We start from the raw sequence: 72,089 nt of genomic DNA on the forward strand, positions 1-72,089 counted from the left end.
TATATCTCTGAAATATGCTTGTATTTAAAAGTTGCTAAGAAAGTATATCTTAAAAGTTTTTACTGGCAGCCCAGGTGGCTCAGCAGCTTCAGGCTGCCTTCAGCCCAGGGCGTGATCCTGGAGACCAGGATGGAGTCCCATGTCTGGCTCCCTGTGTGGAGCCTGCTTCTCCCTCTGCTTGTATCTGTGATTCTCTCTGTGTGTGTCTCTCATGAATAAATAAAATCTTAAAAAAAAAAAAGTTATCACAAAAGAGAAAAAAATTTTGGGATGAGCGTAACTATATAGTTAACAAATCATTACACTGTACACCTGAAACTAACTTATGTCAATCATATCTCAATAAAATTTAACTTAGAAAGCATTTTATTTTATCCATTCATTCATTCATGAGAGTCAGAGAGAGAGAGAGAGAGAGAGAGAGAGAGGGGCAGAGGCACAGGCAGAGGGAGAAGCAGGCTCCATACAGGGAGCCCAATGCCAGACCGATCCGGGGTCTCCAGGATCAGACCCTGGGCTAAAGACGGTGCTAAACATCTGGGCGACCCAGGCTGCCCGAAAGCATATTTTTTAATAAAAACCATAGTAATAACAGCTGCAAGCAAGATCTACAGATTAATGAAATTTAGTAAAACTCCACGGAGAAAGAGGGCATTTGCATAATCTCAAATTATCTCCCTCAAAATATTTATTAATATGCTGGCAGGGCACCTGGGGGGCTCAGTTGTTGAGCATCTGTCTTTGGTTCAGCTGGTGATCCTGGGGTCCTGGGATCAGTCCCACATCAGGCTCCCTGCATAGAGCTCCCTCTACCTGTGTCTCTGCCTCTCTCTCTCTCATGAAAAAATAAATAAAATCTTAAAAAAAAAAAAGGCAGGGGAGCATTTATAGACTGTTATAATGCTATCTATCCCTCACTTCCTTGAATTTCTTCTGGGTTAGGAGCCAAACCTGATCTGTAATTTACTAAAGAAAAACTGAGCCAGGCATTAGCCAGAAAGTAATGAATTAGTCATAGGTGTAGTGTGGTCCTTGAGGAGGACGGAGGGCTTGAATCCCTATAAGGTGATTCCTTTACACATCCATAAGTAATTGGGTTAGTTTAATAAAATCAGCTCCCTGCGATCTGGGCCAAGACTGAAACCACTAGCACATATCGGAATCTTGTGTACAATATCATAATGTGCATAAATTAGGAAACCAATTTATTTAGACTTTCCAATATATTTAGAAAGCCTATTACATACATTTAACCACCTGTCAGCTAACGCCTCCGTTAGAGTCGGCTTCAACTTTCACGAGCGCCAAGAACCGAAAACACCCACAAGGGGGGCTGATCACTCAGCCTGCACAGCCATTAGCTCTCAACGTCCCCACCTTTTTTCAGGGTTGTTCATTGTTGGGCTCCACAGGTCTAACTTCGGCAAGAGCCCAAGGTGGTTTTTTTCTGTGAACATTAAAGACAACGTTGAGGTTGAGCTCCTGCCTTCGGCCTAGGGTGTGATCCTGGAGACCCGGGATCGAGTCCCACGTCGGGCTCCCTGCATGGAGCCTGCTTCTCCCTCTGCCTGTGTCTCTGCCTCTCTCTCATGAGAAAAAATAATAAGTTAATTAAAAATTAAAGACAACGTTGAGGCCCAGCCTTGTCACGGGGCCTTCTCAAGAGAAGCCCCAGGGAAGGAGCCCAAGGTTTCCTTCAAACCACCCGCACACCGGTACCTCCAGGCCGGCCTCCGTGCGTCGTGGATGAGGAGACGCCGACACAGGGCTCTGCGAGGACAGTGGTGGGGGGGTGGGGGGGCCACTCGGTACCACACTGACCAGGCCGCGCCGCACGGCCTCACCCTCCGCCGCAGTGAAGGCGCCGCGGGGCCTGAGGAACTCCACGTTCCCAGAACGAGGCCGGCGTCACCTACGCGGCCTCGAACGCGCGCGCCTGACGTCCTGCGTCTCTCCGCTTGTTGACGCAGGACGCACGCACGCAGGGCGCAGCGAGCCTGGCCGGCCTAGCCCTCGGGGCACTGCGCTGGCGCGAGCTCAGGCCCACAGGCGCCACGGCAGAGACGGTTGGTGATTGGATGAGGCCCGGCGTGGGGGGGTTGGTCCGGGTGGTGCGGGACGCCGCTGCGAGGCCGCTTTTGAAAGACGCAGCCCCGGCCGCGTGGCTCTCACGCAGAGCGCCCTGAGGCCAGAGGTTGAGGCCCGGAGGGGGAAGCAACGGCGTCGGCGGCTGGGGCCGGCGAGCCCCGGGCCTGCGGCTCGGTCTCCCGCCTGTAGGACAGGAAGGCCGATTGTGGTGGGTGGGAGTTGGGCTCGGAAGCGGGCCGTTGAGGGGCTCGTGTTTTTGGTTTTTTTCCTCTTTTTCCCCTGAACCCCCCCCCCCCCTCAGTGGATGTAGGGGCTCTCCCTGCCGACCGCGTTGACCCTCCTTTACCCTTTGTAGCGCAGCTTTGGAAGGTGCGTAGGAGGGACGAGCCCCTGCCTGTTGAGACTCTAGTCAGAAAACAGTCGTGGCAGCAGTTACGGAGATTTCGTTTTAGGTCGTGTGTGTTTAAGCCATTTAGGGGAATCTATATTTTTAATTTCGGAATATTTTTATCTAGTTCTTTGTTTTTTTTTTTTTTTTTGTTTTTGTCTTGTGTGTGTGTGTGTGTGTGTGCGCTGCCGACTTTGTAGGTGAGAAAATGTCTGGCAACAACGACTGGTTCCAGAGTTCCCGGGTCCCCAGCTTCGCTCAGATGCTGAAGAAGAACTTGCCAGTTCAGCCCTCAGCCCAGACGGTAACTACGCCCACAGGATATTCTTCAGAAAGCCACAGCCTGTCGAATATGGCTTCCAAGGTTACGCAAGTGACGGGTACGACTTCTTTTTCGTTTGCAATAACTATTACTTCAGTTATTTTAGGATTCTGGGATGGCCAAGGAGGACTCTTGAGCTTCCAATTTAAATGTTGCCTAGATCTATATCCCATCTACCAGTACCAGTGGCTGTTTCCCATCTGGAACTCCAGTTTGGACACTGTGAATGGCCCGTAGAAACCCTCCTTGGGGCTCAGTTACTCTTTATTAACTGTTCACCCGCTTCAAGCATGTCTTGCCTTTTTTTTTTTTTTTTTTTAAGATTTTTTAAAATTTATTTTTTCATGAGAGACAGAGAAAAAGAGGCAGAAAGAGAAGCAGGCTCCATGCAGGGAGCCCTGGGCTGAAGGCGGCGCTAAACCGGTGAGCCACCGGGGCTACCCTGTCTTGCCTTTTTGAGGTGAGGTTGTGTTAGCCCCTTCAGGGCAGGGACAGGACTTCCGCCGGTTTCTATTACACGTATCGCTTAGCTAATTACAAAGCAGGGACTAACACTTGAATTTAACATGAAAAGTGATGTAAAATAGTGAATAGGATACAGAATGATCTTAGTCCTGGGTCTGTGCCTTTAGTCCAGGCCTTAGTGACATAATGTGTGTGTGGGGGGGAGAAGGCTTTGAGAGCCTTGACATCATTAAAAAAAAAACAAGGCTTTGAAGACCTTGACATTATTAAAATTCTGTGATTCTTTGACAATGATAGCACTTATTTGCAAAAATGGTTTTAGTACGCCAAAAAGGTTTATGCATCAACAGGTTACACTCCTCAGCTGTGTCAAAATTTTTTAATAGACACTTACTTGTAATGAACACATACACCTAGATGTATCAGGGATAATCTTCCACTTTAGAAGAGGATTTAGTAAAAAAAAAAAAAAAAAAAAAAAAAAAAAAAAAAGAGGATTTAGTGTTTTTGATTTTTTTTTTTAATTTTACTAAACTGACAACTGTAAATATTTATTTTTAGGTAATTATCCAGAGCCATTGCTTTCCAAAGGTCTTTCATCTATTTCAAATCCTGTCCTTCCTCCAAAAAAAATACCTAAAGAGTTCATAATGAAATACAAACGTGGAGAGATAAATCCTGTGTCAGCTTTGCACCAGTTTGCACAAATGCAGCGGGTTCACCTTGACCTTAAGGAAACAGTAACAACAGGCAAGTGCACAGTTGTATCTGGTTATTACAGTACTGGAAGACATTTTCCTTTTAAAAGCAGAGCATATAAATAGTACTGAATTTAATTATTTTCTGTATTCACGTTTGTGTATGGCTGGTTGAACTGAAATCCCATTAGCCACATGGGTTATTTTCAGGTGTAAATAGTTGTAGACTAAACACACTTTTGAAGAGTTGTTAAATATTTGAACTATGATTAGTTAGAAGGATTTTGTGATATTGATACCTAACACAATTATGGTCTAATTTAGCTTCTGAAATTCAGGGTTTAGAGGTGAAAATAGCACTTACATGAGCTACTCCATCTGTAGACTTGTCTGTGACTATTTTCTCCATTCTCTTTTAAACTACACCCTCCCCCCCCCCAACCTGTGGAAGTCTATATAGTACAGCTTCTGATCTCTTTTCCTTATGACCCATGATTAGAAAGAACTTTATAGAAAAAAAAAAAAAGAAAGAACGTTATAGGAAAGTGGAGGGTTAAGAGAATAAGTGTTCTTGATAGACATGGACGGGGTAAAAGTATGAGACTCAAAGAAACACAATCCTTCATGTACAATTATGTGTATGTGTGTCTTTGTATATATACAAGACATCAAGTAGTTTTTAAAATTTTCTCTTACCGATGCTAACTTTTGCCAGTACAGTCTCAAGGCATCTTTGCTAAAGAATTTTAAATTTTTTGAGATTTTTAGCTAGGATTGTCATAGGTCGAATTTCCAGGCCGTGATTTTGGACGAAATGACAGTAAACAGGTGACAGAAATAAAATTTTAATATAGAAGGTGGAGTTTTCTTAGGTCAGATCACTGTTGGTTGGATTATTTCATGGTCAGTACTGTGGACTTAATTTTTGTGTCACTAGTTTTCTAGTGACACAAATATTCTTTTCAGACTATTATTAGAAAATGTAAACTATTGGTCATGGTAAGAAAAAAATGTGTAAGGGCAAATCTTTATTCATCTGAGCAGAAGCTACTCAAAAACACAATCATTGATTAGTAATGATATTCACTTTGTGTGCATAGTACTAGTTGGATAATCTGAATCAGGTTTAGTGATGGGACAAGAGTATCAGTATTTTAACAACTCTACAGGTGATTTAGGTGTATCCTAAAGTTTGAAAACATGCAGTATGATGGGATGAACTTAAAGACTCAGCACTCTGATGCAGAGTACTTAATTAACAAATTGGATGTGTGCTGTCTCACAAAGTAAAATCATCTGGGCCACTAATTAAATATACAAAATATTCTTAGGTTTTGTAAATTTGGATTAGAACCTAGGTGATCAATAAGGAAGGAACTTGGGAAACTGAAGTCCTAGATAGAGGAAAGCAGTTTACTCAGATGCAGTCAGGAGTTGCTTGTAAAACATTGATGTACATCTCAGTCGAAGTTAGTGTAATATTTGAAAATGATGACAAGGCTTATGTGGAGTGACATTGTACCTAGCCATCCATAACCAGAGTAGAGTCTTAAATTAACAAGGCTTTTTAAAGTCTAAATAACAAGTAAAACTTGAACTGAAAAAATCTTTGCCTTATAAATACAGATGATTCCATTTCATTTTTCATTAGGCAAATATGAAAACTAGGTAAAAGTAATTGTGTATAGGTAATCCTAGGAATTTTGGATGGCTGGACATTCCTTTTAAATCTTTAGCATATCTTCTGTATTATTTATGTTTTGGTTTTCTTTGTGGATTCTCTCCCCTCCACTTGCCCTCAAGGGTATGGTTGCGTGAATTGCTTACCATAACACCCTGGTAAGTTCACAAGATTTCTGCAAAGGGATCACTTTTATTCTGGAACTTACTAAGAATATCAGAGCACTCAGAAGGTGGGAGAAATTCAGCTTTATTGGTATTGAATTTCAAAAGAAGAGCGATGTTGCCAGAGGCTCCACATTTTTTACCTCTCATTGGTAATTTGGTAGATATTTGGATGCTTATTATTGCCAGGTTTCATTAAACAAGACACTGTTTCCATGTACAATCTGTACTTTAAAGTTTTCCCTACTGTTCATGCCGAATATGGAGCTAATCTGGCTGCTCTATAGGTTCCTCAGAACTAATTTAGGGGCTCATCCAGCTTTATGTTTAACTTGCATTAGCTCTAAAAAACCAAACACAAAACTGATAGGTCAGGATGATTTTTCACAATTTTTGTAGTGGGTTATTTTTCTATATAAAAATGTCATTTGTAAGTTCATACTGTGAATTATGTAGCATTCATTCCGACTTATTTTTAAAGGTAATGTTATGGGACCTTATTTTGCTTTTTGTGCTGTGGTCGATGGTATTCAATATAAGACTGGACTGGGACAAAATAAAAAGGAGTCTAGATCGAATGCAGCAAAATTAGCTCTTGATGAGCTTCTACAATTGGATGAACCTGAACCAAGAATTTTAGAAACATCAGGTAATTACTCTTAATTATAAAGTATTTGTAAAATTTGTGTTTTTCCAGAAGGAGTCACCTGAAGGATTTGTTAATGAAGAGTTACTTGGCAACTACAGGATAGAGCTAGCAGAACTTATTTCCTTCCATTGCTATCTGATTGCTGCGACATACTAAATACTAGTTAAAATGCTCTTGTATAGGGTATTAAAAGTATACTTATGGTCAGAGTCCTGAGTAATGCATGGAATTGTTGAACACTATATTGTGCACCTGAAGTTAATGTATATTCATCATACTGGAATTAAAAATAAAAATAGCAAAGTGAAAAATAAAAAGATTTTATATAAAAGAAAAATGCTCTTGTATTTTTCAGCATTATAAGCTATAAATATGTTGGCTGAATTGTCTGATAATTTGTCAGATTCTCAGTAGCTTCATATCTAGAAACTTGATTTTTTTTCTGTGATTTATTGGATTCTTACTCTCTTAATATTGTGCATTTAATGCTTAGAGTTTTTAAATACAATTTTTGTGAAGTTGGTCTATATTAAGTTCATGGCAGTTACCATTCTATTTTCTGTCTGTATGAATTTGACTACTGTAGGTACCTCACATGGAATCCTGTAGTATTTGTTTTTTCATGGCTTGCTTTTTTTCCACTTAAAATGTCCTTACAGTCCAATCTACATTGTAGCATATGTCAGAATTTCCTTCCTTTTTAATGCTGTGTGTATATACCAACCACATTTTGTTTATCCACTGGTGGATACTTGGGTTGCTTCAACTTTTGGCTATTGTGAATAATGCTGTTATGAACGTAGGTGTACTGATACCTCTGTGACATTCTAGTTTCAGTTCTTTGGGTTTTATACCTAGAAGTGGAATTGCTGGATCATATGGTAATTTTTTTTTTTTTAAAGAACTGCCATATTCTCCATATTGACTACACCATTTTACATTCCTACCTACAGTGCACAAGGATTCCGGTTTTTCCACGTCCTCACCAATACTTGTTATTTGCTGTGTTTTGTTTATATGTGCATCCCATTGGGGTTTGATTTGCATTTTCCTAATGATTAATAATGGTGAGCATTTTCTCATGTGCCATTTGTATATTTTCTTAAGAGAAATGTCAGAATTTTTCCCATTTCTGAAAGGATTTGTTGGGTTTTAAGAGTCTTCTATACAGTAGTTTCCTCTCTATTCACGGTTTCACTTTGCCTGGCTTCAGTTACCTGTGGTCAGCTGTGGTCTGGAAGCAGATGGTCTTCCTTCTGACATATCAGAAGGTCATTAGTAGCCTAACACTATGTCACAATACCTATGTCATTCATTTCACTTCATCACATTTTATCTCACATTATTACAAGAAGGGTGAATACAGTAAGATATTTTGAGAGAGACTATATTCACATAATTTTATTCCAGTATATGTATTATTTATGTTATTCTATTAATCTTTTACTGTGCCTAATTTAAAAATTAAACTTTATCATAAGGATGTATATGGTATATAAAGGGTTTGATATTATCTGTGATGTGACTAATCCCTTCAAAAGAAGGGAGGACTAATGTATATTCTGGATATCAATCACTTATCAGATATGTGATTTGCAAATATTTCTCCCTTTTTGTGATTTGCATTTTTACTCTGTTCATAGTGGTTTTTGATTCACAAAAGTAATTTTGATAAAGTCCCAACTTTTTTTTTTCTTGTACTTTTAGTGCCCTATTCAGGGACTGTTGACAAATCCAGTGTCTTCATCAAGCTTTTCTCCTGTTTTCTTCTAAAAGTTTCACCCTTAATGTTTGGATCTTCAAAGCATATTGAGTTAATTTTTGTATATAGTGTTAGGTAGGGGGTCCATCTTCAATCTTTTGCATGTGGATACCCAGTTTTTCCAGCATCATTTATTGAAAAGACTGCCCTTTTCCCCTTTTGAATGATACTGGCCCCCTTGTCAAGAATCATTTGACAAATATGTGAGAATTTATTTCTGGGTTCTCGGTTCCATTGGTCTATGTGTCTGTATGCCATTACTCTAATGTTTTGATTTAATGTCACTTTGTATTAAGTTTTGAAATCGGGAAGTGTGAGTCCTCCAACTTTGTTCTTTTTCAAGATTATTTTGCCTGTTTGTATATGGTGCAGGCCAACGTGTGCAGTCACATTTTCTTTGTTGAAATTATTTGTGCTTAATAAACAAGGTTTAATATTTTTGGTTTTCATTCTACCTGAACCCAACTCTGAGTAAATGGAAAAAAAAAAATCCATCTTTTTCTGAGTTTTTAAAGTTCTATTTTTCTATAGTCCAGAATGTATGTGTCTAATTATAGTTATCCTTTGCCTAATTAATGTGAACCGCAACTAACATTGCTAGTCTTTCCTTACTAATTTTGATATATTAAGTCAGTATTTCATCTTACTCAAAATTAAGTCCGGAGTAGTAGTTTTTTTGCTTCCTTTGTTTTTATGAATGATTCTCAGGAGATACTAATTACTTTAGTTGAACTTTTGCTCCTGGAACCTCTTCATTTAAACTTTTCTGATCTTTTTATTTGTTTCTTTGGTTTAGTGTCATGTTCTTTTATTGTTTTCCTCAGTTCCCTAACTCGGGATCCAAATCGGAAAGCCATTGCAAAGAATGGGACTACAAGCTTTGAAAACTCTGAATGTAGTATCCCGCTAGGAAAAATGATAACTTTTACTTATTAAATTTTAATAAGATATTAATTTTAAGTTTTTTACATAGTATTACTATAAATAGAAAATTGTTCATGAGCATCTGAAACAAGGTTCATTTTAAATACTTTTAGGATTTGTGGCATCTGTGATAATGCAAAGTATATAACAGCATAAGATTAGGAAATCCAGAACTGTGTGTGTATAATTTCAACATAGGAAAGACCTTTATCAAGGATGAGCTATGGATATTTGATGGCTTGGAGTTGGCAGAACTATACAGAAAAAAAGTCATTCTCAGACTGCTATTTATTAAGAATAGTAAGGTAGGTATCTGCTCTTTGGAACATTGATGTTTTATGTTTCTTTATGTTTTTGTTTTATTTACAGGTCCTCCTCCTATCCCTGCAGAACCTGTTGTTTCACCTGAACCAGCATATGTCTCAAAAGTACATTATGGTAGGAAAGTCCCTTATGATCTTTTTTAGTAACCCAATAAAGAATTATAATTAAACATGTATTAAAATATGCTTAGATATGAAAATATATACTAGTATTTTATTATTCAAACCTGTAACACTTCTACAAAGAGGAGACTTTTATATTGTGCTAAAAAAGAGAAATAAGGAATGGAAGAAGAAAGGTTGAAGAAAATTTGAAGAAATGACTTTTTTTCTATAAGGAAGTGGTTCATCAATTTCATATAGCTGCTCTTTTGAGAATGCGTTGGTAGGCTTGTCATTAATGAAAACCAGTGGCTTTCTGATGCTTAATGGTTGGGGTTTTTATTTTAAATAATTATTTACTTTTTTTTTTTTACTTTATTTTTTCATGAGAGACACACAGAGAGGCAGAGACACAGACAGAGGAAGAAGCAGGCCCCACGCAAGAAGCCCAACGTGGGACTCGATCCCGGGTCTCCAGGATCATGCCCTGGGCCTAAGGCAGATGCTCAACCACTGAGCCACCCAGGCATCCAATAATTGTTTACTTTTAATGGCAGTTATTTGTCACTCAAGCTCAAGAAAACTGCAATTGCAGTTACTAGTTGTATGACCTACAATCAGCTACTTCTCTATGCACCTTAATTTTTTCATTTATAAAATGGCTATAACAGTAATTACCTCAAAGGGTACTTATGAGAATTTAATGAATTCATTCGTGTAGAATACTTAAATCAGTGCTAGTAGATACTTCCTAAATAGTAACTTTTTTTTTTACAACATTTTGTCATATTCGACATTGTATGGTAGTAGTTGTATACTTTTCATATCAGATCATAATTCTCTGAAAGTCAGGAAATTATTTCTACATTGCCTACACAATAGTTAATACTACAGACTTTAAAGTTTAGAGTATTTACAGAATTAAAATGAAAAATACCCTTCTCTTCTAGGTCTAAAGATGAGGGTTTAAAAAACAGGAGGACCTGTAAATACATAAACATGAAACATCAATGTTCCAATTTATGCCTATTCAGACTTGGGTTGTCCATTGTCAGTCACTCTTTTTTTTCCCTCCATTATCATTCTAAAACAGAAAACGTGTGCTTTTGTGAACTTGTTTGGAGTAAAAGAACAAACAGACCAGGGAAATAGACATATTCAAATGACAAAATCCATCAAAGTTCAATACAGTAATTTAATCTAACAATCATAAGAATTGGTGAAAAGAAGGGAAGTGAGGGTTGAATCCAGCAACAATCATCCCTTAATATGGGGACAGGGCTCTAGTGTGTCATTTCAGCCTCTGGGCAATTTTAATTAATGGCAGGACAGAATCTCTGGTCAGTAACTGACAATATAGATTAATATACCCTGAGAAAACAGACCAATCTGTGAGGAAGGAAGAACACATAGTTAACAGTGTGTTTAAAAAAATACATGATTAGAGTCAGGTTTTAGTAGGCTCAGACACGAGTCAAGTTGTCATAAAAGGGAGAGCAAACTCATCCTTCAAGCTAATGGGTAAACACAGGAGTTGGATGTTATTGCCTTTGGGAAAAAAAAAAAGATTTTAGACCCACAGTAATTTCCAGGACAGATCCTATTTGGCCAATTAGAGAGAGTATTGGTATTACACAGACTGTCTGCTTTGCCCTGTTTCTCACTGGACCATATTTCATGAAAAATAATATTTTGGGGCACCTGGGTGGCTTAGTTGGTTAAGCGTCTGCCTTTGGCTCAGGTCATGATCTCAGAGTCCTGGGATTGAGTCCCAATCTGGGCCCCCTGCTCAGCAAGGAGTCTGCTTCTCCCTCTGCCCTTCCCACCACCCATTCCCTCCCTCCCTCCCTCCTTCCCTCCCTCCTTCCCTCCCTCCCTCCCTCCCTCCCCCCCCTCCCTCCCTCTCTCTCTCATAAATTAAAAATAAAATCTTTAAAAAATGATATTTTGAGGTGACTGGGTAGCTCAGTTAGTTAAGCATCCAACTCTTGATTTAGGCTCAAGTTATCTCTGGGTTGTGAGGTGGAGCTCCACACTGGACTCCACACCAAGTATGGAGCCTGCTTAAGCTTCTCTCCCTTTGCACTTCCTGCCCTGTCTGCAATAAATAAATACAAATTTTTAAAGTGGTATTTTGGCTCTGAGGATACGTTCAGGTGACACGATACTAAAGATCACTTGAAATTAGCTACTTAAAACCGAAGAAATGGTGTTAAATGGCATTATGTATGTCATGTTTTTATCTCATCCTTCATTTTCAGCAACTTGGGAGAACATTTTGTTTCCTCAATAGCCAGGACAAATGTATAAGGGAAATGGTATTGCATTTGATTTTTATTCTTTACGTGCATGGTAATAAGAGACACGTTTAGTAGCTAAGACTTGGTTATATTCACAGTATTATTTCCTTCAACACTGAATTAAGATCAAGAGGTATACTTAAGAGGTATACTTATATGTTGTTAAGTCCCAAATGTTCTTTATGATATTTAGGTGCAACCTTTTAAAGTGTAGCAGAACATTTTTTTGCCCATCCACAATTCTTATTCTGTCAGTACTAATTGCAGTGTGTTTTTCTACTCCATAACACAAAATACACGCTAACTATATATGACATGATTAAACAAATTATAGTACATTCATTCTGTGGACCCACAGAAAGGATGAGGTAGTCCCTGAGTGATGTCTGAGACCAGGTAAATGCAAAAGGTGCATTTCAGAATGTTCCAGTTTTTGGTTTTTTGAGTGACATATGTTTATATTTACAGATTCTAAAAGTTTCTATTAGAAAGTGGTAATATTATCTGCATTTGGTAAAAAGTTAAATTTAGGGCAGCCTGGGTGGCTCACAGGTTTAATGCTGCCTTCAGCCCAGGGTGTGGTCCTGGAGACCCAGGATCGAGTCCCACATCGGGCTCCCTGCATGGAGCCTGCTTCTCCCTCTGCCTGTGTCTCCGCCTCTCTCTTTCACCGTGTCTCTCATGAGTTAATAAATAAAATCTTAAAAAAATAAATAAATAAATAAAATCTTTAAAAAAATAAATAAGATAAAAATTAAACTTAAAAATATTTTTATTTATATATTTTTTATTATTTTTTTCTTCTGTATCATGAATTTTTGGTGATAAGCAGAGCCAAGTTGCTGAGTAGTTCTCATTACGTTTTTATTGTGTAAGGACCAAAAACTAATTCATACACCACACATGGATAGTTTTGTTGATAACAGTTTTGGTGAAATATATGCTAGCATGCAATTGTAATAATTTACATCTCCACATTATATGCTTTGTGATGAGATAAAAGAATATAGCCCTTCATTTTTTCCGGAGCTTCATTTTGTGATTGATTTTGTGATTGTTCGCATTCTTCGTGATAATGTGAATTTGTTTTTGCCAATAAGAGAGCATTAACAATAGTAACAGAAAAATTAAAGTTTAACAAATATAAACAAAGCATGTAAATGGCCTAACTGAAATGTGTTGTGTCCCATTAGTAGGATGTTAGTTGAGAATGCTAATATCATACTTTTATTATTTGTGTGCTTTTTTAACGTAATGATTATTGAGCAGGTAAAAAGAATTTCTGTGAAAATAATTCATTTCTTATGTAATGCATGACAGCAAAGTTGTTTCATTGCTTTTTGTCCTCTAAAAATGTGAAACGGACTGCAAACCACTTGGTAGACTGCTTAGCAATCATCATGAAACATCAGGAGCTATTGGTGATTTGCAGCTAATCTTGGAGAAACACTGTATTGGATTCTGCAACCTCTCATTCTCTAGAACGGTGATTCTTCAGTAGGGGTACACAAAACAAATGGCCAAGGCCCTACCCCAGAACCTTAATTTTAATAAGCTCTGTAATTTTTTTTTTAATCCACAGGTAACTTTTTATTATAATCTTGATTATCAACTGTTTTCTAGTAATCCTAATTACTTAAAATTATCTTTATCCCCTTGCAAAGTGCAGGACTTCTTCAGTGGGAACATGGAACTGTATCAAGGGTCTAAGTGCTTAGTGCTTTGCAGTGGTTCTCAGCGGGGCGAGTACTAAGGGGAATGTATTTTAATTGTCACAGTGTTGAGGGAAGACTACTGGCATTTGGTGAGATGTTAGTTGGCAGTGTGGGACAATCCTATTAAATGACTTGTGTCTTGTATAATTTTTAAATACTTCATCAAATATAGATCAGTAACTAATATGAAGTATTAATCTTTTTACAATTAATTTTCCATAAAGCTCAGTAACATGTCTTTTTTAGAATTGAATGTTTTAAAGTATCAATCAGTGGCATAAATTATAATTTGTTCACATATGTAAATTACAAACTCAATTGTAAGGTTATAATAGGAATAATAGAGGCCTCTGGGAGAAAGCACTGTGTTCTTCAAATCATATTCCATTTGATTTTTTTTTTCCAGAAGGGAGACATATTCAGTATGCAAAGATATCACAAATTGTTAAAGAAACATTTAATAAACTAATTTCTAATCATTCCGAATATCTGAAATGTAGCAATTCATTGGCTGCTTTTATAATTGAAAGAGGTAAGTCCAGATATTTGGGATGTGTTGGTTTATGGAAAAAGTGTTAAATAACCTCATCATTTGAACCATATATAGTAGTATTTTGACTCTTTGGTCCTTTTTACAATGGTGTTGCATTGATTTGAAGTGGCCTTTTCTAGTGGATGTGGATCATTAAATACAAAGGCTCTCAATGTTACAGTATACTGACCAGAAGCCAATAGAGAACTGCAGAAAAGTAAAATGCCTAACATTTTAAACTAACTCTGTTGGAACTACTACTAACTTGAAATCTAATTTTCCATTGTAATAAACATTGAGAAGGACCCCATAAAAATGAACACATTTTCAAATACGAAAATATTATAATACGAAAAATCATGAGCTTCTGTTTTTTTCTTGTGGATATTATGATACGATTCTAACTACATTTTATCTTTTATTTACCCTTTAGTGTTCTAGGTTAATAATTTAATAAAAGTATTTGAATTTTATGGTCATCTTGGAGTAAGATGTTGTAGATGATATAAAACAATTGAGATTTGGTCTATTTTTTTTTTTTAAGATTTTACTTATTTATTCATGAGAGACACATAGGGAGAGGCAGACACAGGCAGAGGAAGAAGCAGGCTCCACACAGGGAGCCCGAAGGGGGTATTGATTCCCGGGGCCTCCAGAATCATGCCGTGAGCCAAAGGCAGGTGCTAAATCACCGAGCCACCCAGGGATCCCCAGATTTGGTCTATTCTTAAGGAGTTTTTATAATTTAGGGAGAGAATATTTATACACACATATATACACACACTGTTGAAAGTCTAAGTTGATAACAGTTATTTTCTGTAATCCAAAAATGCATGAAAATTAATAGATTGTAGAGAGACAATAAGGTTGAAATCTTTGGGACATGAAACTAAGGGTTAATAAGGCTTGGATAAATAGAAGAAAAGACATTCTTTTTTTTTTTTTTTTTTTTTTTTTTTTTTTTTTTTTAATTTTTATTTATTTATGATAGGAACACAGTGAGAGAGAGAGGCAGAGACACAGGCAGAGGGAGAAGCAGGCTCCATGCACCGGGAGCCTGACATGGGATTCGATCCCGGATCTCCAGGATCGCGCCCTGGGCCAAAGGCAGGCGCCAAACCGCTGCGCCACCCAGGGATCCCAGAAAAGACATTCTTGAAGAGAGAAAGGCATAAGGGAAGAAAGTGGGAGTGAGAAAACTTTATGGAACAATGAGAGAAATTTATTACTAGTGCAGAAAAGTGTGTACATATGTATGTGTATGTGTGTGCGTAATACAAAATATAGTTAGGTTGATAAGATGTTACCAGATTATGGAGTCCTTTAAAATCCAGTCAAAAGTTGGATTTCATGAAATAGAAAGTGGTGAAAGATTTTTGGTTAGGGATTGATACTGTACTCTAATTGTTGGATACAGCATGAGAAAGTGACTTTGGGCATGTTATATATTTAACATCTCTCTGCTACAGTTTTCTTCTAATTTCTGAAAAATAGAAGTAATAACTTCTACTTCATGGAGTACTAGGATTAGATGTGATAATATAAATTATTTCGCACAGTACTTGGCATTTAGGAAAAGCTTAAATTACATTTGTAATGATTAAAATAAGTTGATGTTTAAGCAATAATTGCCAACAGTTTTTTAAAAATACTACAAGGATTGGTCCTAAATTAGAGTATCGTAACTTAGATTATTGTAATGGAGCTGCTTACATTAGAGTTGAGAAAGATATGAACAGGAAAAGAATATATTATTTTTTAGAAATTGATGTGATTATATGAAAGTGACAATGACAGATGAAATGAAATAAGACCTAGCATTTCAAGTTTACATAGTAGAATGATCATTGTTCCCATAGACACAGGAATCTGGAAGCTGATGTGAAGTTGTATGAATAGCATGGATGAGAGTAATAAATCTGGTTTTAGTGATACAATTGTAAATCTAGGGTGCCGAGACACTGAGTAAAATTAAGTACACGTTCCTGGAATAAGTGACTTGATCAATGCATACTTAAAATGTATTAGAAGCCTCAAGTGGATATTCCTCACTGCCCAGCCAACCAGTGTCTAGCAGGGTTGATCACACATGCCCTGAAATGTCTGCTTCATACTTTGCTTTGTCCTCAAATATCCCAGATCCTCTTTTCTATCCCTGCTTTTAACTAATGGCCATGTGTCATTTTTTTTAAATTTATTTATTCATGAGAGACAGAGAGAGAGAGGCAGAGACACAGGCAGAGAGAGAAACAGGCTCCATCCCGGGAGCCCGACGTGGGACTTGATCCAGGGTCTCCAAGATCACACCCTGGGCTGAAGGCGGCGCCGAACCGCTGAGCCACCCAGCTGCCTCATGTGTCATAATTTTTTATTGTGTCTGTAAGAAACTATCAAATCCAAACTTCCTTTTGTTCTTTACCATCAAATCTATGTAATTTCTTGCATTTGAGCTCATCTTCTCTGCTGTGAGTAGAGGAAGGATCTTTCCTTTGATAGCTGATCCCTTCACTTAAATATTGGTTCCATTCCCTCTTTCAACTTGATGAATCCCTTCTTTTTGTTATTGCCTTTTACTGCATTATGAAACTAGTATCTCCCTGAAACATGACAGGTCCTGTTACAGAGTTTAAATAGAAACTGAGTTTCTATTTATAACTCAGAACTTTACATCACCATTCCAGAACTTAGTGACACTATATAATTTGCTTTTACCACCACCATCCGCTTACTGAAGCAGCTACATTTGTGATGATGGAACTTCTTATTTTTCCCATCTAATTCTATTTCCCCTCTAGCTTTCTCCATCTCAGTAATTGGCATTTTCCCAGTTGTTCAAGCAGGCTAAAAAGCTGATTTCTTTCCCTAATAACCTAATAACAGTTTATGTCTAAGTTTTGTTATGTCCCCAAACACTACATCAGATCTGATTATTCTTTTCCAACCACTCTTCATTACTCAAGTCTTAAGTTATTATGTCTTCAGCTTCTTGGACCCTAAATATCCATGTAAAGGAATGATCTTAAAATGTAACACAATATGGTTTTCAGTTTCTTACCCTCAGCTTCACCATACATAGCTCTTGAGTAAAATCCACAGACTCCTTAGCATGATTTATGATGACTCTCTGACCTCATCTGATGCCATTTCCATACCTCTTTACTGGAGCAGCTATACTGGTCTCCCTGCCCAGGGTCCACAGAAGCTTGCTGTTTTGACTGCAATGCCCCTTACCTCACACCTCATGTTGAAACTTAAATTTCCATTTCATAGAGATTCTGCAGCTAGTTTGCATGAGGTAATTTTTTACCTCGCCCTTCATTATTTTTTACATTGGCCCCTTTAAAGCACATGTCATACTTTGTGGTTTGTTTAGTCTTTTTCTGTCTTTATTAGAAGCTTCATGGGGGCATGTCTTGCTCAACTTTTTATTCCTAGCATATCCTTTTTAGTTCTTCAGTTTTTGTTGAATTAGTGAAAGTCCTTTTAGGTATTTGCAAAGGTGAAACCGTTTTATTTAAGATTTATTTATATTAAAGAGAGTGTGTGAGTATATGAGCGGGCAGAAAAGAGAGAGTCTCTAGCAGTCTCCCTGCTGAGCATGGAGCCTAGCCTGACTGAGGGTTCTGTCGCACAGAGCTCAATCTCAGGACTCTGAGATCATGACTTGAGCCAAAATCAAGAGTCAGACACAACTGATTGAGCCCCCCAGGCACCCCTGAAACTGAACTTTATTTGAAAGTCTAAGACTAGAGATTTTCTGAAATAATCAATATGAAGTAAAAGAAAACGCAAGATGTTCAGAGGAGAATATTCTAGAGAAAAAAGAGCAATGAGCTTAGTGACTACACTATAGAAAGGCCTTAGAGTTAGGATGTGAAAGAAAAAAGGATTATGTAATCTGAGCATAGAGTTTCAAGAAATCTCAAATAAGGTACAGAAAAAAAAATGGAGAAGAACTGTTAGAAAAAGAATAAGGTGCTTGTTTCTTTAAAACAGTTTCAGGGGTGCCAGGGTGGCTGAGTTGGTTAAGTGTCTGCCTTTGGCTCAAGTCATGATCTCAGGATCCTGGAATCAAGTCCCTGGTTGGGGTCCCAGCTCAGTGGGACGACTACTTCTTCCTCTTCCTTTCCTCCTCCTCATGTGGACACGCTCTCAAATAATCTTTAAAACAGTTTCAGTAGAACAGAGAAACTATGATTTGCAGAGTTTGAGTGGATTAAGAAAAAAATAGGAAAAAAATAGTCATTAAATAACTTTAAGGCAGAAGTAGAATGGCAAATGAATTCTCTAGTAAGCCAAACACATCTAGATGTAGAAGAAATAGATGTGTAGTTGAAAACTAAGAATATCTGATAATTCTGTTGATGGTGGTAAAATTTTAGATGAACTATCATAAAATATCTGCCTTTTTAGGAATATTATTGAACTATTAAAAAATGTTCCCAGAAGACCCTCAAACTCTTATTTAAAACTGGGATTTTCCATTTTTTTGGTCAATATATTTTAGTAACTTTAAAATGGTAAGGTAGAATATAGAGAATGGTAAGAGGTTGAATATAGAGAAGAGGCCAGAATAACCTGTTACTGTTAACCTTTTCCTTTCAGCTGGACAGCATGAAGTTGTAGCTATAGGCACAGGTGAATACAATTACAGCCAGTGCATTAAGCCAAATGGAAGAGTGTTGCACGACACTCATGCTGTCGTTACAGCCAGAAGGTCTCTCCTTAGGTAAGGTAACATATATTTAATGCCACCAAATATTAATTCTTTCAGCCCAAAGTAACCACATATCAGTGTCTTTATTTACAAATGGCATTTTACTGATCATTGAGTCTTGGATATGACAGTCTCTGATTATTTCTATGTCATTTTTTTAAAAACTTTACAATAAAAGCAGTGTCTTAATTTGTAGATTTTAGTGGCCTTTCTTATCAAGACTTTATGAACTCAGTTTTAAGAGTCCTACAACTTTTTTCATAATATACCATCTTTATTACTGATCAAAGTAACTGCGTATATAGCTTTAGATCTGGACCAAGTAGACTTGGTGTAATATTCACCCCCAAATTAGCCACATTTAAAAACATCATTAGAAGCCAGTAAGTTTGCATTCATGATGTCTATGCAGAGTTTATAGCAGAATGTAGATAATGGTATTCTTTTTATTAAATTGAGATATAGTTGACATATGATGTTAAACATGTTAGTATGCAGCAGTCACCATGCTCCGCATCATGGTAAATGTAGTTACCATCTGTAACTGTACAATATTATTGACTCTGTTCCATTTGCTATACTTTTCATCCTCCTGACTTTTTCTTTTTTAAATATTTTATTCATAGAGGCAGAGACATAGGCAGAAGGAGAAGCAGGCTCCCTGCAGGAAGCCCAGTGTGGGACTCGATCCCGGTACTCCAGGATCACGCCCTGAGCCAAAGGCAGAGGCTCAACTGCGAGCCACCCAGGCATCCCTGTTTTTTGTTTTTGTTTTTGTTTTTATAACTATAAGTTTGTGCAGAAACTGGCAGAAAAGGCTGAGATGAGCATACCTGTTTCTTAAATTCATTGGTAGTCACTCTGCTCTTTACAAAAGGCGTGAATAGCAGGTAGAGAAGCTAGGAATGAGAAAGAGAAATAGAATGAGAACGAAAGTGAAAATAGCAGAAAGAGAAGCCAGGAATGTTACTCCTTAAAAGTCCTCATGAAAAGTGAAGAATTTGTTACTTTTTCCAGTATCTACCAGATTTTGGTTCTGTTAAGCCATTGAGTTTACTTTTTTTTTTTTTTTTGAGTTTACTTTCTATAAAACTTTTTAATGGAAATTTTCAAACAGTAAGAATAGGATAATGAATTCTATCATTCAGTTTATTAGCATTCTGATACCAATATCTGTGATCATATCCAGTTATCAGCATATTTAGTTATAGCATTCTGTTCTTTTTTTTTTTTTTTTGTAGCATTCTGTTCTTATTTAATCTTTGCATCGTCACTTTTTGTTGGTATTTTCAATGGTAGAGTATTTTAAAACAAATTTAGACATAATTTTGTCTGAAAAACTTAAGTACATGTTTCTATAAGGAACGAATCCTATAATCTTAAAGGGAAAATTTTGGGGAAATTAATGCAACTCATTGTTCTCTAATCTTCGTTGGTGCTTATTGAATTATTTGACCTTTTTAAAATTACTTCTTTTATTTCTTCCCATGCTTGGCCCTATTATATGCTTGTGCTGAGTCTTTAAAATTATTTCTGATGAAAGGACTAAAATGTTTTTAATAAGTAAAATAGTATTTGTCCCCTGATTGATTTGTATTAGTTTCTCAGGAAATTTGTTCCACTTCTTACTGTGACTTATGATTTTCATCGTATTGTTTTTGCAATTCTTTGTTTTTGTCTTCAAAACCACTATGAAGCAGGAACCACAGTGGTTGGTTGTTTTGTCAGGGAAGGGAAAAAGAAGCAAGGAGAATTTTTACACTTCACGTAGGAGGCTGAGAGCAGAACTGAGAAAAAGAGAGGAACCAATAGAGAAATGGGTCATTAGCTGGATGACTATGACTGTTTAGGACTCAAATGTGAAATGAGTGGAGTAGTAGTCAAGGAATGGTGCTTTTAGGCCGGTCACATGTCAGACTGGGCTACAGTTGAGGACTTCTTACAGGATTTAACTCTTCTCTAAATAAGGCAAAAGTTATTTTAGGAATTCTTAATTTCCAAACTTTCCTTTGGAGAAATAGCCTTTCAATGAGGGACATTGTTCACGACACACATGAATATGATGCTTAAAATAAATTACTGTAAAATTTTATTACTTAATAAAGTTATAACTTTTTTTAGGTACTTTTATAGACAACTTCTACTCTTCTACAGCAAAAATCCTGCTATGATGGAAAAGTCAATATTTTGTACAGAACCAGCTTCTAATCTACTGACTCTGAAACAGAATATCAACATTTATCTCTATATGAACCAGTTGCCTAAAGGGTCAGCTCAGATTAAGTCACAATTGTAAGTATTATAGAAGTTGTTTTTAAAAGCAGTTAGAATGGCTAGATGATATATTCTAAGTCCCTAGAACAGCACTAGAACAAGTAAACTCATACCTATTCGTATTCTCCCTCTGACTTGAGGTGTTATTTGTGGCCTCTAGCAGGGGCCTCTCCTCCACTCTGTCTGATCTGTTACTACTACTACTAAAATTATTCCACATACTTCTGTGCTGTTGAAAATTTTCTTCTTTCGAGTTTTAAGACTTCATAAATGTTAGGAAAGCCTGGTTTTATGTATTCTCACATACTAATACTGGAGTTAATGGAGTTTTTCTGAGTCTGTAGCTAAAACTTTATTATCTTGATGAATGAGTAGCATCAGCATGACGCTTAAAACAGCACAGACAAGCACAAAGGAGAAAAGCAAGTCTACCTAGAGATAACCATGGTTAATATTTTTTTTAGAAATTCTTCCAGTTATACCTTTGAAAACAAGTGCAAGGACTGTTCCTGGAGAGAAGATTCAGGACAAATGATTTTACATTTTTTTTAACATATTTTACTGGAGATTAATCTTGAACACAAATTGTCAGGCTTTTTTTTTTTTTCTTCATTCTCTTGTAAATTTTTTTAAATTTTTAAAAAAATTTCAGAGAAAGAAAATGACTTAACTGTGGAAGGAATAAAACTTAAGTTTTCATTTGATTTTAAGGGACATAAAGGCAGTAAAAAGAATTTATCTTTGCCTAGAAGCTCTAAATATGGTTAATTTCTGTTTGGTATTAATCTTAAGGAATGGCAAGTTAAACATGTTTGAAAACAATTCTTAAGTACATATAGATTTTACTTTGTCCACTTGTTTAAATTGTTTTAATGTTTATTTAAATTCCAGTTGACATACCGTGTAATATTAGTTTCAGGTGTACAATATAGTGATTTAACACTTCTGTATGATCCTAGTGCTCATCACAAGTGCACTTCTAAATCCTAATCACCTTCTTTTTAACCCATCCCCCCACCCACCTCCCCTCTGGTAACCTTCAGTTTGTTCTTTGTAATTGAGAGTCTGTTTCTTGGTTTGCCCTCCCTCTCTTTTTCCCTTTAGCTCATTTGTTTTGTTTCTTAAATCTCACATATGGCTGAAATCATATATTTGTCTTTCTCTGACTTTCACTTAGTATGCTAAGTGCATGTCATTGCAAATGGCAAGATTTTGTTCTTTTTTATGGCTTAGTAATACCCCATTTTGTATACTTTGTTTTGTAAAAGAAAAAAAAAAAAACCTTTCCTTTTTCTAGGCGTCTTAATCCACATTCTATATCTGCATTTGAAGCCAATGAAGAACTGAGTCTCCATGTGGCTGTTGAAGGCAAAATTTATCTCACTGTCTACTGTCCTGCAGATGTTGTTAATAGAGTAAGCAGTATGTCCTCAAGTGACAAATTGACAAGATGGGAAGTGCTTGGTGTACAGGGAGCATTGCTGAGTCACTTTATACAGCCAGTTTACATCAGCAGTATACTTGTTGGTAAGTGGGATTTCAGTACCTCTTGGCCTCTTTTCATTAAGTAAATATATCAATATAAAATCATATTTTGCATTCATGATCCTTTATTTAAGGTAAACCACATTCATTGTTGAGCTTTTTATTTCACGGTAACTTGTAATCATACTTGGTATTTTTCATGAATAGATAATATAGTTCATACTTTTCTGCATCTTGCTTTTTTCATTTAATGTATTTTGGAAATATTTCCATGTCAAGTATGTAAGAATTTCCTAACTATTTCTCACTGTATGGGACGTCTTTGTATAAAGGTATCATAATTTATTTAAGCACTTACAGGTTGAAGGAACTTTAGATTATTTCTAATATTTTTTTACAGCTACCAAAATGCATAGTGAATGACTTTTTTATATTTGTTATTTGCACTTGTAAGTCTGTCTCTAAGATGAATTCCTAGAAATAGAATGGCAGGTAAAGATGTATGCATTTGCAATTTTGAAAAATGTTACTAAGTTACCCCCCAAATCACATTCCCACTGGTAATATATGACAGTGCCAGTTCTTCTTACCCTCAAAAGTAGTTACTTTTCTACATCTTCTTTTTCCAAATATGAATTCTTGTGGATAATAGTTTCTTAGATTTAATTTGGTTACAAAAGTTCTTTGCCATATTTCCTTTTAGGTCTGATACTCTCTCAGATACTTAAATTTTTCTCGGTCTCCTTTAAGAAAGGCTTTTTCTTCTTGAATGTCTATTAGGTCTGTAAGAATTGTCTATGCTTTCACTAGAATCATAGCTTTCTTTGATGAAGATGTAAAATTAGTCGCTTATATGATATAATTCCATGCTATATTTAGTTTCTTAAAAGGATGGATGGTTATAGATTTTTGTAGAATTACTTCGTAAAAGCTAGTGGTTTGGGACAGGAGCTTAAAAATTAAATCTCTTGTCATTTTGAGTTTCATCTTGCACCTAGCAATGGGGAACATCAGGTAGCAATAAAAACATTCTATAAGACTTTGTAAAATTATTTCTGTTCTCCTTCTTGGCATCTTTGTGGAACACACCTAAAGCTAATTTGCATTCTGCCTGGTATAACCTAAATGATTTTTAATCTGTTTAAGTTGTTTATTAAAAAAATGCAGAATTTTGAACATCTTGAGATCCTTATTCTGCCTGGGGAAGGGGGTAGGAGTTTTGAGGCAGAGGGATACACATTTTAGAAGCACCACTAGGTGATTTGGATACAATTATGTGAATGGCTCTTTGAGAAACACTCATTTAAAATTTCTTTAAACTAAAAGAGATTTGGAGAGCTAAAAGAATCTTCAGAGTTCACTGAATTTTATTAGTAGGCTAGTACAGCTTCTTGCTTAGTATATAAACTCTTTTTATGCCATTCCTGATAGAATATCATCTAACCTCAGTTTAAGAGCATCCAATAATGTGGGTTGTAGGATTTAAAGTCAGTCTATTAAACAGCTCCAATTGTTTTTTTTTTTAATTCCTCCTCATTTAGAATTGAAATTTGCTTCCCTTTAATTCTGTACTGACAACATAAGTGAGGGTAATGACCTCATCTTGTTCTGTTGTATATCTTATGAAATCTTTTACAGTTCTTTAATTGTTAAAAACCTAAATTACTAGATCAGTTACCAATGTGTAGAGTATTACATTTTAAGACTTCTTTAACTTTTCAAAAAGTTTAGAGAAGCAAATTTTATGCTGTATATGTTCATAGATGTTCATTTTATCACTTTATGGCAGTATTCTTTTTTAGGAAAAAAGTCTTAGGCTTGCATTAAAAAGACATTTATTATTATTTGAATAGAAAATAATCCACAATGGGGTGCCTTGGTAGCATGTTGGGTTAAGCGTCTGACTTGTGATTCTGGCTCAGGTCATGATCTCAGGATTGTGGGATCACCAGCATGGGGCGCTATCCTCAGCATAGAATCTGCTTGAGATTCTTGCCCTCTCCCTCTACGCTTCCCTCTGCTCATGCATGTGCACGCTTTCTCTCTCAAAATCTTTAGGGGGAAAAAAAAAGGAAAATAATCCAGAGCAATATGGAAGAAAATTCAGTTTGCCTAAGTACTTAAAAACAGCTGGATTTATATTACTTTTCAAGCTTTTTAAGGTATATCTTGCAAATTAGGTATTCTGTTATGGTAAGATCATCTGTCTAAATATTTCAAGAGTGTTTATCCAGAGGTATTTCCATCTAGGAGTTCTTTTCATACACAGATTTGAATTGTACATTTGGAGTGTAAAGCATACCAATTGCTAATTCCCTCCTAATGAAAAAATCTGTTTTAAACATAGTTCATGGACTTCTAAGAAACATTTGATAATGTTAGAGATTCTGTTATTCATTCCCCCCCTTTTTTTTTTAAATCTCAGTAAGAGGTTCAAATGTAGTTAAATACTTGCCCCATAGCATTCAGTTTGCCTGTTGGCAGAGTCTGGACTCAAAATCAGTTTTATAACTTCTCCTACTGCTGCTTTTTGTATTAAGTTGAACTCTGATAGCTTTTTTTGAGCATAGCCAGTGACAAGAATCTCACTGCTATGGCTGTTAAACTTGACCATCTTGAAGGCAGATCCTTTGCCACACTCATCTTGGTCCAATTTGTGCTGGAGGTGTTGGTCAGTAAATGTTTCATGAATAAATGGTTTGAATCAGCATGTTTTTTTGTTTTTGTTTTCGAAAGTGCTTTTATTTTTCTACTTAAAACTAACTCTGGAATACAGGAAAAATGTTATTCTTGTTGCTTTTATTCCCACCCAGGAAGCTTTAAAATAATATGAAATGGCATAGGTATTAATATTCCCAATCCTTAAAGATTCTAATGTGCACCCAGGATTGATCATTTCTGCTCTCTGATAATGTTTTATATTCCTTTTTTGTCAGGTTTTTATTGAACCATCTATATGGTTTTTTTTTCATTTACTATATGTTAGGTGTTGTGCACTGTTGCATCATTCTCAAAGGTACTATTCATGTAATGAAATGCAGAGTGAGCATTATGAATACAAAGGCAAGATGCTTCTTGCCTTATGTCTTCTACTCACACATTTGTGTTTCACAGGAACATGATTTGTTTTCTCCAGTTCTATGATAAGCGGGTGGTGGTGTTAAAATGTAATGCCCCAGACTAATTATGTTCCAGATGTGGTAGGGCCAGTACATAGTTCTTTAATGTTTGATTCTTTGATTTATGTACTTTATTCTTATTCATGCAGCCTTTTTAAGAGCTGTTTCCACAACCATTTCTGTGGGTTTATATTACACTTATGGTAGATTAATCTCCTGAGAATCTTTGTGTATAAAAAGCTGTCCAGTCACGTCTGCTGTGGTCTTTGATTAGATTTAGTTTTTGACTTACCTTTGAGTTTCATGTTATTTTAGATAACTTTAGATAAATCAAATTTTCCCTACTATATGACACATTATTAGATCTGTATTTTTCCGGGAACAAGATTTAGCCTCTGTATATAACCAAAACCATACTTCATATTTAGTTAATAGTTAAAGCATACATATGTAAAGGGGAACAGTAAAATTTCTAATATTAATATGCTTCTTTTCTATAAAATTATTGTTTTTATATTAAAACATTTTTAAATAAATCAATTTGGCATGTAAGGAATCTTAAATGGAATTTGACTTGCAGGGCTCTTTTTCCCCCCACATATGTCTTTGTATTTTAGGCACAAACAGTGCCATTATCTCATTACAGTATGTCTTTGGGATGCTACAATAGAGAGGATGTGATAGATACCTACAATGGAATATTACTCAGCCATAAAAAAGAATGAAATTTTGCCATTTGCAACAGCATGGATAGATCCAGAGGGTATAATGCTAAGTGAAATAAGTCAGAGAAAGACACATACCATACGATTTCACTTGTGTGGATTTTTTTTTTTTAATGCAGCTCACAATTTTATACTGTACTAATGACATTACATCTTTTTGAGCTTTCTCTCAATAGTTATTTTAACTGGTTTTGTTATTAGCAAAAATTATAATCAGGAATAGACATTATTTAAATGATTTTGTGTTGTGAAACTGAAGCATTGTCCTCCTGGAAGAGGTGTAATTTGTGGCCCTTAGATATGGAAAAATAGCTTAATCTCACCAACTATTTCTCAGCCATGCTTATCCTTCTATATTATGTGCTGGTTTCATGCTGTAATCTAAGGAATCAAGACAGGATGAGCCAGTTCTGTTGGGCAGAATCTTATAAACAGTACTATATTTTTGAGAGGACATTTCTGGCTCTTCATTTTTATTCACTGGAATGTCAATTTGTTATTTTCTGTAGATTCTATTTTGAATGGAAATTATGACCATTGTTACCTTGTCCTGATACTGGTAAAGAATTTAGAAGTAGTTGGTAAGAGAGAGGTGGGAAAGGAAAGATATTATTGCAAGATAAATGATAACATTAGACTATTCCCCCCCCCTTTTTTTTTTTGGTCTATTGATATTGAACTTCTCAGTGTTTTGTTTTTACTTTCTAGGTGATGGGAATTGCAGTGATACTAGAGGTTTAGAAATTGCTGTAAAGCAACGTGTTGATGATGCACTTACTTCAAAACTTCCAATGTTTTACTTGGTCAACAGACCTCATGTTAGTTTAGTACCTTCTGCATATCCACTGCAAACAAACTTGGAATATAAATCCTTGAGTCTGAATTGGGCACAGGGGGACATTTCTTTGGAGATTGTGGATGGCCTGAGTGGAAAGATCACTGAAAGGTTAGCATTACTAATTTCTTTTAAAACCACGTATTTAAGCAGGGCACTTGTGAGCAATGAGTGTTGTTTGTAAGTGTTGAATCAGTAAATTGTATACCTGAAACTAATATTACAATGTGTTAACTAACTGGAATTTAAATAAAAAAACTAAACAAATCATAAGGAAGAGAAAATACAATACTGTACTGGATTTATCAGAAAAAACTCTACATATGAGTGGAACTGTGCAGTTTAAACCTGTGTTGTTCAAGTGTCAACTGTATTTAGAAAGGGCCCGCACAAGTATAAGGGGCCCAGAAGTTAAGCTTTACAGTAAATCTACCTTGGTCTATACTATAATATAAACAAAACAAATCGCTTAAAAAATATTAAGCAAAAATACATTTTAATAGAACTTTTAAAATTATTATTTCTTAGATGCAGTTTTTAAAATTCTGAACAATAATAATAGTTATTGAGTATGACAATTTTGCAGGCATTGTACTAATTAAAAAAAAATCATTGTTTTTCTGATGAGAAGACAGAGCTGGAAAAGTTTTATAACTTAAGTTACATAGTAAGTTGAATGGAGCCAGCATTGAAAATCAGTCTCCAGAACCTATAATTTTCTGAGTATCATTTCATGATTATAATTAGCAAAAGAATCCTATAATGTATTTGTTTTAAAAATTCATTTTCTCGAGGGGAGGGGCAAGATGGCGGAAGAGTAGGGTCTCCAAGTCACCTGTCCTCAACAAATTACCTAGAAAACCTTCCAATCATCCTGAAAATCTACGAATTCGGCCTGAGATTTAAAGAGACCAGCTGGAATGCTACAGTGAGAAGAGTTCCCGCTTCTATCAAGGTAGGAAGACGGGAAAAAAGAAATAAAGAAACAAAAGGCCTCCGAGGAGGAGGGGCCCTGCGAGGAGCCGGGCTGAGGCTGGGGCGAGTGTCCCCAGGACAGGAGAGCCCCGTCCAGGAGGAGCAGGAGCTGCACCAACCTTCCCCGCGGAAAGGCCTCCCGGGGAATTGGAGCAGGATCCCCAGAAAGGCGGGGGTGCCCTCGGGCTCCCTGGGACAGTAACAGAGGAACTGCGCCCCGGGGAGATGCACTGAGCTCCCTAAGGGCTGCAGCGCGCACGGTGGGACCCGGAGCAGCTCGGAGGGGCTCAGGCGGAGGCTCCGCGGAGGGGGCTGCGGGGCTCCGGGAGCAGCTCAGCGTCGGCGGCGGCTCGGGCGGAGGAAGAAGCTCCCCGCAGAGGGGGCTGCGCGGCTCCGGGAACAGCTCGGAGGGGCTCGGGCGGTGGCTCCGCGGAGGGGACTGCGGGGCGGGAGCGCGAATCCAACAGCGCAGGCCCCGGAGCACAGGGCGTCGGGACACAGCCCAGATCCGGCCTCTCCCCGGGACAGGCAGAGGCCTGGAGGGCCCAGGACAGCGAGGACGCTCCTGCCTGGAGCTGAGGCAGATCAGCGGCCCCGCCCGGGAGCCCCCAGGCCCTGCAGACCGAGAGGCCCGGAGTTACTGCGGGGGCTGACTTCAGGGTCCCAGAGCTGCCCCCGCCACTGTGGCTTCCTCCTGGGGCCTCACGGGATGAACAACCCCCACTGAGCCCTGCACCAGGCAGGGGCAGAGCAGCTCCCCCAAGTGCTAACACCTGAGAATCAGCACAGCAGGCCCCTCCCCCAGAAGACCAGCGAGACGGACCAGTTCCAAGGGAAGTCAAGGGACTTAAAGTATACAGAATCAGAAGATACTCCCCCGTGGTTTTTTTTTTTTGGGGGGGGGGGTTTGGTTTGGTTTTGTGCTTTTTTTTCTTTCTTTCTTCTTGATTTCTGATTGCTTCCCCCACCCCACCCCCCCTTTTTTCTTTTTTCTCCTTTCTTTTTTCTCTTTTTCTTCTCTTTTTCCCTTTTTTCTTCTTCTTTCTCTTTTTTCTTTTTCTCTTTTCTTTCCTTCTCTCTCTTTCTCTCCTTTTCCCAATACAACTTGTTTTTGGCCACTCTGCACTGAGCAAAATCACTAGAAGGAAAACCTCACCTCAAAAAAAAGAATCAGAAACAGCCCTCTCTCCCACAGAGTTACAAAATATGGATTACACTTCAATGTCAGAAAGCCAATTCAGAAGCACTATTTTACAGCTACTGGTGGCTCTAGAAAAAACCATAAAGGACTCAAGAGACTTCATGACTGCAGAATTTAGATCCAATCAGGCAGAAATTAAAAATCAATTAAATGAGATGCAATCCAACCTAGAAGTCCTAACGACGAGGCTTAACGAGGTGGAAGAACAAATGAGTGACATAGAAGACAAGTTGATGGCAAAGAGGGAAACTGAGGAAAAAAGAGACAGGCAATTAAAAGAGCATGAGGATAGATTAAGGGAAATAAATGACAGCCTGAGGAAGAAAAACCTACGTTTAATTGGGGTTCCCGAGGGCGCCGAAAGGGACAGAGGGCCAGAATATGTATTTGAACAAATCCTAGATGAAAACTTTCCGAATCTGGGAAGGGAAACAGGCATTCAGATCCAGGAAATAGAGAGATCCCCCCCTAAAATCAACAAAAACCGTTCAACACCTCGACATTTAATAGTGAAGCTTGCAAATTCCAAAGATAAGGAGAAGATCCTTAAAGCAGCAAGAGAAAAAAAGTCCCTGACTTTTATGGGGAGGAATATCAGGGTAACAGCAGACCTCTCCACAGAGACCTGGCAGGCCAGAAAGGGCTGGCAGGATATATTCAGGGTCCTAAATGAAAAGAACATGCAACCAAGAATACTTTATCCAGCAAGGCTTTCATTCAAAATGGAAGGAGAGATAAAGAGCTTCCAAGACAGGCAGGAACTGAAAGAATATGTAACCTCCAAACCAGCTCTGCAAGAAATTTTAAGGGGGACTCTTAAAATTCCCCTTTAAGAAGAAGTTCAGTGGAACAATCCACAAAAACAAGGACTGAATAGATATGATGACACTAAACTCATATCTCTCAATAGTAACTCTGAACGTGAACGGGCTTAATGACCCCATCAAAAGGCGCAGGGTTTCAGACTGGATAAAAAAGCAGGACCCATCTATTTGCTGTCTACAAGAGACTCATTTTAGACAGAAGGACACCTACAACCTGAAAATAAAAGGTTGGAGAACCATTTACCATTCAAATGGTCCTCAAAAGAAAGCAGGGGTTGCCATCCTTATATCAGATAAATTAAAATTTACCCCGAAGACTGTAGTGAGAGATGAAGAGGGACACTATCTCATACTCAAAGGATCTATCCAACAAGAGGACTTAACAATCCTCAATATATATGCCCCAAATGTGGGAGCTGCCAAATATTTAAACCAATTAATAACCAAACTGAAGAAATACTTTGATAATAATACACTTATACTTGGTGACTTCAATCTAGCTCTCTCTATACTAGATAGGTCTTCTAAGCACAACATATCCAAAGAAACGAGAGCTTTAAATGATACACTGGGGATCCCTGGGTGGCGCAGCGGTTTGGCGCCTGCCTTTGGCCCGGGGCGCGATCCTGGAGACCCGGGATCGAATCCCACGTCGGGCTCCCGGTGCATGGAGCCTGCTTCTCCCTCCGCCTGTGTCTCTGCCTCTCTCTCTCTCTCTCTGTGACTATCATAAATAAATAAAAAATTAAAAAAAGAAAAATTAAATGATACACTGGACCAGATGGATTTCACAGATATCTACAGAACTTTACATCCAAACTCAACTGAATACACATTCTTCTCAAGTGCACATGGAACTTTCTCCAGAATAGACCACATAGTGGGTCACAAATCGGGTCTGAACCGATACCAAAAGATCGGGATAGTCCCCTGTATATTCTCAGACCATAATGCCTTGAAATTAGAACTTAATCACAACAAGAAGTTTGGAAGGACCACAAACACGTGGAGGTTAAGGACCATCCTGCTAAAAGATGAAAAAGTCAACCAGGAAATTAAGGAAGAATTAAAAAGATTCATGGAAACTAATGAGAATGAAGATACAACCGTTCAAAATCTTTGGGATGCAGCAAAAGCAGTCCTGAGGGGGAAATACATCGCAATACAAGCATCCATTCAAAAACTGGAAAGATCTCAAATTCAAAAGCTCACCTTACACATAAAGGAACTAGAGAAAAAGCAACAAATAGACCCCACCCCCAGCAGAAGAAGACAGTTAATTAAAATTCGAGCAGAACTCAATGATATCGAGACCAAAAGAACTGTGGAACAGATCAACAGAACCAGGAGTTGGTTCTTTGAAAGAATTAATAAGATAGATAAACCATTAGCCAACCTTATTAAAAAGAAGAGAGAGAAGACTCAAATTAATAAAATCATGAATGAGAAAGGAGAGATCACTACCAACACCAAGGAAATACAAACGATTTTAAGAACATATTATGAACAGCTGTACGCCAATAAATTAGGGAATCTAGAAGAAATGGACGCATTCCTGGAAAGCCACAAACTACCAAAACTGGAGCAGGAAGAAATAGAAAACCTGAACAGGCCAATAACCAGGGAGGAAATTGAAGCAGTCATCAAAAACCTCCCAAGACACAAGAGTCCAGGGCCAGATGGCTTCCCAGGGGAATTCTATCAAACGTTTAAAGAAGAAATCATACCTATTCTACTAAAGCTGTTTGGAAAGATAGAAAGAGATGGAGTACTTCCAAATTCATTCTATGAGGCCAGCATCACCTTAATTCCGAAACCAGACAAAGACCCCACCAAAAAGGAGAATTACAGACCAATATCCCTGATGAACATGGATGCAAAAATTCTCAACAAGATACTAGCCAATAGGATCCAACAACACATTAAGAAAATTATTCACCATGACCAAGTAGGATTTATCCCCGGGACACAAGGCTGCTTCAACACTCGTAAAACCATCAATGTGATTCACCATATCAGCAAGAGAAAAACCAAGAACCATATGATACTCTCATTAGATGCAGAGAAAGCATTTGACAAAATACAGCATCCATTCCTAATCAAAACCCTTCAGAGTGTTGGGATAGAGGGAACTTTCCTCGACATCTTAAAAGCCATTTACGAAAAGCCCACAGCAAATACCATTCTCAATGGGGAAGCACTGGGAGCCTTTCCCCTAAGATCAGGAACAAGACAGGGATGTCCACTCTCACCACTGCTGTTCAACATAGTTCTGGAAGTCCTCGCCTCAGCAATCAGACAACAAAAAGACATTAAAGGCGTTCAAATTGGCAAAGAAGAAGTCAAACTCTCCCTCTTCGCCGATGACATGATACTCTACATAGAAAACCCAAAAGCGGGATCCCTGGGTGGCGCAGCGGTTTGGCGCCTGCCTTTGGCCCGGGGCGCGATCCTGGAGACTCGGGATCGAATCCCACGTCGGGCTCCCGGTGCATGGAGCCTGCTTCTCCCTCTGCCTATGTCTCTGCTTCTCTCTCTCTCACTGTGTGCCTATCATAAAATAAATAAAATTAAAAAAAAATTAAAAAAAAAAAAAAAAAGAAAACCCAAAAGCCTCCACCCCAAGATTGCTAGAACTCATACAGCTATTTGGTAGCGTGGCAGGATACAAAATCAATGCCCAGAAATCAATGGCATTTCTATACACTAACAATGAGACTGAAGAAAGAGAAATTAAGGAGTCCATCCCATTTACAATTGCACCCAAAAGCATAAGATACCTAGGAATAAACCTAACCAAAGAGGTAAAAGATCTATACCCTAAAAACTATAGAACACTTCTGAAAGAAATTGAGGAAGACACAAAGAGATGGAAAAATATTCCATGCTCATGGATTGGCAGAATTAATATTGTAAAAATGTCAATGTTACCCAGGGCAATTTACACGTTTAATGCAATCCCTATCAAAATACCATGGACTTTCTTCAGAGAGTTAGAACAAATTATTTTAAGATTTGTGTGGAATCAGAAAAGACCCCGAATAGCCAGGGGAATTTTAAAAAAGAAAACCATATCTGGGGGCATCACAATGCCAGATTTCAGGTTGTACTACAAAGCTGTGGTCATCAAGACAGTGTGGTACTGGCACAAAAACAGACACATAGATCAGTGGAACAGAATAGAGAACCCAGAAGTGGACCCTGAAATGTATGGTCATCTAATATTCGATAAAGGAGGAAAGACTATCCATTGGAAGAAAGACAGCCTCTTCAATAAATGGTGCTGGGAAAATTGGACATCCACATGCAGAAGAATGAAACTGGACCACTCTCTTTCACCATACACAAAGATAAACTCAAAATGGATGAGAGATCTAAATGTGAGACAAGAGTCCATCAAAATCATAGAAGAGAACACAGGCAACACCCTCTTTGAGCTCGGCCACAGTAACTTCTTGCAAGATACATCCACAAAGGCAAAAGAAACAAAAGCAAAAATGAACTATTGGGACTTCATCAAGATAAGAAGCTTTTGCACAGCAAAGGATACAGTCAACAAAACTAAAAGACAACCTACAGAATGGGAGAAGATATTTGTAAATGACATATCAGATAAAGGGCTAGTTTCCCAGATCTATAAAGAACTTATGAAACTCAACACCAAAGAAACAAACAATCCAATCATGAAATGGGCAAAAGACATGAAGAGAAATCTCACAGAGGAAGACATGGACATGGCCAACATGCACATGAGAAAATGCTCTGCATCACTTGCCATCAGGGAAATACAAATCAAAACTACAATGAGATACCACCTCACACCAGTGAGAATGGGGAAAATTAACAAGGCAGGAAACAACAAATGTTGGAGAGGATGCGGAGAAAAGGGACCCCTCTTACACTGTTGGTGGGAATGTGAACTGGTGCAGCCACTCTGGAAAACTGTGTGGAGGTTCCTCAAAGAGTTAAAAATAGACCTGCCCTACGACCCAGCAATTGCACTGTTGGGGATTTACCCCAAAGATTCAGATGCAATGAAACGTCGGGACACCTGCACCCCGATGTTTCTAGCAGCAATGTCCACAATAGCCAAACTGTGGAAGGAGCCTCAGTGTCCATCGAAAGATGAATGGATAAAGAAGATGTGGTTTATGTATACAATGGAATATTACTCAGCCATTAGAAACGACAGATACCCACCATTTGCTTCAACGTGGATGGAACTGGAGGGTATTATGCTGAGTGAAATAAGTCAGTCGGAGAAGGACAAACAGTGTATGTTCTCATTCATTTGGGGAATATGAATAATAGTGAAAGGGAATATAAAGGAAGGGAAAAGAAATGTTGGGAAATATCAGGAAGGGAGACAGAACTTAAAGACTCCTAACTCGGGGAAACGAACTAGGGGTGGTGGAAGGGGAGGAGGGCGGGTGTTGGAGGGGAATGGGTGACGGGCACTGAGGTGGACACTTGTCGGGATGAGCACTGGGTGTTTTTCTGTATGTTGGTATATTGAACACCAATAAAAATTAATTAAAAAAATAAATAAAAATAAAAAAATAAAAATTCATTTTCTCTTACTGACTCTGAGTTTCTGGATCTAAGGCTAAGGATATGTGTTCTCATATATTATTCACATATACTTACATGTGAGAACTAATGTACTATGTTATACTGCCTTCTTAAAATAACCCTGATTACATGGTGCTGTTGCTCTTTGACAGATAAACTGCTTCAAGCTAGGTTTATTATTTTTCTTGATGTCACGCACAAATAATAATACAGCTGGGATTCTTATCTGGATATTATTTCCAAAGCCCTTGTCAATAACCATAATATGTTATGCCTTTTAGACATTTCTTTGTAATATTCCTGCCATTGATTAGCAAGTAAAACTACAGCTGCTCTTCTAGTGTATGCTCTTCTATGGTCACAACCATACATTTTTAATGAGATGATAATGTTAAAAATTAAACTGCTTTTTTGGTGAAAGATGGATTTAAGACCACATGCAAGCCAGTGTTACAATCAACTAGGCATACTATTGATTACTTCAACTAGTGTGAATTACACTGTTCTTGCTTTGAATCAGCACAAAGTAATATCACTGTTAACAGTGGACAAACTGTGCACATTAAAAAGTCTTTTACTGAAAACACAAAATACTAGCATAAATAAGCTGAAATGTAAAATGAGTTTAATTTATTATAGCTAAATACTTGCCAGGTGATTACAAGTAAAGAGAGCACATATGATCTAAATAGTAGATTACACTGTTGGTGGGAATGTGAACTCGGCCACATTCAGCTCCAAAGCACTACATAAAAGATACTATCATTGTAATGTGTAATTTACAAGGAAGAAAGAACCATTAACAGATATATGTGCAACAACATAGTATCATTATTCAAAAAAAAGAAGTTACAGGAGGAAAAATAGAAATCCAGTAGTAATTGAGACAGTAATTTACCTTTCAGTTCATGATCAAATGAACAAAACAATAAGCACAAGGATACAGTGGTTTTTAATAACAAAAAGGTAGATTTGATTAACTTATATAAAACTGCACTGTAAAAATATAAAACACACCTACTTTTGAGGAACCTATAGAATATTGAAAAAAAAAATGATCCTTTGTTATTCCACAAAGAAAATCTCAATTCTGAAAGTTAGAAGCAATGTGAGAACCTAGAACTGGACCCTCAATTCTATAGTCAGCTAATCTTCAACAAAAGCAGGAAAGATATTCAATGGAAAAACACTAATCAACGAATGGTGTTGGGAAAACTGGACCACATTTTACACTATACACAAAACTAAACTCTAAACGGATGAAAGACCTAAATGTGAGACAGGAATCCATCAAAAACCTAGAAAAAAACAAATGCAGTGACAGCTTTCACCTCAGCCGTGGCAGCTTTCTATTAGGCATGTCTCTAGAGGTGAAGAAAACAAGAGTAAAAATGAACTATTGGGACTTCATCGAGATAAAAAGCTTCTGCACAGCAAAGGAAACAACAAAACTAAAAGGCAACCTATGGAATGGAAGAAGATACTTGTAAATGTCTTATCAGATAAAAAGCTATAGTAGTATCCAAAATCTATAAAGAACTGAACAAACTCAATACCTAAAAACCAAAAAATCCAGTCAAGAAATGGACAGAAAACATGAAGTGTTATTTTTCCAAAGAAGACCTACACATGGCTAACAGCCACATGAAAAAATACTCAACAGCAGTCATCATCAGGGAAATAAAACCACAATGAGATACAACCTCATACTGGTCTGAATGCTAAAGGAAAAACTTAAGGAACAACAGACGTTGGTGAGGATGTGAAGAAAGGGGAACCCTCTTGCACTTTGGATAGGAATGCAGACTGGTGCAGCCACTCTGGAAAATAGTATGGAGGTTCCTCAAAAAGTTAAAAATGGAGCTACTCTATGACCCAGCAATTATACTACTAGGTATTTATCCAAAAAACACAAAAATAGTGATTCAGAGAGCCAGAGGCACCCCAGCGTTTGTAACAGCAATGTCCACAATGGCCAAAATATGGAAAGAACCCAGATGTCCATTGACTGATGAATGGATAAAGAAGTGGTATACACACACATATACACATAAAATGGAATATTACTCAGCCATCAAAAACAATGGAATCTTGCCACTAGCAACAGTGTGGATGGAACTAGAGGGTATTTGTTTTAAACTAGAGGGTATTATGCTAAGTGAAATAAATCAGAGAAAGACAAATACCATATGATTTCACTCATGTGGGATTTAAGAAAAAAAACAGCACAGAGGAAGGGAAAGAAAAACAAGATAAAAACAGGCAAACAAACTAAGGGTTGCTGGAGGGGAGGCAAGGGTAGATGGGAGAACTGGGTGATGGACATCAAGGAGGACACTTGATGTAATGAGCACTGGGTGTTCTATGCAACTGATGAGTCCCTAAACTCTACCCTGAAACTAATGTACACTGTATGCTAACTAGCTTGAATTTAAAGGTAGAAGTAATGTAGATAGTATTTTTGGTTGTGATACAGTAAATCTGTAAAAAACAAAATCAGTATACTAGGAGTTTCATTGGTGGGGGGAGTCTTCTAACTTTTGACTCAAAGAGGAAATATAAGGGATGCCTGGGGGTGCTCAGTGGTTAAGCATCTGCCTTCAACTCAGGGTGTGATCCTGGAGTCCCAGGATCAAGTCCCATGTTGGGCTACCTGCACGGAGCCTGCTTCTCCCTCCTCTATATCTCTGCCTCTCTCTGTGTCTCTAATGAATAAATAAATAAAAATCTTTTTTTTAAAAAAAGAGGAAATATAAAATGAAACAGCAGAATATTTGAGACAAGGATATTGAAAGCATTCAATATATTCTATATATATATAGTTCAGTATATCAGAACTTGTAGGATATACAGCTAAATGCAAAGCTGAATGGAAAAGACAGTACTTGAAATGCTTATATCAGGAAATAAGCAGAATGAAGAAATCAACAAAACTAGAAATGTAACTTAGAGCTAAATAATATAGGAAGTAGTCTTAGAAATCTGAGTCTGTGAAAAAATATCCCTAGCGAGTCTCTTGTTTAGTGAATTAAGGGAGTAATTAACAGAAACTGAAAATTAAAGGTTCATAAAAACTTCTCTCAAAAATGTAAATATTTTTTAAAAAATCCTGTGAAATGCATATATCTTTAGGAAAAATTATTTATATAACTGGTACAAAAGAGGGAAAAATCTCAACAATATTTTCATAAGAAAGTTAGTAAGGTACCCTGTTTGCAAAGAAAGAGCACCGTGCTGAGGTGGTTCAGGGGAATTTTAAACCTTTATAAATAGAAGAAATTTCCAGTGCTATCTAAGAAGATGGAAAACATTAAAATTCTTTTATGAAGCAGGTGTATCACTGCTACTTAAATCCGATAGAAGATTGCTGCCCTCCCTCCACAAAAGTTGTATATGAAGCTTTCTTTTATATCCAAACAAAATATTGCTAAATAAATTAGTAGGAATCAGGATGTAGTAGTATATTTAAAAATACATATTTTATACAACAATACCAATTAGTATTTTTTATAGGAGTGAGGATAGTAACATAATAGGAATAACAACAGGCTAGAAATAAATTCTTATTAAAATAGTCATATTGATTTAGGGACATAATATATTCATCCTATATAAATTCTAAGAAGGCATATAATATAGCTCTTTAGCTATTCTAGATAAAGATAATAAAAAAAGAATAGTTTGATATTTTTGTTAAGGATAAAATGTGTGTTTTATTAGTCAAAAGTATCATCATGGTTGATAATATCCAGAACAAGAAACGATTGTTTACTGTTATTGTTAATATTATACTTAAAGCATTTGGACAAGAGAAAGAAATGAAAGATTATAAAATATTGGAAGGAAGAAGGTAAAATTACCATTCTTTGCATATGGTATCATTTTATACCCTAAAAGCCCAGGAGAATCATTGAGAAAACTACAACCAAAGGTATCATGATGAAAATATTAACAAAGAGATAATTGATTTCATACATAAGAGCTTTTGTTAATTATTGCTGTGAATAAAACTACCTCAAAACTTAGTGATTTAAAAATAACCGTTTATTACTGCTCGAAGTTTTTAGGTCAACTAAGCTGGATATTGTGGAGCTCCCTCTTTCATCCAGGGTTAGCTCTAGGTCAACTGAAATTCAACTTGGCTGAACTTAGAAGGATGACATGGCTCTGGTCCACGTGTTGTCTCACCCTCTTGTAGACTGGTCCCAGCTGGTTCGCTGGGCAGAGATAGGATTCCCTAGAGAATGAGAACACAAACCTATAAGTCCCAGGCTCAGAACTGACACATCATCTATTCTGTTAACCAAAATAAGGCACAAAGCTAGCTCAAATTCAGGGAGATGGGAAATCAACCATAGTTATTGAGAGTAGAATCTGGAAAGTCACATAAAGAGTATGGAGACGGGAAATGAAGGATTTGAGAAATTTTTGTAAATACAAGAACAACGAATAAGATAAAGCAAAAAATTTCGTGGTCTATGGACCCACTTTTAATTAGAAACAAAAAATATATGCAAGGACATATACAGAAGGTCATGAGGGGGTGTATATATTCTTTTAGTGAGTTAAAATTTACATGTAGTAAAATGGGCTATATAGCTTCATGACTTTTGATATATATACACCTGTATTACTATTACTCCATTAAAATGCAGGACATTTTCATTATTCCAGAAAATATTTCTGTCCCTTTTTCCAGGCAGTTCTAGTACAGCTTTTAATTTGGATCAATATAGATTAATTTTGCTTCAAACAGTAAAATGTTCCAGTATCTGCTTTAATTTTTAATGCAACACTATAATTTAAACTGTAATAAAATTAGCTTCAGAAAGTAAATATTCAGAATGATTTTATGTAAAAATCTTTCACTATTTTCATTGTACATAATTGGAAAAAATATTTGTAGATTTTGTGTTGATTTTCATCTTTACAATTGTCAACATCCTTGAATAATGATTGTGAATGTTTCATTCTTTCTACTTTAGTTCCCCATTTAAAAGTGGTGTGTCAATGGCAAGTCGGCTTTGTAAAGCTGCAATGTTAAGTCGATTTAACCTGCTTGCCAAAGAAGCTAAAAAAGAAGATTTACTTGAGGCTAGTACATACCATGCAGCAAAGGTAAGTCCTTAAAGGAATGAAATTGATTGTAGAAATAAAATTTAAGAAAACAAAAATGTAATTTTATGATAATGAGACATAGGAGAAGTTGGTTGAAATAGTTCCTGAGTAGGCAGGGGCAGAGCAGCTCCCCCAAGTGCTAACACCTGAGAATCAGCACAGCAGGCCCCTCCCCCAGAGACCAAGGAGTCGGACCAGTTCCAAGGGAAGTCAAGGGACTTAAAGTATATGGAATCGGAAGATACTCCCCCGTGGTTTTTTTTGTTTTTGTTTTTGTTTTTGTTTTGTTTTGTGCTTTTTTTTCTTTCTTTCTTCTTGATTTCTGATTGCTTCCCCCACCCCACCCCACCCTTTTTTTTTCTTTTTTCTCCTTTCTTTCTTTTTCTTTCTTTTTCTTCTCTTTTTCCCCTTTTTTTTCTTCTTTCTCTTTTTTCTTTTTCTCTTTTCTTTCCTTCTCTCTTTCTCCTTTTCCCAATACAACTTGTTTTTGGCCACTCTGCACTGAGCAAAATCACTAGAAGGAAAACCTCACCTCAAAAAAAAAAGAATCAGAAACAGCCCTCTCTCCCACAGAGTTACAAAATATGGATTACACTTCAATGTCAGAAAGCCAATTCAGAAGCACTATTTTACAGCTACTGGTGGCTCTAGAAAAAACCATAAAGGACTCAAGAGACTTCATGACTGCAGAATTTAGATCCAATCAGGCAGAAATTAAAAATCAATTAAATGAGATGCAATCCAACCTAGAAGTCCTAACGACGAGGCTTAACGAGGTGGAAGAACAAATGAGTGACATAGAAGACAAGTTGATGGCAAAGAGGGAAACTGAGGAAAAAAGAGACAGGCAATTAAAAGAGCATGAGGATAGATTAAGGGAAATAAATGACAGCCTGAGGAAGAAAAACCTACGTTTAATTGGGGTTCCCGAGGGCGCCGAAAGGGACAGAGGGCCAGAATATGTATTTGAACAAATCCTAGCTGAAAACTTTCCGAATCTGGGAAGGGAAACAGGCATTCAGATCCAGGAAATAGAGAGATCCCCCCCTAAAATCAACAAAAACTGTTCAACACCTCGACATTTAATAGTGAAGCTTGCAAATTCCAAAGATAAGGAGAAGATCCTTAAAGCAGCAAGAGAAAAAAAGTCCCTGACTTTTATGGGGAGGAATATCAGGGTAACAGCAGACCTCTCCACAGAGACCTGGCAGGCCAGAAAGGGCTGGCAGGATATATTCAGGGTCCTAAATGAAAAGAACATGCAACCAAGAATACTTTATCCAGCAAGGCTTTCATTCAAAATGGAAGGAGAGATAAAGAGCTTCCAAGACAGGCAGGAACTGAAAGAATATGTAACCTCCAAACCAGCTCTGCAAGAAATTTTAAGGGGGACTCTTAAAATTCCCCTTTAAGAAGAAGTTCAGTGGAACAATCCACAAAAACAAGGACTGAATAGATATGATGACACTAAACTCATATCTCTCAATAGTAACTCTGAACGTGAACGGGCTTAATGACCCCATCAAAAGGCGCAGGGTTTCAGACTGGATAAAAAAGCAGGACCCATCTATTTGCTGTCTACAAGAGACTCATTTTAGACAGAAGGACACCTACAACCTGAAAATAAAAGGTTGGAGAACCATTTACCATTCAAATGGTCCTCAAAAGAAAGCAGGGGTTGCCATCCTTATATCAGATAAATTAAAATTTACCCCGAAGACTGTAGTGAGAGATGAAGAGGGACACTATCTCATACTCAAAGGATCTATCCAACAAGAGGACTTAACAATCCTCAATATATATGCCCCAAATGTGGGAGCTGCCAAATATTTAAACCAATTAATAACCAAACTGAAGAAATACTTTGATAATAATACACTTATACTTGGTGACTTCAATCTAGCTCTCTCTATACTAGATAGGTCTTCTAAGCACAACATATCCAAAGAAACGAGAGCTTTAAATGATACACTGGACCAGATGGATTTCACAGATATCTACAGAACTTTACATCCAAACTCAACTGAATACACATTCTTCTCAAGTGCACATGGAACTTTCTCCAGAATAGACCACATAGTGGGTCACAAATCGGGTCTGAACCGATACCAAAAGATCGGGATAGTCCCCTGTATATTCTCAGACCATAATGCCTTGAAATTAGAACTTAATCACAACAAGAAGTTTGGAAGGACCACAAACACGTGGAGGTTAAGGACCATCCTGCTAAAAGATGAAAAAGTCAACCAGGAAATTAAGGAAGAATTAAAAAGATTCATGGAAACTAATGAGAATGAAGATACAACCGTTCAAAATCTTTGGGATGCAGCAAAAGCAGTCCTGAGGGGGAAATACATCGCAATACAAGCATCCATTCAAAAACTGGAAAGATCTCAAATTCAAAAGCTCACCTTACACATAAAGGAACTAGAGAAAAAGCAACAAATAGACCCCACCCCCAGCAGAAGAAGACAGTTAATTAAAATTCGAGCAGAACTCAATGATATCGAGACCAAAAGAACTGTGGAACAGATCAACAGAACCAGGAGTTGGTTCTTTGAAAGAATTAATAAGATAGATAAACCATTAGCCAACCTTATTAAAAAGAAGAGAGAGAAGACTCAAATTAATAAAATCATGAATGAGAAAGGAGAGATCACTACCAACACCAAGGAAATACAAACGATTTTAAGAACATATTATGAACAGCTGTACGCCAATAAATTAGGAAATCTAGAAGAAATGGACGTATTCCTGGAAAGCCACAAACTACCAAAACTGGAGCAGGAAGAAATAGAAAACCTGAACAGGCCAATAACCAGGGAGGAAATTGAAGCAGTCATCAAAAACCTCCCAAGACACAAGAGTCCAGGGCCAGATGGCTTCCCAGGGGAATTCTATCAAACGTTTAAAGAAGAAATCATACCTATTCTACTAAAGCTGTTTGGAAAGAGAGAAAGAGATGGAGTACTTCCAAATTCATTCTATGAGGCCAGCATCACCTTAATTCCGAAACCAGACAAAGACCCCACCAAAAAGGAGAATTACAGACCAATATCCCTGATGAACATGGATGCAAAAATTCTCAACAAGATACTAGCCAATAGGATCCAACAACACATTAAGAAAATTATTCACCATGACCAAGTAGGATTTATCCCCGGGACACAAGGCTGCTTCAACACTCGTAAAACCATCAATGTGATTCACCATATCAGCAAGAGAAAAACCAAGAACCATATGATACTCTCATTAGATGCAGAGAAAGCATTTGACAAAATACAGCATCCATTCCTAATCAAAACCCTTCAGAGTGTTGGGATAGAGGGAACTTTCCTCGACATCTTAAAAGCCATTTACGAAAAGCCCACAGCAAATACCATTCTCAATGGGGAAGCACTGGGAGCCTTTCCCCTAAGATCAGGAACAAGACAGGGATGTCCACTCTCACCACTGCTGTTCAACATAGTTCTGGAAGTCCTCGCCTCAGCAATCAGACAACAAAAAGACATTAAAGGCATTCAAATTGGCAAAGAAGAAGTCAAACTCTCCCTCTTCGCCGATGACATGATACTCTACATAGAAAACCCAAAAGCCTCCACCCCAAGATTGCTAGAACTCATACAGCTATTTGGTAGCGTGGCAGGATACAAAATCAATGCCCAGAAATCAATGGCATTTCTATACACTAACAATGAGACTGAAGAAAGAGAAATTAAGGTGTCAATCCCATTTACAATTGCACCCAAAAGCATAAGCTACCTAGGAATAAACCTAACCAAAGAGGTAAAAGATCTATACCCTAAAAACTATAGAACACTTCTGAAAGAAATTGAGGAAGACACAAAGAGATGGAAAAATATTCCATGCTCATGGATTGGCAGAATTAATATTGTAAAAATGTCAATGTTACCCAGGGCAATTTACACGTTTAATGCAATCCCTATCAAAATACCATGGACTTTCTTCAGAGAGTTAGAACAAATTATTTTAAGATTTGTGTGGAATCAGAAAAGACCCCGAATAGCCAGGGGAATTTTAAAAAAGAAAACCATATCTGGGGGCATCACAATGCCAGATTTCAGGTTGTACTACAAAGCTGTGGTCATCAAGACAGTGTGGTACTGGCACAAAAACAGACACATAGATCAGTGGAACAGAATAGAGAACCCAGAAGTGGACCCTGAAATGTATGGTCATCTAATATTCGATAAAGGAGGAAAGACTATCCATTGGAAGAAAGACAGTCTCTTCAATAAATGGTGCTGGGAAAATTGGACATCCACATGCAGAAGAATGAAACTGGACCACTCTCTTTCACCATACACAAAGATAAACTCAAAATGGATGAGAGATCTAAATGTGAGACAAGAGTCCATCAAAATCATAGAAGAGAACACAGGCAACACCCTCTTTGAACTCGGCCACAGTAACTTCTTGCAAGATACATCCACAAAGGCAAAAGAAACAAAAGCAAAAATGAACTATTGGGACTTCATCAAGATAAGAAGCTTTTGCACAGCAAAGGATACAGTCAACAAAACTAAAAGACAACCTACAGAATGGGAGAAGATATTTGCAAATGACATATCAGATAAAGGGCTAGTTTCCCAAATCTATAAAGAACTTATTAAACTCAACACCAAAGAAACAAACAATCCAATCATGAAATGGGCAAAAGACATGAAGAGAAATCTCACAGAGGAAGACATGGACATGGCCAACATGCACATGAGAAAATGCTCTGCATCACTTGCCATCAGGGAAATACAAATCAAAACTACAATGAGATACCTCTTCACACCAGTGAGAATGGGAAAAATTAACAAGGCAGGAAACCACAAATGTTGGAGAGGATGCGGAGAAAAGGGACCCCTCTTACACTGTTGGTGGGAATGTGAACTGGTGCAGCCACTCTGGAAAACTGTGTGGAGGTTCCTCAAAGAGTTAAAAATAGACCTGCCCTACGACCCAGCAATTGCACTGTTGGGGATTTACCCCAAAGATTCAGATGCAATGAAACGTCGGGACACCTGCACCCCGATGTTTCTATCAGCAATGGCCACAATAGCCAAACTGTGGAAGGAGCCTCGGTGTCCATCAAAAGATGAATGGATAAAGAAGATGTGGTTTATGTATACAATGGAATATTACTCAGCCATTAGAAACGACAAATACCCACCATTTGCTTCAACGTGGATGGAACTGGAGGGTATTATGCTGAGTGAAATAAGTCAATCGGAGAAGGACAGTGTATGTTCTCATTCATTTGGGGAATATGAATAATAGTGAAAGGGAATATAAAGGAAGGGAAAAGAAATGTTGGGAAATATCAGGAAGGGAGACAGAACTTAAAGACTCCTAACTCGGGGAAACGAACTAGGGGTGGTGGAAGGGGAGGAGGGCGGGTGTTGGAGGGGAATGGGTGACGGGCACTGAGGTGGACACTTGACGGGATGAGCACTGGGTGTTTTTCTGTATGTTGGTAAATTGAACACCAATAAAAATTAATTAAAAAAATAGTTCCTGAATATATGGTATTGCCATGTTCTGATAGAATTATTTTTTATTTGAGATTACATATGTAAATGAGTGTTGCCACTTAAAGTAGCCACCTTAGTAATGTATATACTTATTTTGATGATACTGATCAAAACCTGTTTTCATACCCAGAGGGAAAAAAATGGTAATAAAATTTCCTCTTGTATATATTAACTCTGCTAACTGTAGAAGTTCAGTATTCTAAAATAATACATTAAGATATTCATATAAATTAATTATCCCATTAAAGTTGTGGAACTGCTATAATATCAGCAGGAGTTGAACCTGATTAAGTAGATGGTGTACATAGCTTTTTTCTCTCTTGAATGATATTTTTTTTAGTATTATAAACATAATGTATGTTTAGAGAATTTGGCAATCTTTTTAAATAGGAAAAATACTACTAGTAATCCTTCTATTCAAATTATGACACTCTTAATCTTCTAAGCATGTTATTTCAGTTTCTGTTTATGTGTGGCATGCATATATATATGTATTTTTGTATATCTTAAAATATTAATATACTAAATGTGTTTTTTAATCTTTTTCATTTGGCATATTCTGACATGAACCATGTTATCATGATAGCATTGTTTCTGATAACTTAAACTCATTTTCAGTTAATAATACAGTATCATATGAAACTCTTAATTTCAACAATATGTTAATGCTTAGACTTTATAATCTGTTATATATAATATAATTGAAACAATTATATTAACCACAGGTTTTTGGGTATGTACACACATATTTAAGTATAAAAACTTATGTAGGCAATTTCTGGCTCTTTGGTGGCATGAAGAAGTTGTAGATCATGTTTAGAAAAGCAAGTATAAAAACTGGACAGAATTGTCAAAAAAAAAAAAAAAACACCTACCACTCTGGAAATTGAAGACAGAAAACATTGAGAAGTGTATATTGTTGAAAAAGTGCTTGAGCTTTGGATAAGAACAAAAGGAGTTTGTGATGCCTCACCAAGGCTGTTCCTGTTTCTCCCTCCTCTCTGGTAGTTTGAATGGCAAAAACTATAGTTTTTACTAGAGTGAGGATGCCACTGGAAATAGATTTGCTGCTTAAGAGTGGACTTACTTGGGGTAGAGCATAAGAATTTGAAGCTTTGTCAGCTAAAAATGCCAATCCTAGTAGGAAACAAAGGGAAAAAATAATAATTTTGCTGGCCCAAGGTTGAAGTCCTGGGTGGGGCAAGTGATGTACCAACTAGTAACTTAAGTAGATTGTAAAAATGAAAGAGCCACCCAAGTGCCGAGAAAAATTCTCTATATATCATTGGCTGAATGAGAGCCTTCACTCATGCAAGGAAGACCGAACTCAGTAAAGAGTGAAACAGTAAAAGAGAACTGACTGCAACTATAAATCCTGTAGTCCCTCTTTATCCAGAGGGGATACTTCCAAGAACCCCAGTGGATGCCTGAACCACAGATATTACTGAATCCCATATACTGTTGTTTTCTTATACATACATACCTATGATAAAGTTTGATATAAATTAGGCACAAGAGATTAACAACAGTAATATTAAATAGAACAATTACAACAGTGTATTATAATAAAAGTTATATGGACTCTTTCTCAGAATACCTTATTGTACTGTACTTTGTTGTGATAATGTTAAATGATAAAATGCTTATTTGCTAAGATGAAGTGAGATGAATAATACAGGCATTGTGACTTAGTGGGACATAGTGTGAGGCTACTAACCTCCTGATACATCAGGAGGAGGATCATCTACTTCCTGACTGTGATTGGCCGTGGGTAACTGAAATCAGGGAAGAACGATGGATAAGGTGGGGGGACTATGTACACAACTCCCCCCACCCTGCACATACACAATTTGATGAGACGGTAGCTGCCTAATAAGTTTAAGGTGTTTGAACAGTGTCTACTTAAATCATTATTATTAAACTATGCAGATACAGGGTAACCATTAGGAAACCAGGCTAAAGTATAAAAATAATAGAAAAACTGGAAGAGAGAACAGTAGCTTCATACCATGGAGAAAACCGATCTTAACAATTTAAGCAAGCTAAATTAAAAAACAAAAAAACTTCAGAAAAATCATATCCAGAGTTTCTACAATATATTGTCTAAAAAAGTTTAAGATTCAACCCAAAATTATGGGATATGTAAAAAACAGGACAGTGAAACCTATACTCAGGAAAAAATAACAGTCAGTAGAAACTGGTTCTGCGTAGGTCCAAATGTTGAAGATATCTAAGACTTCAAAGCAGCTATTATAAATAAGTTCAGAGGATGAAAGGAAAATATAGATGTGTATCAATAAGTAGGCAATCTCAATAGAGAAATAGAAACTACCAAAAAAATTCTAGAACTGAAACAGTAAAGGTGAAAAATTCTTTAGATGTGCTGAATAGCACATTTGAGATGGCAGATATAAATAAAAGAATTTTGAAGATACATCAGTAGAAATTATTTTAAAGACAAAATGAAAACAGATTGAAGAAAAATAAACAGAGCTTCAGAGATTTGTGGAACAGTATTAAGTGCACCAACATGTCTGCACTAGGAATCTCAGATGGAAAGGAAAGAGGAAAACAGGAAAAATATATGAAGAGATAATGACCAGAAAAATCCCCCAACTAGATGAAAAACATTAACATATTCAAGAAACCCAGCAAATCCTCAAGGAAAAAACATTTGAAAAGATCCATACCTGCTAGATCTATTAGTCATAGAAAGACAAACACCATATGATTTCACTGATACATGGAGTTTAAGAAACAAATGAACAAATTAAAAGACTCTAAACTATAGAGAACAAACCGGTGGTTGCCAGAGGAGAGGTGGTTGGGGAAATCAGTGAAATAGGGGAAGAACATTAGGGTACATTTACTGTGATGAGCAGTGAGTAGTGTATAGAATTATTGAATCGTATTGCATACCCAAAGTTAATATAACACTGTATGTTAACATAATGGAATTTTTAAAATTTTTTCAAAAGATCCATACCTAGATATGTCAGGTATGGTTGATTTCTCTTAGCAACAATGGAGGCCAATGTAAAATAGCCCAAACAGTCTTGAATAAGAAGAATAAAGTTGGGCAGTTCACACTTCCTGGTTTCAAAGCTTATCACAGAGCCACAATAATCAGGACACTGTAATACGACATAAGAATAAACCGATAGATCAATAGGATACAATTGATAGTTAAGAAATAAACCATAGTATTTATAGTCGATTGATTTTTTTTAACAAGAGTACCAGATAATTCAGTGGGGGGAAAAATAGTTTTTTCATCAATTAGTCTTGGGACAACTTGATATCCATGACCTCATACCATGTACAAAAGTTAACTCAAAATAGATGATAGACCTTATATAAGAAAACTATAAAACTCTCAGGAGGAAACACAGAAGAAGATATATGTATTTTTAAGTTAGAGAAAGGTTTATTAGATCTGATACCAACAGTACTATCCATAAGAAAAAAAATAGTATTTTAGACTTTATAACAGTAACAACTTTTGCACTTCAAAAATTAAGAAAACGAAAAGGCAAGCTATATAACTAGGAGAAAATATTTGCAAATCACACATCTGGTAAGGGACTTATACCTAGAATATACAAAAACTCTTGCAACTCAGTAATAGATACATGACCCATTTTAAAAAATTACCAAAGAATTTGAATAGCCATTTCTATAAAGAAAGTGACTAAACCAATAAGAATATTAAAAGACATTCAACATCATTAGTCATTAGGAAAATACAAATAAAAATCAATGATTTACTACTTTATACATACTAGGATATATCAATAATAAAAGAGATATTAAGTGTTGGCAAGTATGTAAAGAAATCAGAACCATCACACATTGCTGGTAGGAATGTAAAATGATATGGCTTCTTTGGGAAACAACAGTTCCTCAAAAACTTAAATATAGAGGGAGGGGTGCCTGGGTGGCTCAGTTGGAAGAGCATGTGGCTTTTGATCTTGGGGTTGTTTGAGCCCCACACTGGATGTAGAGATTACTAAAAATTTTAAAAAACAATATTAAAGAAGTAATAGACTTAGAGTATAACCCAGGAATTCCACTTATAGGTATATGCATTAAAACATAAATTAAAAACATATTCACACCAAACTTGTACATGAATGTTCATAGCAGCTGTATTCATAATACACAAAAGGTGGAAACAACCCAGATATTTATCAGCCAATGAATGGTTAAATAAAATGTGTCATATCTCTTTAATCTTCCATAAAAGAGAATGAGGTATTGATACAGCATGGATTACCTACAGCATGGATCTACCTTGAAAACATTAAGTGAAGGAAGCCAGACACAAAAGCCCACAGATAATATGATTTCATTAATACGAAATGTCCAGAATAGACAAATTCATAGAGACAGAAAGTAGATGAGTGGTGTCCAGGTACTGGGGGAAGGAGAGAATGAGGACTGACTGCTAATAGGTATAGGATTCACTTTTGGAGTGATGAAAATTTTCTGAAATTAGGGGTGATGGTTGTATAAGTTTGTGAATATACTAAAGACCATTTATTTTGTATACTTTAAAAAGGAACTTGATGACATGTGAATTATATCTTAACAAAGTTGTTAGAAAAGCATGCAGTAAAATGTGTTTATGGATTGGAAGAACACATACTGTTAAAATGTCTATATTACCCAAAGCAATCAACACATTTAATGCAATCCCTATCAAAATACCACCAGTTCACAGAGCTGGAATAAATAATTTGAAAATTTGTGTGGAACCACAAAAGACCTCAAATAACCAAAGCAGTCTTGAAAAAGAAGAAGCTGGAAGCATCACAATTCCAGACTTGAAGTTGTAGTCACCAAGACAGTATGGGTACTGGCACAAAAACAGATACTTGACTAATGGAAGAGAATAGAAAACCCAGAAAAGGTCAGCTAATCTTCAACAAAGCAGGAAAGATTATCCAAAGGAAAAAGTCTTTTGAACAAATAGTGTTGGGAAAACTGGACCAGTTTTTTACACCATACACAAAAATAAATTCAAAATGAATGAGAGATCTAAATGTGAGACAGGAAACCATCAGATTCCTAGAGGAGAACATACAGACAGTACCCTCTGTGTTGCATTGGTCATAGCAACTTCCTACTAAACACATCTCCAGAGGCAAGGGAAATAGAAGCAAAAATGAACTTCTGGGACTTCATCAAGGTAAAGAGTGCAAAGTATACGAGACAGTCAACCAAAAGGCAGCAGAGAAGATATTTGCAAATGACAAATATAAAGGGTAAATACATGAAATACATAAAGAACGTATCAAACTCAGCACCCAGAAACCCAAAAAGTCCAGTCAAAAAATGGTGAGAAGACAGCAATAGACAGTTTTCCAAAGAAGACATCCAGATGGCAAGCAGATACATGAAAAAAATGCTCAACATCATTCATCATCAGGGTAATCCAAATCAAAACCATAGTGAGATACCACCTCACACCTATCAGAATGGCTAAAAGTAACAACATAGGAAACAACATGTTGGCGAGGATGTGGAGAATGGGGAACCTTCTTGCACTGTTGGTAGGAATGAAAACTGATGCAGCCACTAGGGAAAACAGTACGGAGGTTCCTAAAATAGTTAAAAATAGAACTACCCTACTATTCAGCAGTTGCACTACTGGTATTTACTCAAAGGATCAAAAGTACTGATTCAAAGGAGCACGTGTACCCAGATGTTTATAGTAGCATTATCAATAATAACCAAATTATGGAAAGAGCCAAATGCTCATTGACTGATGAATAGAAAAAGATGTGTGTGTATGTATAATGGATATATGTTACATATATTAATATGATGGAATATTACTCAGCCATCAAAAAGAATGAGAACTTGCCATTTGCAACAACATGGATGGAGCTAGAGTATATTATACTAAGCAAAATAAGAGAAAGAAATACCATATTATTTCACTCGTGGAATTTAAGAAACAAAAGAACATAGGGGAAGAGAAAAATAGAGAAACAAACCATAAAAGACTTTTAACTACAGAAAACAAACTGCTGAGGGTTGCTGGATGGGAGGTGGGTGGAGGGGGCTAAACGGGTGATGGGTACTAAGGAAAGCACTTGTTGTGTTGAGTACTGGGTGTTATGAGTGATGAATTACTAAATTCTACTGAAGCCAGTATTACATGATAACTAGAATTTAAATAAAAAATGTAAGAAAAAAATATGTTTAAAGTGCTGAAAAACCTGTCAGCCAAGAATTCTATAGCAAGATAATTCTTAAAAGCAAAATAAAAAAATTCCCAGGCAGACAAAAATTGAGAAAATTTGTTGTAGGCAAAACTTCCCTAAAAGGAATTCCGGGGCAGCCCCGGTGCCGCAGCAGTTTAGCACTGCCTTCAGACCAGGGTGTGATCCTGGAGACCCGGGATCAAGTCCCACATCGGGCTCCCTGCAAAAATAAAAAAATAAAAAAAAGGAATTCCGAAGGAGGTCCTTAAAGTTTGGAAGAAATTAGACCACTGATACATAAATCTGCAGGAATCTACAGGAAGGAAAGAATACTGAAAATGGTAATCATAGAAGCAAATATAAAAAGGGTGTGTTTCCTCTGATTTTCTTTTAAAAGTGGAATTTCTTTAAAACAATTTTAACTGAATTACTGATTTTGTAGGAAAGGTAGATGGAATATAAACAGCAATAGTATAATAAGGACAGAGAAATAAATCAGTACTAGAACAAATTTAACTGTATTTTACCAGATTAAGTTCATATGAATCTGAAATAGAATACGAAGACATATTATAATTCCTAAAGTAACCGTGAAGAAAATAACTGGAAAACTACAGGCAGAATATTGGCACACTAATTAAAATGATGTAATAAAATGCATTTTAAAAAGACTAGTAGAAGGCAGTAAAAAGGAAGTAGAGAAATAAAAGACATGGGCCTTCAAAAATAGTGAAATGGCAGACATGAACCCACTATATCTGTAATCACATTAGATTCTATTAGACTAAATGCTCCAGAGAAAAGGCAGAGAATATCAGATTGGGTTAAAAAAAAATAAAGCAAGATCCAACTATATGCCATCTGCAGGAAACATGAAATTCAAAAACACAGATTGAAAGTAAAAGGCTGAAAGAAACATACCATGCAAACAGTAGCGATAAAGAGAGCTGAAGTGTTTACATTAACATCAAACACATTAAGATGAGAAATATGAGACAAAGAACAGCATTTTATACTGGTAAAAAGGCTAATACATTGGAACATATAACAAATATCATAGTTATATATAATTAAATAGTAATTGCATGTGTTAGTAACAACAGAACCCCAAAATACATAAGCCAAAACTGACACAATTGAAAGGTAAAATAGATCATTGACAATTATTGTAGGAGGTTTTAATAGTCTTGTCTCAGCAGTTGATAACATAACTAGACAAAATAAGATTATAGAAAAACAGTGCCAACTAAACTGGCCTGTCAGCAACACTACATCACAGCATAATATAAATTATTTTCAGGTACACATGGAATATCTTCCAGTATAAACAATATAGCAAGTCTCTATAAGTTTGAGAGGATTAAAATCAGACATACGTTCTTAACCACTATGGAATTAAATTAAAAATCAATAACGAAATGAAATCTGGGAATTTACCTGTTTAAGAATTAAACAGCATAACTTCTGAATAACCCATGAGTCAAAGAAGAAATTATAAGAAAATTTAAAAAGATCTACAACTGAATGAAAATACAATATTAAAATCTGTGGAATCAAAGGCATGGTTAGAAAAAAAAAGCTTTAGTCACTTACATTAGGAAGAAGAGAATTGTAAAATCAGTTATTTGAACTTCTACCTTGAGATGTTAGAAGAGCAAATTAAATGTAGGAGAGAGGGAATAATAGAAAATAGTATGGAATTCAGTGAAATAGAAAGCAAAAAAATCAATGAAATAAAAGTATTCATTGAAAAAAAACATCGATAATCCTTTAACTGATAAATTGGAGATAACACAAGTGATCAAAATTTGGAATGAAAGAAGGATCATCACCACATATCTCAAGAGCTAAAATAATTATAAAGGAATAATATGAACAGTGTTTTGCCAAAAAATTAGACCTGTTAAATGAACACATTCCTAGAAAAATCTAAAACCTGACTAAAGAAAATACATAAATTGAACTAAAGTAGTTTAATTATTAAGATTCTCTTCCTAAAAATAGAGACAAACCAGAAACAGACTGGGTTAAAAAATTAAATAAAACGAAGATCCAACTATGTGCCATCTGCAGGAAACATAAAATTCAAAAACAGAACAAACTGATGGTTATCACAGGGGTTGGGGTATGAGTTAAACAAATAGATGAGGATTGTCTCTGAGTACCAAGTGATGTATGGAATTGTTGAATTGCTATATTGTACACTTGAAACTAATATAACACTATATGTTACCTGGAATTAAAATCTAAAAACTTACTCTTTTCCTAAAGAAAAGCAGAGTGCAGATATAGCCTTACTGGTGCATTCTATCAAATTTATATGCAGAAAAAACCCCCAAATTCTACAGAAACTCTCCCATAAAATAGAAAACATTTCCAGCTTCTTTTATGAGGTCCCTATAATCCTGTAGTTTACAGCAGCATTATTCATAATAGCCAAAAACTGCAAACATTCAATTGTTCATCAGTTGATGAATGCGTAAACAATGTGATAAATCCATATGATGGAATACTAATCAGCAGTAAAATGGAACAAACTACAAATACATGAAACAATGTGAATGAATCTGAAAACATTCTGCTAACTCAGAGAAACTTGACACAGAAGAGTTTGTATTGTGTTCATCAATATTTATGAAATTTCTAGAAAAAGCAGAACTCTAAAGACCGTAGATTCATGGTTGAGTTGTATCTAGGAATACAGATTGGAAGGCAAATGGGCACAGTGGAACTTATTTGCAGGTGATAGAATTGTTTTACAACTTGACTGTGGTATGATTGCATACCTTTATAAATATACTAACAATCATCAAACTGTATACTGTGAGTGCATATATGGTATGTAATTATACTTCAGAGCTTTTTAAAAAGTTCATCTATATGTTCATTCATAAAAAGTGAAATCAAAATTGTGATGGTGGTTATCTATAGTTTGGGGATTACAGGCAGTTTTTATTTTCTTCATTAGATTTTCTCTGCTTTTCAAGTTTTCTGTAATGAGTATGACTATTTTTAAAAAATGTTGGAAACAAATTGTCTTTAAGGAATGTCAGAAAACAAAATGGTTAGTTTCAAAAATAATAAGAAAAATAGGAATTCAAAAATATTTTCATTAATTTTTAAAATGTCAGACTAAAGAAGATTAGGGCTACTTAACTTTTCATAAGCCAAATTCTGCCTATATTCTATAATTCATTTTTTTTCTTTCTATAGTGTATGTCTGGATCCTATCAAGAAGCTAAAACTTTGTTGAAATCCTACTTGCAGCAGCATGGCTATGGCTCCTGGATTGTGAAATCTCCCTGTATAGAACAATTTAGTATGTGATTTAGGCAATCCATTGTCATATTAAAAATCTTTTATTTTTTGGTGTCTTTGACTAGTAAATATGTTTTAAAATTTTTGGTGGTTTTCAGCTTTCAGAACAGTCTTGCAACAGCAGTGTCCAGATATTGCTGAAAATAATAATTTGCATTGAAATGTTGGTTTTTTTTTCTTTTTGGAAAAATTATTACCTGAGTCATTATGCAGCAATTTTGTATTTATTTTTACAGGCATTATAAAGCCACTACCCTTTTTGTAGTTTAGTGGAAAATTTCTTCTAAGTTTTTGCTTAAAGCTGTCCATACAGCAAATATAGTCAACATTATTTCTGGATAGTTCACTCAGGTTGTTTATTTTTTAATTAAAATTAGAATATGGGGATACAAATAATAGTTCTTGCTATTGATTAATTCAACAAATATTTGAGTGCCTAATATTTGCCAATCACCATGCTTGTGTGATAGTAAAAATAGCAACTAAAACATCATTTCTCTTGTCAAAAAAGTTTATGAATGCAAACTGCATATATGCATGCAGAAAAATGTTTACCATGTTAGAGAATAATTTTATAAATTAGCTATTCTGATTAAGGGTCATCATAAATGTTTTAAATAAGATTGCTCATTTCAAGTGTTATATATGATCTATCCAAATGTGATTTAATATTTATAATTTAGATAAGTAGGCACTTCTGATAAATAACAAAAGATTATTTAGCTTACACTTGTATTTTTCACAGTGATTAGATCAAAAGAGAAAGTTTAGTTATACTTGAATTAGGCTATATTAGTAATTAGTAAAATTGTGAGTTTGTTCCCTACTTCAACCTCTTCAACCTATTCCTTAGTTTCAGTTGCAGATGAATTAAACATTACTGGTTCTCAGACTTTGTTCCTCTTAGCTTGGATCTTTATGATCTCCAATGAGGTCAGTATAGGGTTTTTTTTGTCTATTCTAAAAGTATCTTAGCAGGATTGAAATTGATACTAGTGGTTGTCATTCTTTGTTCAGAGTTAGAGGCTTGATAGAAAGGACTCTGAATTGGCCTACATCAAAAGCAGCAATGCTTAATTCTTTTATGTATTCTGGTTGTATAAGATACTTTGCTTGAAGAAAAGCAAACTTGATCAATATAAGAAAGTTCAGATTTCTAAACTTCAACTTTTAAAATTGTTCAAAAGCCACTAAGCTAGTTACATCTAAGTTTAAGTCCTATTTTAACTCTCAGGTTCTGTTATCTGAGATAAACATTAAGGGATGGGTAAAAATTAGGAAGGCTGAAACGGGAGAGAGAATGTATTCCAGTTGGAAATAATAAAGCAAAGATTAGAAAATGATACAGTGTTTGAGGCTATAGCATAGAACACTGGATGGGAAAGTTGAGGATTGAGTCTAGCAGATGTTCTCAGTTGGGTAGGTCAGAGGGGAACCCTTGAAAGATTTTGTGTAGGAAAAGACACCATTCCACAACGTTTTTTTTTTTTTGTTTTGTTTTGTTTACTTACTATAGAAATTTCCAAACATACAAAAATAGAATAATGGATGAATCCCCATGTACTCATCACCCAGCTTCAGTAATTATTAAAACAACAATCTTATGTCATATATATCTTCTCATGCTGGGTTATATTAGAACAAATACCAGACATGTTCGTTCGTTCTTTCTTTTCTTTCTTTTAGTTTTTTATTAAATTCCAGTTAACATACAGTGTAATATTAGTTTCGAGTGTACAGTATAGTGATTCAATACTTCCATATATCACATGGTAATACATCATCACAACAAGTGCACTTCTTAGTTCCCACCTCCTATTTCACCCATTCCCCCACCCACTTCTCTCTGGTAACCATCAGTTCATTCTCTATAATTGAGTCTGTTTCTTGGTTTCTCTCTCTCACCTGAAAATACTTTGATACAAATCTGTGAAATATGAGAACTCTTTAATACACACACACAACCACAATCTAGTTAGTACATCTTAAAAATTAATAGTAATTCTCCAGTATGTAGGTGTTGTATAGGTTGTTGGAATCAAGATCAAAATCAACATCGATATTTATTGGAATTTGTGTTAAATATCTATTGACCTATAGATTTTTCTCTTTTTTTTTTTCTTTTGGTTAGTTCCTGAAAAACACCTGGGTTCTTAATGGAGTCTTCTGCAATCTCATTTTTGCTGCTTACATCTCCATGATGTCGTTTAATGTGTTCCTTTGTGTTTTGTATTTCCTGAAACCGATAGTTACAGCTAAAGGCTCTTTCAAATAGAGGTTCAGTTTTCCTAGCAAGAATACATCATAGGTAGAATTGTGTACTTTTATCACAAGATACAATGTCTGGGTTGTCATTTTTTTTAAGGATTTTATTTACTCAGGAGAGAGAGGGGCAGAGGCAGAGGGAGAAGCAGGCTCACTCTGGGGAGCCTGATGTGGGACTCGATCCCAAGACCCTGGGATCACCACCTGAGCCAAAGGCAGATGCTCCATCACTGAGCGACTCAGGTGCCCTGTATGGGCTGTCTTTTTGTGATACTCACAGTCATTGATCATTGTCTAATTCCAATATTTCATTAGGAATTACAGGTGATACTCAAATTCTCTCATTAGCTGGAATCTTTCTGTTAAAAAAAAAATGTTTGTTTATAGATAATTTGATACCTGAGGGGTAGTTGGTACAAGGCTAGATTGTTTCTCTGTCTCTATGTTTTTAAAATAGTTGGTTCCCTGTCATTTTTTAAAGTTCATCTGTGAGAATTTTTTTTCAGTATCATTATGAATTTAAACATATATTTGTTTCAATCATTACAATTCATATTGTTCTTTTGTCAGTAGGAACCTATTCTAAACCTCTCCCTGTTTTCTTCTAGTTGATGTTTCTAATGCTTTAGGTAATATCATTTTGTATATTCTATTCTCTGTTTGTTTCTGATACCTAGACAGAAAACTATTTTTTTTATTTTGGCCTTATATCCAGGCACCCTGCTAAATTAATTCTAATAGTTTATTGTAGAGCTTTTGGGATTTTAGTCATACACAGTCATGTCATATGTGAATAATGACATGTTTTATTTCTTCTGTCCCAGTCTTTATCTTCTAACTTTTCTTTTTTCTACTGGCTATAATTTTCCGGTACAATGTGAATAGAAGTGGTATAGGTATGTTTGTGTCTTACATGAGAACTGTGTCATGTTGATGCCTTTGTCTTTTGAACATCATCTCAATAGTCTTTGTTATTTCCTTTCTTTCTCCTATGACCAAATGTTCTTGCCTCATCTTGTGCATTTGTTGCCCTGTTCTTGTAATTGGTTGTAATTTCTCTCCAGAAAGCTCTATTTCCTTTTCATAGAAAGTGGTAATCTGGATGCTAGGATCTGGTATCATTAATACTGAGTTTTCCCTCCCTAGGTCTTTTTAGAGAAAAAGACCTTGGAAATATGTACATTAAAGTAAAATGTTTATTTGTTGATGTTGATGCTTTCATTTCAAATTTAGGTCCGCAGGCTTTTTAATTAATCTCGTAAGTCTTAACATTTGTATCTCCTTTCTCTCATATGAAAATCCTGACTGTAATGAATAGCTACATGATTTCTTATTCATTTTTTCCAATAACTCCTACACAGTAGTCTCAGAATAATATATACCATCAGTAATAGGATTGCTGAAAACAACTTTTTTTGATTCCTGAAAACAGTTTAAAATTGGTTTTGTCCTTAGGATGTATCGTACCAGATTCATGCAGCCAATTTGTTTTATTTTTTAAAAATTTTTAAAAAGATTTTATATATTTATTCATGAGAGACCCGGGGGGTTGGGGAGGGCAGAGGCACAGGCAGAGGGAGAGGCAGGCTCCATGCAGGGAGCCTGATGTGGGTCTCAATCCTGGGGCTCCAGATTCAGGCCCTGGGCTGAAGGCGATGCTAAACTGCTGAGCTACCCAGGCTGCCCAAAACCAGTTTCTTTTTTTTTTTTTTAAAGATTTTATTTATTTATTAATGAGAGACACAGAGAGAGAGAGAGAGTCAGAGCATAGGCAGAGGGAGAAGCAGGATGTATCCAGGGAGCCTGATGTGGGACTCGATCCTGGGTCTCCAGGATCACGCCTGGGCTGAAGGCGGCACTAAACCACTGAGCCACCCGGGGTTGCCCTGTTTTAAAGTAACTTAAAATAACTTCCTTATAGTGAGTTGTGCCTCCAACTCAAGACACAGTTATAATTATTTAATTTAGCTCTTGATACTTAAAAATTGAGATTTAAAAATTATTATATAAAAATATAACATATCTAGGGGTGCCTGGCTGACTCCAGTCGGTTGGGCGTCCAATTCTTGGTTTCGGCTCAGGTCATAATCTCAGGGTCCTGAGATGGCATGACATGTCAGGTTCTGCACTCAACAAGCAGTCTGCTGGAGATCCTGTCCCTCTGCCCCTTCCCCCATTCATGCGTGGGTGTGCATGCACTCTCTCTCTTTCAAAATAGATAAGTCTTTAAAAATATCTAACAAATCTGTAATACACAGTATATGCAGAAACATCTATCTTTTTTCCCCTGTCCCTTCCTGAGAATGTGTGTGCATTTGTACTCTCTGGCTTTATTTACACCCATGTAAAAAAAAAAATATATATATATATATATATATATGCATATGTACATAAAATTATTAGGTTTTTCATTTATCCTTTAATGTAATATACACATAAACATGAATAGTCATTTGGGTTGTGGTTTTTTTGCTATTATAGTGCTCTAGTGGCAGGTTTTTTTTAGGTTGCTTAGAGTAGAAGAGACTAGAAAGGCAGGAGGCCATTACAGTAGCCTAATAAGTGATGATGACCTCAATCGAGGTTGTGACCAGTTATTAAAGGGAAGAAAAATTCAAGCAGTGGTGGGGAGATAGGACCTAACAATAGAATATATGAAACAAAGGAGAAGACAAAATGAAAATGATACTGTGGGTTTGAGCTAGAAACTGGAGGTACTATAAGTAGAGGAGTCAAAAATGGAATCTGATGTGGCTGAAAATATTGGAAGTTTTGATACATATTTTTAAGGGGGTAATAAGATCATCAAGTGGAAATATTCAGCAGTTGGAAATATAAGTACAGAGGTCTTTTGAGAAAGCTGTGGAATAAGGATAAATTAAGAATCCCTTGCAAAGAAGCAGTTCTCAAGTTGTGAGAAAAGATGTTTCCTTTTGGGGGGAAAGTATGAAAAAATAATATTGGGACTAGATTCCCAGGAAACTCTTCTATTTTGCATTTCGAAAAATAAGCAACAGGTGGATGAAGAATGAGGTTGGCAAAAAGATATTTGAAAGAACAGAATAGGCATTCTTAGGTGCTCTGCAGGTCAAGAAAATAATTAGAAAAATACCACTAGAATTGGCAACCAGGAGTTTACAAATGACTAAAATAGCAGTTGCCGAAGCTGATTGCTCAGGAGAGCATCACTTTTTTTTTTTTTTTTTACCAAACCCAGTATTTATTGAGAATAAAGGAAACCAGCTGGCATAGAGGCCCAATTTCAATTCATCAAATGTCAGCTGAGGAGGGGGAACAGGGAGTGAACAGCCCTGAATTCACCCTCCCAGGGAGGAGCCAGCTCTGGGAGAGAGGGGCTGTCAGACCTCCAGGGCCTGGCTGGGTCTTGGCAGAGGAATGTGTGAAGGGGGAGGGGTGAGCCGATGGCAGCACCCTGCAATGATCTCCTCTGATTGAGTAGATCTGGGAAAAGCCCCCAAATCCACATTTTAACAAGTTTTTACAGATGTTTTGATGTGGGTAGTACATTTACCACACTGAAAAACACCACCCCGCAAAGTAATAAAAGTTTGGTGGTGGCAGAAAGATTGGTCACAATTAAGGAATAAATGGGAAATGAGGATTTGGAGTCAGTGGCTGAATTCTATTCTTTCTAGCAGCTTGATGATGAGACTAATACGGTTGTTTGGATTTGGGGGATTTTTTTGCTTATAAAGAAGGGGGAGATCCCACCAATGTGTGTGAATTTATAGTGGAGCCACATAATGTGATGTTTATGACTTGCTTTGGGGAATAGGGGATGTTAGGTCAGATAGTTGGCCTACTTACAATCAGATTAGCCCTACTTAGGGAATTTTGGGTGATGTGAATGTATTCCTGAAATGGCTCAAGCCAAAATGGAGGAAATACACTATGAGTACATAGAAATAAGTGGAAGTAAAACAGTTTCACTGAAAGGGCAGATATGAAAGAATAGGAGATTGTGTTCAGGTTATTTTCAAAGTCTGAATTTTTAGATACTTAATTCTGGTCTATATTTTGTCAGGTTCCCTTCACCTCCAGTCTTACTCAGTTTTTAGAACTAATACAGTGGTTGAAATCTAGGGATAAAAGATGGCTTATGATTTGAGATTTAGTGTTCATTCCATTCAGTCTTTGAGGGATCTGTGTGTGCCAGAGATAGCTAGAGCCCTGAACAGTCATCTCTGGCCTTAGGCAGCCTATTATTTACCCCCATGTTTAATAGTGCCATTTTCTTGTCTGTGCCATGGTATGAAAAAGGTTAGAAAGAAGTATTTTAAACTTTTTTTTAGATTTTACTTAAATTCAATTTCATTAACATATGCTGTATTACTAGTTGTACAGGTAGGATTTAGTTATTCATCAGTTGCATGTAACACTCAGTGCTCATATCAAGTGCCCTCCTTAATGCTCATCACTCAGTTTGGTTACCCTATCTCACCACTCAACCTCCCCTGAAGCAGCCCTCAATTTGTTCCCTAGAGTCAAGAGTCTCTTATGGTTTACCTCCCTCTCTGTTTTTATTTTACTTTACTTTCTCTTCCCTTCCCCTATGTTCATCACTTCTGTTTCTTAAATTCCACATATGAGTAAAATCATATAGTATTTGTCTTTCTCTATTTCGCATAGCATAATACGCTCTAGTTCCACCCATGTCATTGCAAATGGAAAGATTTCATTCTTCTTGATGGCACACAAAAAGGGTAATGTTCCCTTTGTGTGTGTATATATGTATATATATGTACATGTATACATATATACATATACCACTGCTTTATCCATTCATCTGTTGATGGTCTTTCCATATTTTGGCTATCGTTGACCAATGTTTATAGACTTATCTGTAAACACTGGGATGCATGTGTCCCTTCTAATCACTATTTTTGTATCCTTTGGATAAATATGTAGTAGTGCAATTGTTGGCTCATAGGACAGTTCTGTTTTTTAACTTTTTGAGGAGCATCCATACTCTTTTCCACAGTGCACCAGTTTGCATTCCTACCAGCAGTGCAGGAGGGTTCCCCTTTCTCCACATCCTCACCAACGTCTGTTGTTTCCTGAGTTTTTCATTTAGCCATTCTGACAGGTATGAGGTGGTATCTCATTGTTGTTTTGATTTGTATTTCCCTGATGATGAGTGATGTTGAGTATTTTTTCATGTCTGTTAGCCATATCTGTATGTGTTTGGAGAAATGTCTGTTCCTGTCTTCTGCCCATTTCATAACTAGATTTTTGGGTTTTTGGGTGTTGAGTTTGTAATGTTCTTACAGATTTTGGATACTAGCCTTCTATCTGATAGGGCATTTGCAAATACCTTCTCATGATTCTGTAGGTTGTCTTTTGGTTTGTTGATTGTTTCCTTTACTGTGCAGAAGCTTTTTATTTTGATGAAGTCCCTCATTTTTTGTTTCCCTCACCTCTGGAGACAAATCTAATAGAAAGTTGCTGTGGCTGAGGTCAAAGAGATCATTGCCTTTGTTTTCCTCTAGGATTTTAATGGATTCCTGTCTTCTATTTGGGTCTTTCATCCATTTTTGAGTTTTATTTTTGTGTATGGTATATGAAAGTAGACCAGTTTCAGTCTTCTGCATGTTGCTGTCCAGTTTTCCCAATACCATTTGTTGAAGGGGCTTTTTTCCACTGAATATTCTTTTCTACATTGCCAAAGATCAGTAGACCAATTAGTAGAGAGTCCGTTTCTGGGTTCTCTATTCTGTTCAGTTGATCTGTGTGTCTGTTTTTGTGCCGGTATCATACCGTCTTGATGGTTACAGCTTTCTAAACTTTTTAACAAAAATTGTGATGATGTTGATTATGTATTAAGGCACTACCTATAGGGAGGAGAACAGACATTTAATTATATCTGTGTTAGAAAAAATTTCTAGATTGGGTGGTACTTTAAGTGCAAAATGAAATATCATTATCTAAAAGTGAAGTGACATGACTGAGCATTACTTTAAGGAAGCCTTAGATGAAACCTGTGAAAAATAATTTGAGTAAAATATATACATTAAATATGTGCAAATACTTTGAAAATAATGATGGGGACTGGATATGAATGTTGTCAAGCTTCATAGCAGTTAACGAAGAGTCACTGTTACTTTCAAATGCAAGTTTATTTTCTTTCAGAATGAGCTAAAATTGATGGTTCCTAGATAAAGATAATTGTTCTTTGATGTGAAAAAGGAAAAAGAATATTGTTAAGTAAACAGGAAGCATGAGAATTTCCTCTTTAGAAATCTTTTGATCCTGAGACCATCCTATAAATTGTTTTAAAACACAACTTTCTCTGTCACTTCTTATGTTATTATAGATGTCAAAAATGTCTGATTTTGTTTAGTGTAATAGTTTTTGTAGTACCAAAGGAGCATGTCAAACACTGTCAAAACAGCATCTGTTTTTGGAAATAACATAATTTTTGTTAAAAATTCTGCAATTGTCAAAACAATTTGACATCTGAATTGTTTTCTGTTTTCATAGAAACCATAGTTGTTGTTTGTTACATGATGGTCGAGGTAAAAATATACCAATCCTGGAAGGTTGGTATTATCATTTAAAACTTTAAAATGAATTATTTCTTGGGAGTTAGAGTTTTAATTGTTCTGCATGTATGTGTATGCTTGTCAGTTTTGCTTTTCATTATGACTGTAATATAGAGGAAATTCATTGTTGTAGAGGAAGCATTCTAATATGTAACTTGTTTGGACAGATAACTTGATGAGAAAATGAAGTTATATCTGTGGACGCTTTTCCAGAATTTCAGTAATTTTTTCTACCCACTCTTTGAATTATTCCACTAATTGAAAAATAAAGTACAGTTTTATATCATTTTCAAATTAAACTTTGAATATTTTAACTCTGAGACTGTCAGACTTTACTATACTTGAGAACTGAAAAATACAGTGTTGGCACTGCCTGCAGTGTTTTTTTACCATAGGAAAATCCTTGATTTGGATTTTTTTTTTGGGGGGGGGGGTGTCTACAACAATTATTCTTCCAGTTTGCTTACTACCTCCTACTTTATTGTTTTTTTAGCCAGTTAAGATAATTCTGCATTTTTAAAAATGTAGCCTGTCTTTCCTGCTGTATTGTCTTATATTCTTCCCTCAAATCTCTAAGACCAATATCTCTAGTTCGTCTTACATATAACAACTTATATTTATAGCAACCTATTTTAAATTGATACAACTTAAGTTTGAATGCATTCTGAAGCCCCTCATTTTTACTCACACAACCTGCATTTCATGTTTTTGACGTCACAACTTAAATATTATTTATCCCTTAAATAATTATTATAGTTACTTTTACTACTATTATCTTTTAACTTTCATATTATTCTTAAAATTGCTTGATTCACTACCTTAACAATACATTTACCTATACCAGTGAGATTTATACTTTCATATATTTTCCTGTGACTTAGTGTCCTTTTGTTTCAGCTTAAATACATTTAACCTTTCTTGTAGGGTGTTCAATGATGATGAACCCTTTTATCCTTTAACTTGTGCTTATCAGGAAAACTCTGTCTCTCCTTCAATTCTGAAGAACAATTTGAAGAGTATTTTTGGTTGGCAGGTTGTTGCTGTTTTTCTTTCAGCACTTTGATTATATTGTGCCACACTCTTCTGGCCTGCAAAATTTCTGCTGAAAAATCTTATAATCTTATGGGGATTTTCTTGTACATAACAAGTTGTTTTTCTCTTGCTGCTTTTAAGATTCTCCTCTTTAAGTTTTGTTATTTTAATTATAACATCTTGGTGTGGGTCTCTTTTGGTTCATCTTAGTTAGAACTCTTTGGACTTTTTGGATCTGGATGTCTGTTCCTTTCCCCAAGTTAGAAAAGTTTGCAGCCATTATTCTTCAAGTTTTCTTACCCTTTCTTTCTGTTCCTTCTGGAATTCCTTCAGTGCAAATATTGGTCCACTTGTAAGCTGTCTTCATCTTTTTCATTCCTTTTTTTCTTTTTGCTGCCCTGATTGGGTGAGTTCCATTGCCCTGTGTTCAAGTTCACTAATTGTTTCTTCTGCTTCATCCAGTCTACAATTTTGTCCCTCTGTTGTATTTTTTATTTTTTTATTTTATTTTTTGAGGTTTTTTATTTATTCATGAGAGACACAGAGAGAGAGGGAGAGGCAGAGATGCAGGCAGAGGGCAAAGCAAGCTCCATGCAGGGAGCCTGACGTGGGATTCAATCCTGGGTCTCCAGGATCATGCCCTGGGCTGAAGGCAGCGCTAAACCGCTGAGCCACCCGGGCTGCCCTTTGTTGTATTTTTTTAGTTCACTTACTATAGTTTTTAGCTCTTTGACTTCCTTTTGGCACTGTCTTTTATATTTCTGTCTCTTTGTTAAAACTCTCATTCTGTTTATTCATTATTCTCCTAAGCTCAGTGAGCATCTTTAGGCCCATTGTTTTGTAGTTTATCAGGTAAATAACTTCTCTCCATTTCATTAAGGACTTTTTGAGGTTTTATTTTGTTCTTTCATTTGAAACATACTCCTTTGTTTCCTCATTTTCCTTGACTTTTTGGTTGGTTTCTGTGCTTTAGATAAAACAACCTCCAGTGTTGTAGGAGTGGCCTCATGTAGGAGATGAACCTTACTGCTCAAATTTTTTATAGCTCTTATTGTCTCTTAAGCTTTTGTGAATGTCCAAGCAATCTATTTTTGTTTTGCTTTGTTTTAGTTTTAGTTAGTTTATTTGTTTTTAAGTTTTTATTTAGATTCCAGTTAGTGGCACTTCCTCAACCACTTGGAACTATTAAGTATTCTTTCTTTCTTTCTTTCTTTCTTTCTTTCTTTCTTTCTTTCTTTCTTTCTTTCTTTCTTTCTTCTTTCTTTCTTTCTTTCTTTCTTTCTTTCTCTTTCTTTCTTTCTTTCTTTCTTTATCTATATATCTATCTACATTCACACACACACACACACACACACACACAGTATGCCATATTCCAATACAGAACTGAAAAACTGTTTTATTTCTAATAGCTCCCAGTAGTTTAAGGTGTGCCAAGGCCTCTGTGTCTCAAAGGGGAGGATCTCAGATCTGACTGGAAGCTAGATCCTCAGGCAGCAGTTTCTATATATACAGTCCTGTGTGACTGCTAGCTTAAGCCCTGCTGACCCCAGAGCCAGGCAATCTCGAGGTATCCTCTAGGCAGCAGTCATAAGGATTTGGGCTGAAGACAAGTGTACAAGCTCTTTTATAGGAGATACTAGTGAACTGCAGCAAGATAGAGTGCAAAGATGATGTCCCCAAACTTAGCTCCCTGAGATGACCTCTGTAGCCTCTAGCCATATACCAGACCTAAAGCCTGCTCCTATAGAAACTCCAGGATTAGTAAGTAGGCCTCTTTCACAGAAATCCTAGGGTGGGGGTGAGGGTATGTTTTACTGCTGTGTAGTGCCCTGGGAGTGGTAACCTCCCAAGAACTGTTTCTTTGATTGTTACAGTCCCAGAGGATCCAGGAACGCAAGCTCCGGCTACAACCCACCAGCCACCAGAGCCAGGTGAGTGAGGGGTGTTATCCCCTGAGTGGCAGCCACAAAAACTCTGTCACCAAATGTAAAAGTCAGGGTACTCGATGTGTAGAAGATCCTGTCCAGGAGATATTGTCTAGGGTGTGTGGGAGAGGGAGAACACAATGGTGGCACCCTCGGGCTAGAGTGAGGCAGTAAGGGAATGCAAAAATGACACCCACTGCAAAAAAGAAAAAAAGGAAGATGATACTCACTGGCTTTAGCAAAACAGAGAGCAAGAAGATGGCACCCACTAGCTTCTGTCCCTGAAGGATATCCCAGAAGACCCCTGACCTTCAGACCAGTGCTTTAAAATTAAGAAATAACTTCTTTCATATAAAGTCTGGGAGCTTTTCAAATGGTTACTTCTGTGCTGGGCCCTGGAACAGCTGGGTCAGTGCACAAGCCCTTTAAGAACTATTCCTCCCCATAGATCTCCTTGGCAAGAGTCCTATTGGTATTCAAAGCCAGACAAAGCCAGGGGCTTGTCCTTCAGATGCTGGTTTTAAAAGCTGGGGTACCTGATGGTAGGATACAGACTCTTTGCTCCTCAGGGAGAAGCTGTACATTTTCAGCAGCCCCCCTGACCCTGCCCCAATTCTGTGTCACTGTGCTGAAAATGGAATTTATGGTGAGATTGCGTCTCAGTTCTTCCTTACCTTTAATACAGTTTCCCTCCCATTTGCCCAATGTGAGGGAGTTGGCCTGGAAATTTTCAGGTTTTCTTCAGAGAAAATTATTCTACGTATATCTGTAGGTCCAGTATGTCTGTGGGAGGAAGTGAATTAAGGATCTGTGTTGCCATCTTGAACTGGAAACTCCAATCCATTTGTATCAAAATTCTTCCCATTTTAGCTAAGCTTATAAAAGTTATATAAGTATAACTTTTCCATGAAATTTTTCTGAAACCTTTAAGTGTCTCTTCTATCTCTAAAATCTTATATATCCTATCCTTATTTTATTACATTTATTTTTACACATGTATTAAATTGTAAATTTACTCATTTTTTACTTATTGCCTCTTGGACAAGGACTTTCCTCTAGTAATTAGTTCATATTTATTTATTGAAAGGTGCAGTCAATTAAAACAAAATTTTCTCAAGAATGGAAGGTACAACTGTCTTTCATATCAAGAAATAGTAAAGTTTACTACTACAGAAATTTGGAGGATTTATTGGCTCCCATAGCTATATGTTCTCGTAGATGAATTGTCTTGTTTAATAATTTACTACTAGAATTTTAATGACTACATGTCCTATATAATTGTATACTTACTAACATAACTTGTATTTTTAGAATCCAAGAACTTTTTGAATTATTAAGGTATATGATGCTAAGTTTAAGGTGTTCTTTTTTAAATAAAGGAGTTATTTTTCCTCTAAGAATTTTAGAAACTCTTATTTTGAAATAATTAAAGGCTCATAAGTTAGTTTCATAAATAGCACAGAGAGATCCTGTGTTAGCTATTACCCACCTTTAAAGGTGCATTTACTTAATTATAGAGCATTATCAAAACCAGGAAATTGACTTAGGCACAATACTATTAAATAGACCACAGAACTTAGATTTCCTCAGTTTTCATATGTACTCCTTTCTCTTTTTTTCTTTTTTTAAAGATTTTATTTATTCATGAGGGACAGAGGGGAAGAGAGAGAGAGAGAGAGAGAGAGAGAGGGAGAGAGGGAGGGAGGGAGGGAGAGGGAGAGGGAGAGAGGCAGAGACACAGGAAGAGGGAGAAGCAGGCTTCATGCAGGGAGCCCGACATGGGACTCAATCCCGGGTCTCCAGGATCACACCCTGGGCTGAAGGTGGTGCTAAACTGCTGAGCCACCCAGGCTGCTCTGTACTCCTTTTTCATGTGCATAATTTTATGAAATATTTTCGTATGTATATATGGATAAATTGCCACCATAAAAGACAAATTTGTTCCATCCACAAAGGAACTCCCTCAGGCTTTTTTTTTTTTTTTAAGATTTTATTTATTTATCAGAGACAGAGAGAGAGGCAGAGACACAGGCAGAGGGAGAAGCAGGCTCCATGCAGGGAGCCCGACATGGGACTTGATCCCGGGACTCCAGGATCACGCCCTGGGCTGAAGGTGGCACTAAACCGCTGAGCCACCGCTGAGCCACTGGGGCTGCCCTCCCTTGGGTTTTATTTTATTTTATTTTATTTTATTTAATTTTATTTATTTATTTTAATTCTAAACTTCTCAGCTGGCCACCCGGACTCACCAGTCTGTGGGGTGAAGGAACCCAGGAACAGTTCCAGCTGTTCAACTTTCTTTCTTTATTTCCCTATTTACTTATTTATTTATGATAGTCACACAGAGAGAGAGATAGAAAGAGAGGCAGAGACATAAGCAGGCTCCATGCACCGGGAGCCCGACGTGGGACTTGATCCCGGGTCTCCAGGATCGCGCCCTGGGCCAACGGCAGGCGCCAAACCGCTGTGCCACCCAGGGATCCCCCTCCCTTGGGTTTTATAGTCAAGTGTTCTCCCCCACCCTCTGGCAGTTTTTCTCTCGTATAATGTTTTTGTTTTGAGAATGTTGAATAACGAATTATACAGTATAATGTTTGAAAATTGTCTTTCTTTCCCAGTCATGATGAGGACCTTGAGGTCTGTCCAAGTTGATGAGTTTTCAACAGTTTGTTCTTTTTTATAGGTGGAATAGTATTACATTTGGTATAGTGCCACAATTTGTTTTCTCTCTTCACCATTTAAGGACATATGAGTTGTTTCCAACTTTGCCTCTTGTAAATAAAACTCTAATGAATAGTCATGCATTTTTTATTGTTATGAAAAATATAGAAGAAAATTTACTACTTTAACCGGTGCTATTTAATACTGTACAATTTAGTGGTACTAAGTACATTCATAATGTTGTACAGCCATCATCATTACCCACTTCTGGAACTTCTAAAATCATCTCAAACAGAAGTTTTGTACCTATTAATAACTCCTATTCCCTCCTTCCCCCATCCTCCAGGTAAGCACTAGTCTATTTTCTCTCTTTGAGTTTGCCAGTTAAAGGTACCTCATATAAGTGGAATCATACAATATTTGTCCTTTTATATTTGGATTATTTCACTTAGCTTAAAATTTTCAGTTTTGCTTATGCTATAGCATATATTAGAATTTCCTTTTTAAGGCTGAAGGATATTTAATGGTATGGATATACTGTATTTTTTGTTTATCCATCTGTTGATTGGTATTTGGCTTATTTCCATCTTTTGGCTATTATAAATCATGCTGCTATGGACATGGGTGTATAACTATGTTGGAGTCCCTCCCTTCAATTCTTTGTGCATATACCTGAAAGTGGAATTTCTTAATCATATGTTAATTCTGTTTATCTTTTTAGGAATTACCACTATTTTCTATGGTGGCTGTGCCATTTCTCTTACAAGTAGCGCACAAGAGTATAAAGTTTCCACATTCTTGTCAAAGGTTTCCTTTCCTTTCCTTTCCTTTCCTTTCCTTTCCTTTCCTTTCCTTTCCTTTCCTTTCCTCTTTCCTTTCCTTTCCTCTTTCCTTTCCTTTCCTTTCCTCTTTCCTTTCCTTTCCTTTCCCCTTTCCTTTCCTCTCCTTTCCTCTTTCCTTTCCTTTCCTTTCTTCTTTCTTTCTTTCTTTCTTTCTTTCTTTCTTTCTTTCTTTCTTTCTTTCTTTCTTTCTCTTCTCTCTCTCATTCTCTCTTTCACATAGTGTTCAAGGACTTTCTTAAAAAAAAAAGTCTATTCAGTTGACCTGGCAGTAATTTTGAAAAGACTGTTCTTTCCTCACTGAATTATTGTTGCTCAGGTCACGTAACTTTATATACATTGGTCGTCCTCTTCACCACTGCTCTGTCCTTCCATCAGTGCCACACTCTCTTATTTACTTAGTAGCTTTTTAATGTCTTGATGTTTGGTAATGTGTTTTTGTTTTTCTTAAAGAACGTCTTGGCTATTTTATGTATTTGTATAATTTATTTTTGGATTTATTTTTGTAAATTCTAACTACAAAATAAGGGTAATTGTTTTGTAAGAAACAAAATGAAATAACTTCAGTTTTTTAAAATGTTAATTCCAGTTACTTACCATACAGTGTTATATTAGTTTCAGGTGTACAGTATAGTGATTCAGCAGTTTTGTACAGTATTCAGTGTTCCTCAAGTAAGTGTACTCTTAATCACCTTCATTTATTTCACCCATATCCCATCCCACCTCCCCTCTGGGAACCATCAGTTTGTTCTCTCTATAGTTAAGAGTCTGTTTTTTAGTTTGTCTCTCTTTTTCTTTGTTCATTTGCTTTCTTAAATGCCACATATGAATGAAATCATATGGTATTTCTTTGACTTAACTTAGTATTTTACTCTCTAGATCCCTCCATGTTGTTGGAAATGCCAAGATTTTATTCCTTTTTATGGCTGAATAATATTCCATTGTGTATATGTTTGATACACACACACACACACACACACACACACACATGACTTCCTTATCCGTTAAACTATCTGTGGACACTAGGGCTGCTTCCATAAGTTGGTTTTATACATAATACTACAGTAAACATAGAGTGCATATATCATTTGAATTAGTGTTTTTGTATTTTTTGGGTAAATACACAGTATTGCAATTAGTGGGTCATATGGTAATTATATTTTTAACTTTATGAGGAACCTCCATACTGTCTTTCACAGTGGCTACACAAGTTTACATTCCCACCAGTGCACAAGGGTTCCTTTTTGTCCACCTCCTCCTTGCCAACACTTGTTTCTTGTATTTTTTATTTTTGCTATTCTGACAGGTGTGAGTTGATATTTCATTGTGGCTTTGATTTGAATTTCCCTGATCATGAGTAACATTGAGCATCTTTTCATGTGTCTGTTGATCATCTATATGTCTTTGGAGAGATGTCTATTCATGTCTTCTGTCCATCTTTAATTGGACTATTACATTTTTGAGTGTTGAGTTGTAGAAGTTCTTTATGTATTTTAGATACTAATACTTTATGAGATCTGTCATTTACAGATATCTTCTCTTGTAAGGTAGGTTATCTTTTAGTTTTTTGATTTCTTTGCTGTGCAGAGCTTTTTATTTTGATGTAATCCCAATAGTTTATTTTTGCTTCTGTCTCCATTAGGACACTTACCTAGAAAATGTTGCTCTGGCTAATATCAGAGAAATCACTGCCTGAGTTCTCTTCTAGGATCTTTATGGTTTCATGTCTCACATTTAGGTCCTTAATCCCTTTTGAGTTTATTTTTGTGTATT

General features: G+C 36.5%; 1 protein-coding gene across 2 annotated transcripts; it reads left to right on the forward strand.

The window, feature by feature from the left end:
• The first annotated feature begins 2,684 nt into the window (after positions 1 to 2,684).
• On the forward strand, positions 2,685 to 55,040 carry ADAD1 (adenosine deaminase domain containing 1). Of its 2 annotated transcripts, none has more exons than XM_041759813.1 (11): positions 2,685 to 2,856; positions 3,825 to 4,013; positions 6,288 to 6,455; positions 9,511 to 9,579; positions 13,988 to 14,113; positions 18,719 to 18,842; positions 20,952 to 21,122; positions 22,402 to 22,631; positions 27,142 to 27,379; positions 39,826 to 39,958; positions 54,927 to 55,040. In XM_041759813.1, exons 1-11 carry the CDS (start codon positions 2,685 to 2,687, stop codon positions 55,038 to 55,040), a joined length of 1,734 nt encoding a protein of 577 aa, XP_041615747.1. The 2 variants fall into 2 exon arrangements, with proteins under 2 accessions (XP_041615747.1, XP_041615748.1); XM_041759814.1 differs by having other exon boundaries at positions 20,985 to 21,122.
• Positions 55,041 to 72,089: the final 17,049 nt, after the last annotated feature.

This window comes from Vulpes lagopus, chromosome 6 (assembly GCF_018345385.1).
Source record: "Vulpes lagopus strain Blue_001 chromosome 6, ASM1834538v1, whole genome shotgun sequence".
Classification (NCBI taxonomy): Eukaryota; Metazoa; Chordata; class Mammalia; order Carnivora; family Canidae; genus Vulpes; species Vulpes lagopus.

Coding starts and splice junctions, on each gene's coding strand:
- ADAD1 (XM_041759813.1), top strand. CDS start 2,685: ATGTCTGGCAACAACGACTGGTTCCAGAGTTCCCGGGTCCCCAGCTTC. Junction 2,857..3,824: donor CAAGGTTACGCAAGTGACGG/GTACGACTTCTT, acceptor ATTTATTTTTAG/GTAATTATCCAGAGCCATTG. Junction 6,456..9,510: donor AAGAATTTTAGAAACATCAG/GTAATTACTCTT, acceptor TTTTATTTACAG/GTCCTCCTCCTATCCCTGCA.